Source organism: Echiichthys vipera (genome assembly GCF_963691815.1).
Source record: "Echiichthys vipera genome assembly, chromosome: 1".
Lineage (NCBI taxonomy): Eukaryota > Metazoa > Chordata > Actinopteri > Perciformes > Trachinidae > Echiichthys > Echiichthys vipera.
Window position 1 is genome coordinate 425,310 of NC_139826.1, and position 72,089 is coordinate 497,398.

A 72,089-nucleotide genomic window follows, 5' to 3' on the forward strand; every position below is an offset into this window, starting at 1 on the left:
TTCTCATGCGTTTAACCAAAACTTAAACCGGCGTGGTCTCTCGTGCGTTTAACCAAAACTTAAACCGGCGTGGTCTCACGTGCTTTTAACCAAAACTCAAACCGGCGTGGTCTCTCGTGCGTTTAACCAAAACTTAAACCGGCGTGGTCTCTCGTGCTTTTAACCAAAACTCAAACCGGCGTGGTCTCTAGTGCGTTTAACCAAAACTTAAACCGGTGTGGTCTCTCGTGCGTTAAACCAAAACTTAAACCAGCGTGGTCTCTAGTGCGTTTAACCAAAACCTTTACCAGCATGGTCTCTCGTGCGTTTAACCAGCGTGGTCTCTTGTGCGTTTAACCAAAACTTGGTCTCTCCTGCGTTTAACCAAAACTTAAACCAGCGTGGTCTCTCGTGCGTTTAACCAAAACTTAAACGGGCGTGGTCTCTCGTGCGTTTAACCAGCGTGGTCTCTTGTGCGTTTAACCAAATACATAAACCGGCGTGGTCTCTCGTGCGTTTTACCAAAACTTAAACTGGCGTGGCCTCTCGTGCCACTTCTTCCGGACGTTATGAACTGACCGCTCGAACCAAAACAGACGTTTTAACCATCATGCTCGTGATAGATCATGTGCCGGACGATGGCTTCGTTAATTGTTGATGAATCTGAATCCCGGGGTTTTAACCTTGTGTCGCGATCGGTCCGGGTAAAAACCACAACGATCACCTTGAGGTTTATTCTGAGGAGACAGGAAGGACGGAGAGAGGAGGAGGAGGAGAACAGAAAACCAATAAAGGGAAGAATAAAAATAGAGGACAGAAAGGAGCGATTGAGGGGGGCCGGTTGTTCTGCCCCTCATGAATAATGCAGGTTAGTGCTTTTCCACCACATGGTTCGATGAAGCTTTATAACATTGATCCGGCTGAAGAACGCACCAGAAAAGACAAAAAATATAACATTAAAATACCGTTTATCCATCTTAATACTTTCCCCGCGCGGTGAGTGAAGCCAAAACATCACTGAGCCAACGTGTTTTTTTTACCACATTAGGAAAACATCTGGAAGCCAAATACACAAATAGCACAGCAGACGGATCTAAAATTAAACGCAGTCAGCGTGAAGCTGTCAACGAGCTGCCTCAGAGTATTCGATGAATCCCTCCTGAGTGAAGCCGGATTTTACTCCGAACGCACGCGGATGTTTTACTGTTTTACGTAAATACATTTAAATCCTGCGTCCTCAGTGGATTGCTTACTCCAGGTAGGGAATGAGTCCTGTCCCTAAGTGAAGGAGTTCAAGTACCTCAGGATAAGCTCACAAGTGAGGGGGACGATGGAGCATGAGTTTGGCCAAAGAATCGGAGCAGCGGGGGGCAGTGTTGCGGTCACTCTACCGCACCGTTGGGACGAAAAGAGAGTTGAGGAAGGCAAAGCTCCTGATCTACCGGTCAGTCCTGGTTCCTCTCCTCACCTGTGGTCATGAAAGCTGGGTCAGGACCCAAAGAACCAGGTCGCAGGTACAAGTGGCCGAAATGTGTTCCTCAGGAGGGGGGCTGGAGTCCGTGAGGAACTCGGACTAGAGCCGCTGCTCCTTTGCGTTGAAAGGAGCCAGTTGAGGTGTTCCAGGCACGTCCAGCTGGGAGGAGGCCTCGGGGAAGACCCAGGACCAGGTGGAGAGATTATATCTCCACACTGGCCTGGGAACGCCTCGGGATCCCCCAGTTAGAGTTAGTTGATGTGGCCCGGGAAAGGGTAGGTTTGGGGTCCCCTGCTAAAGCTGCTGCCCCCCCGACCCGACCCCGGATAATAGGCTGAAGATGTGATGAGATGTCCTCGTGTTAAATATTCATTTATATCTCTTGTTACTGGCCGGATATGTGTCAGAGAGGATCAGCTGAACTTACAGAGGTCACACGAAAAAATGCACTTCGGTGTCTGCGGGTGGAGACGGAGACGTGCGTTTGGAGATCTTAACATTTTCATTTCCAAAAACAGGGTTTGATTTAGGGCCCGTCTACACAGAGACATGTTTCCCTGTAACCACTCAACTTTTGGATCGCTCTGGCCGACCATCCACACGGAGCCGGCGTTATCGGAGCCTGAAAACAGGATCTTCTGAAAAACCAGGTCCCAGAGTGTGACCTCTGACCTCTAGGATTTTGGAAGTCTCAAGATTTGGCAAGAAACTCTCCGGTGTTATTGGAGTCAGTTTCACTGGTTTTGTGTGGACGTAGACGGAGATCGTGTGAACATACCCCTAAGGGCGCACGCCCACTGTGCATCCGTCCCGTGCCCCATGCTTTAGGGTCCTTGTCCCCCCCTCCAGGCCCGTTTGTACCCACACTACCTGGGCCTCGGCGAATGCTTCTTGCTGCCTATACGTCATTACGCCGTAACATGTCACACGCATTGATGACGTAATCGCGATGTGTTTGTTTCTTTCCATAGACCATAGATCGTTGTAGCTCCAGTCTGAAATGATGGAGTCAGCTGAAAGACTCTCTTAGGGCAATCTCACACTGTGCCTCCATACCGTGCCCCAGCAAGTTTCACGGCTAAAGTCTAGTTCCTTTGACCAGTGTGAGTGCAACCGTACCGCGTCTAGGAGCGGCACAGTCGCCGTCCACGGGCCGTTTTGGAGAGGTGGGCTTTTGTAAAGCACGTTTGCACGTGTGCGAGCACGAACGTGCGCACGTGTACAAGCATGAGGCCTACGGCGGTTCTGAGGTCATTTTATGTGCGCCTGTTGGGACATAGAAAAAAGAAGGAGGCACCATGCGCAGACATTTAAAACAATGCCGGCAAAAGGTTCACGTTGGTGTGATGCGGAGGTGGAGTGTTAAATGCCGATTTTCTTCACAGATGAAAATATTCCAAAACAGTCGACAAGACGCACAAAAACTCTGAGGTCTATGGAAAGATTTGGAAACAAAGCGTGTGACGTGTGACGTATTACGGTGTGATGACGTATAGGCAGCAAGAAGCATTCGCCGAGGCCCAGGTAGTGTGAGTACAAACGGGCCTGGAGGGGGGGACAAGGACCCTAAAGCACGGGGCACAGAACGGATGCACAGTGGGAGGGCGCCCTAAGAGATCAATTCAGGAGGAGTGTGTGTGTGTGTGTGTGTGTGTGTGTGTGTGTGTGTGTGTGTGTGTGTGTGTGTGTGTGTGTGTGTGTGTGTGTGTGTGTTTGTGTGTGTGTGTGTGTGTGTGTGTGTGTGTGTGTGTGTGTGTGTGTGTGTGTGTGTGTGTGTGTGTGTGTGTGTGTGTGTGTGTGTGTGTGTGTGTGTGTGTGTGTGTGTGTGTGTGTGACGTCTATTAAACCTGACAGTGTAGTGTCACATCAGTGTGTGATACTCCTAACTGTGTGTGTGTGTGTGTGTGGGTGACACAGCATGCATGTTCAGTATTAAAGATCCACGGGAACACAAGTGAAAATCGGGGTCATGCAGTGGTTATCTGTCACTTTTGTTGTTTTTATAGAAGCACACGCTGACGTGGCATTCAACAGCACTACTTCATCACCAATGACAGCTGTACGGATCCAATTCTGTTCCTTTTAAAAACCAAACGATAAATAACCAGCTTCCTTGTTTGTTTGTTGTGATGTCCCTTTAAAAAAAGACGAGGCTTCGGTGCCCCGTGTATATCTAAACCTCTACACGCAGCTGCCGGGTTGTCTGGTAAGAGAAACCACCTCGTATTTTAAAAGGTCACATATTAAATATTTAATTCCAACAGCAGCAGCCCTAACCCTATCCCCTAACCCTAACTCCTAACCCCTAACCCCCAACCCTAACTCCTAACCCTAACCCCCTAACCCTAACCCTAAACCCTAACCCTAACCCTAAACCCTAACCCATTTGTTTAACCTGCTCCTTCACTCACTGTTATGTGTTTGAGTGAGTGTTTTCACCACTATCAACAAAACTACAGACAGTTTATACAGTATATAATTAAATAATGTTATTTTAACACCGTACAAAGCTTTAAATTTAAATTACTTGAGGAATCACAATCGGAACAGCCCCGATCCACGTTTCCATCCACCTGTATTGTTAATGTTAATGTGTTGTTTCCTTCCACTACTGTTATGAGTTTATTAGGAGTTGGTTCATCAAAACCATCAAAACCATCGCAGAAGAAGAGGCTGCAGCGAGATGATGTCATAGAAAGAGCAGTTTGAGTGCAACCGTACCTTGTCTGGGAGTGGCGCGGTCGCTGTCCACGGCCCGTTTGGGAGAGGTGGGCTTTTGTAAAGCACGTTTGCACATGAACGAGCACGAGCGTGCGCACGTGTACGAGGCCTATGGCGGCGGACGGACCATAGCATCATTAAACTGTTTAAGGACAAAAGAACATTCTAGTCTGTGTGTTTAGCTCATATCTCCATGACAACACTGGGGGGAGGGGCTAGTTTTTATTTTATTGGAGGTTAAAGTCTATGAATAATTGGGGGTGTGGTCTCTTGAGTGACAGCTAGCCTCTGGCCCTCACTTCTCCTCGGAGGTAAACGTCAGCCAGATGGACGTACGCCCCTCCCCCCCAACGTCACATACATGCCCTTTTTTGGTAAGAGGAAATTGAGTGAAAAATGGCGTCCATTTGTTATACAGTTTATGGTGAGGAGCCACCCGGTGAAGCAAGTCATTAGAAGCCCCGACGGACATCCTGAAATACTGAAAGTGACTTTTGTCGTCTGTCAAACCAATGTCTGGATGTCCACTGCCGTCTACAGCGCTGCCCGCCATTTTGCCTCCTTCTCAACAGACGCAGGATGGTTCTCTCCCCCATCGTCGCCATGTTTGTTGTTGTCAATCTTAATTGGAGTAACTTTTGAATCTAAGCGGCGCCCTCCAGAGGATGTTTTGCTCCACGTCCATTACAACGTAAAGGACGCGTGAAAGCATGAGGACAGAGAGAATGTACGTCTCTATTTACGCATGAAATATGAGTATGAATCAACCTTCACTCACAACTTCAAGGTCTCCTTCGGCGGGCAGTTTGCGGTTGTCTGCGTTGTTTTCCCCTCTTCCTCTTCCGTCATTGTGACTGTTTGCCTCCTTCTCTTTCTGCTCAAAGTACTGGAGAAAGGCCGGCTTGGCCGGCTGCATCGTCTCGTCTCTCCCTGTAAGAAGCACAATAACAGTCAACAATCAACAGGTTCACGTTGGTTTGATGCGGAGGCGAAGTGTTTACTGCAGATTTGGTCGCTGAAAAGATTCAAAAACAGTCGACAAGACGCACAAAAACTCTGAGGTCTTTGGAAACAAAGCGACGCAGCGCCATGATGTCATCAATGCGTGTGACGTGTTACGGCGTGATGACGTATAGGCAGCAAGAAGCATTCGCCGAGGCCCAGGTAGTGTGAGTACAAACAGGCCTGGAGGGGGGGACAAGTACCCTAAAGCACGGGGCACGGGACGGACGCACACGTCAGACGCGTTCTCATTTACTGGTAATACTGGTTTAGGCGAGGGGCGGCGCCTAGTAGAGCAGGAGGAAGGAAGTGACGAGGACACAGCTGACGGAGACGATTCTTTGTTCACAAACAACACTCTCTTGCCGTTCTTTGAATTTGTCTGATGATCTTAGTCGCCATGATCTCGTCGTCTCTCCAGTTACACATTTTCGTTCTCATCTATAAATGTCATCAAGACGTCATGTCTCCGTGGATACACTGGAGAATACCAGCTGTATTAACTTTGTTTGATGTCTGGCTGTCACATACAGCCCTGCCGGCTAACGTTTAGATCATTTCAGGTTTGCAGTGCATGTGTTAAAGGGGCTCCAGTCGACTAAGAAACTGTTTAATCGAGGTCACGTCATTTTGAGGTGACAGAACAGAAGGATTCAAACAATCACAGAGCCTTTGAAAGTCTCCCTTGTCTTGTGTCCGTGCTCAATTTAAAACACTCAGTGGAGATCTATTTGAAGTTCTTTGGCATTCATTCTCTGTATGTTTATTTCAGGTGTTACAACCTGAGCCATGCTGTGCGCAACGATAAAGATGATATAAGACTCGAGTCGCACCAAACTGCAGCGGACAACGCAGCATAAATCAAGTTAAGGGAGCCTTTTTGCCATCTGTATGTAGGTAATGAGTGGGAAGAGCTACTGTCTGTGTGTCAAAGTAACAGCGTGAATGTGTTAGTATGTTATGCATTATGTATAATTAGTGTGTGGAGTTACTGCAAGTGCATCAGTGTGGCTCAGCGTTTGAGTCACGACTTCAATAAAACAGAGACTCCTGCAGAACAGATCTCACGGGGTTTACAGTCAGACACACTGAATACAATTCACTTTCTTCACTTCATATTACGCAGTATTATGTAACTGTTTTATGTGTTATTCAAAAATACATCGGCACAGACTTCTGGTTTGGCTGAGATGGAGTAGACGCGTCGAGTCTTGCTCCTGAAACTTTTGATAATTCCATGTTTCAGGACCCCGAAAGTCACTACAAATGGTAATATTCGTCTTGTGAGATGGATACACCGCCGAAACATGTCATTGCATGCGACCAGACAGACTGTAAAAGACCACGGGGTGAAGGCTAGTACTCTCACCCTTGTTTAACATAACTATCGAGCCATTAGCCATGTGGCTTAAAAACCAGAATGAGTTTGAAGGCATTACTCGTTTCAGTCTAGGCCACAAACTCTCCTTATATGTAGATGACCTCCTCTTATTTATTCAGTTTTATCAATTCTGGATCAGTTCGGGCACCTCAGGGTAAAGGTTAGATACTCAGAAAAGTGAGTTATTTTATGTTAACAATTTGAACCGTAAGACCGTCCACAGGCTGAGGCTACTTCCAGAATAATTTATTTAAAAATCGCACATCTTTTGCTAAATTTACACCTCGCATTGACACAACTCCGGCGTTTTTGATCCCTTAAGGGCCAGTCCACACAAGGACATGTTTTCCTGTAACCGCACATGTTTAGTATCGGTTAGGCCGACCATCTACACGCAGCCGGCGTTATCGGAGCCTGAAAGCGTTTTTTTTTGTTACCAGGTCCCAGAGTGGGAATATTGGAGAACGCCCCTGTGGCGTTGTCGTCTGGACGGCGAAACCGTCATCTCCCCACCTTGGACCTTTAACCCCCACAGGGTCACATAACAACAACAGTGCTGCTGAGTGAGAGGAGAGAGATGGACCCAGAGACTGTTTACTGAACTGGACTCTGAGCCACATGCATGGGAATGAATGAGGCCCAGCACAGATTTCTCCCTTTTCCCTGATGCTCTGAACAAGGAGCTAAACTGCTCTCTAGTCTCTGTTTCTAAATCCGGTTCTAAGAAGGTGTGAAAAGTCTCTAAATGTAGTGAGAAAGTGGCGCCTGTGAGTGCTTGGGGACGGGGAAGGGGCTCCCAGCAGCACCCTCTGCTAAGTGAGGACACTAACTGCAGAGTGATCCGTGCATCAGAGTCCAGAACAGCACCAAAGTCTCCACTAACACCAGAAACAGGGACACATTTGTCTCTAGGATGGAGGAGGATTTGGAGAGAAACTCTCCGGTGTTTGGATTCTCCACAGCATCTCCCCGTTTCTTCTTCGTTGTTGGTGTATTTCTGTGGCAGTTACAGCGCCACCTCCAGGCCTGGCATGTGTACTACAGCGTTTTTAGCTGGTTTCACGTAGACGTAGATATTTCTTGATCCGAGTCCGTGTGGACGGGAAAAAAAGGTTGTTTTTGATCGTGTGGACGTACTCTAAATCTGCTTTCACGCCACCGCAATGTAACTCGTTGCCTCCTGTCATTTCAATGAGGGCAGGTGGTAGAAGGGAAGAGTTTTTGACCAAGGCGACAGGGGTATGCAGCGGTTCCCGAACACATCTTTAAACATTTCTGTGTGTAAACGCTGCTTAGGCCATTTCAGTGTTAAACTCTAGGTTGTGTTTAAGTCTGTACGTTTGTAACCACAGACGTTTGTAAGGGGGAACGCAGAAACCCACATCAGTCGGTCTTATCAGTTAGGTAGGCTGACAGACCTGACGGTGTGGCTACTCCTTTCCCTTTGCCGTAGCTTCCTCTGGACACTGAGAATGCTCGGTACACCTCTTATATGTCCGCTCCCAATCTGGATTTTCCGCCGCAGTCACCACCTTATACTCATGTGTTACTGTTACAGGAACAGTTCCACCTCGTCGTCGCTCCAACACAAAGAATCTCTGCTCTGGCTTTTCATATTTTGCTGTTCTTCGGTTGAAGGATTTCCTGTGTTTCAACTACATCCATGATCTTCAACTGCAGAGTTATACAACCTGAATCCTACACCAATGACAGGGATCATTTTTGTTTTGAATATGGGTTCAATTCTGGCCCTTCCCTCTTTGTTTGCAGACATGGAGCGAATCCTGGTTAGGGTTAATGGTCAGAGAGTCTTTAATGTAACTGTAAACTTTTCTTAGGGAAACAAGCCGGGTGATCCTGTTAATGATGATTAATGCCGACACTACAGTTGTTGGCACACGTTAGCTCCCTTTAGCATAGCCCAAACATGGCATCACCGATCTCACTGGTGGTTCTGTAGTTTGTTTTTTCCATTCAGGCACAAAATCAGTTCATAGTCTAGTATTCCCCCCTGACAGTAACATAATTAATGTCTGCCTCCGCACAGGCCTTTGAGAAGTCACTGTTTAACGAAAACCAGCGTCGGTGTCCCCAATATGGATAGCATGATCAGAAGAAAGAAGGTCAGACCCGTATCAATCCGTCCTCCAACGTCTCTTTGATTCCAGTTTGGTTTGTGGTGTTGTTGAGCAATTATCCGACTGGTCAAAGACTTTCCAACTGGGCTTCCTGTAAACTATGACCTGCTGTGCTTTAGTTGTTGCTATGCCAACCCCCATGTGGAGGCCAGCGAGCGTTTCCTCCATTTTTAAAACTTCTGCATGTGAACATTGTTGTTGTGCAAGTGTTCTCATTACCGTGGTGATACGTATCACAACTGGATCAATCTCACACACACAAAAACATCTTACTTTTTTAAGGCACTCTGAGATTTTGGGCTATTTTGCTTCTATAACATTTTCAGACTGGTGTAAAGAAAACATTTATTTGAATTCACTGTGTCTGTTTGTGTCTGTAGATTAAATTCACCAAAGGTTAGCATGAGATAATGCCTCATTTGCATATTTCTGGAATTTTTACACTTTTCTTTTGTAAAATTAAAATGCTCCTTATAAGCGTATAGCTAAGAAATCCACCAGGTGTTGAAACTCATCAATATTCACTTCACATATATTTCTGATAAAATGCTCATCAATCATTTTATCCGGTCTTAACCACAGACTGTATAAAAAATGGACGTAGCGTCTCCGCTGAGTTCCGTTCTCTCAACTTCATCCAATCGTCCTCGCCTACGGGAGTCTCCATCTTGTCAGACTTTGACTCCGCCTCATTTCCTCTGACCAAAAAAGGGCATGTATGTGACGTCGGGGGGAGGGGCGAACGTCCATCTGGCGTCGTTTTCCCTCCGAGGAGAAGTTAGGGTCAGAGGCTGGCTGTCACTCAAGAGGCCACGCCCCTAATTATTCATAAACTTTAACCTCCGATAGAAGAAAAACTAGCCCCTCCCCCTCAGTGTTGTCATGGAGATATGAGCTAAACATACAGACTAGGATGTTCTTTTGTCCCAGGCCTTAAACAGGTTTAATGATGCTGTGGAAACGGCTTGTTTAACATGGGGGTCAATGAGAAACTGCTTTGTTATGAAACCTGCCCCTAGTGGACACTCAGAGAACTGCAGTTTTGGGCACTTCCTGATTGGATCAAACAAGAAGTCGCTGGGGTGGGGGCCTGGTCTGAATACAAAGATTTGCCAATCTTCCTGCCTGTCATCGTCGCTGCGTCCCTTCCAGCTGCCTACCGCTGGCACGCCTCTCTGCAGAGCAACATAGCATTCTGTGAGAGATAGCAAGGAACGGCAAAGGCGAGGCACGAGCCAAAAATGCTTTTGTGCAATGGCAGAGTTTCTGCTGGACAGGAACTTTAAGTTTGACTGATCCTAGAACGCAGCATCCAGATGCTATCAGTTATCAGTTACTATAGTTCTGGAATACTATGATATTTGTGCAAGGAAGATTAGCATTAGCGTCAGCGCTAACGTCAGCGGTAGTGGAAACAAACCAACCGTTTCACTTGAGCTGCTCACTTCCTCAGCGCACACGGCGGGGGAGGAGGGAGCATCAGAGGTCAGGTGGGGGGAAGATTGCGAGACTTTGGAGGGAGGTGGAGTTGATCATGAAAACCTAAAAACCTTCAAATGTCTCAGTGCGCCTTATAATCCGTTGCGCCTTATATATGGACCAATATTGAGCCACAACAGGTCTCGCAACTATGGTAAGCAGCCGCCGACTCTATTTTCCCCCGTAGAAGAAGTAACGCACGGTGCATGTTGAGATATCTGACTGCGCGAAGCGTGCCGTTTCATTTCCATTTGTGTGTTTGTGTAAAGAGCCCAAAATGGCTCCTATTAAGAGACACGCTTACGATGCAGAGTTTAAACTCTAGTCACGCAGTAGATTAGTCACGCAGTAGAACACAGGAATAGAGCAGCAGCCAGAGAGTTGAACATGAACCAATTAATGGTGCGTAAGTGGAGGAAGCAACAAGACGACCTGCGCCGAGTAAAGAAGACTAAACAGGGTTTCTGAGGGAACAGAGCGAGACGGTTACAGTTGGAGGACAAACTCCAACAGTGGGTTGTTGAACAGAGAGCAGCAAGTAGAAGTGTCCGTACAATCACTATTCGACTGAAGGCAACAGCGCTAGCCAATACTATCCAGCTGCAGACCCGGAGCACAAGCCCCTTACTTGACACAAGCCCCTTGCTTGTCACAAGCCCCTCACTTGACACAAGTCCTTCCTTTGGTCGAACAGTGGGAGGGCGCCCTTAGAAACCACCTAACGACTTCTCCTTCAGGCCAAGGCTACACCCATTTAAAAATGGTTGCACTGCGGCATCTTTGACATGATGCAAACCTAACTAGAACCCTTACAAAAAGCATAACAGAAAGTACACCAGTTATATTCAGTTGACTTTGCTGTTTGAACTTCTAAACTGCACAAAAGAACTTGCAGAATAAAGACGGTGTTCAGAGTGTCAAGCTTTTGCGTTGTTAAGGCTCAGAGATGGAAAAGTCCATTCAAATAACTCATTTAAGTCAACATAATGGGGCCATCTTAATGCATTTCAAACGACAAATGGAAAGTTTGAATGACTCACTTCAGATTGCCAGCTGCTGTTTGTACAAGACACATCTAAATTTTGCCACTGTTCTATGTGTCAGCGAGAGTAGGAGAACAAACTACATTTTGAAATAAAGGTCTATAAATACATCATAAGCACAGCTGCCGTGAATGTCTTAACTGCATAAATACTCTTATAAATCAGAGACTGAAAAGAAATTAGAATCTCTCTGACTCGAGCAAAGAGACGAGATCTCCATCAAAGATCTGTGACGACAATCTGAGAAAGCTTCGAGCGTGAGGCGGGGTCCACCCTGGACAGTACGCCAGTCTATCACAGGACACATAGAGACGAACAGAGACAGACAAACACTCACACCTACGGGCGATTTAGAGTCATCAAAGAACCTAACACCTGCACGTCTTTGGACTGTGGGAGGAAACCGGAGAACCCGGAGAAAACCCACGCAGACACGGGGAGAACATGCAAACTCCACACAGAAGGGCCCCAGCCGGGATTCGAACCAGATCAGACTTCAACGCATTCTTGCATAAGAAGCTCCAATGGAGCAGAAATGTATTTACATGTGATATCAGCTCAGAGATCTTCCTGTTGCGGCCTCCCACTATGCGTCCGTTCCTTGCCCCATGCTTTAGGGTCCTTGTCCCCCCTCCAGGCCCGTTTGTACTCACACTACCTGGGTCCTCGGCGAATGCGTCTTGCTGCCTATACGTCATCACGCCGTAACACGTCACAGGCATTGCTGACGTCATGGCGATGCATGGCTTTGTTTCCAAATCTTTCCATAGACCTCAGAGTTTTTGTGCGTCTTGTCGACTGTTTTTGAATATTTTCATCGACCAAATCTGCAGTAAACACTCCACCTCCGCATCACACCAACATGAACCTTTAGCCGCCATTGTTTTAAATGTCCACGCATGGTCCCTCCTTCTTTTTTCTATGTCCCAACAGGTTCACACAAAATGACCACAGAACCGCCGTAGGCCTCGTGCTCGTACACATGCAAACGTGCTTTACAAAAGCCCACCTCTCCCAAACGGACCGTGGACGGCAAGCGTGCCGCTCCTAGACACGGTGCGGTTGAACTCCCACTGGTCAAAGGCACTACACTTTATCCGTGAAATGTGCTTGGGCACGTTTCGGATGGACAGTGGGAGTCCGACCTTAGAGACACTGAAACAGGACTTTAACCAATTTAATGTGTATGAAACTGTTTCTATAAAGAGCATTTTGAACTGTAATGAACACCTCTGAAGTGCGGGACACGGACACCAAGCAGTAACCACCAGGGCTGAAAAATAAAGCTATCATGCCAAAAACTGCAGTTCCCCAAACAGCCACTTGAGGCTGGCTCTACAAGAGTCAATCCCCAAAGACCTCTATGTTGGTGAGGCGCGAACTGCAAGTAATTAATCCTTCAACCAGGTGGATGGGTCTAAATCACATTCTGATTAACAGCAGGTGTGATGCGGGTTTGGGAAATAAAGCATCAATAAAGGAAAATATTAACGGTTGAATATAGAGAATGAGATGGTGACTTTTGCTAGAAGTCACCATCTAGCAAAATAAATAAATAATTCCAGGTAAAGTCGGGTCGTTGCCGAGTGTGTCAAGTGAGGAGACAGGAGACCGGAGTCTGTTTGAGTCTGTTTGAACCCGTCCCCTAAAAAACAAGGATTAAAGGAGTTTGACTGACAGTTAACATTAGCCGTTAGCTTTAGCCATTCCAGCTAAGTGCAGATGAAAGTTATGTTAGCATCAAGGAGAAGCGTAGCCATGTGGGCGTGCGTTTGAATGGCGTTTCTCTCCTTTCACTCAGTCCATGGAGTGAATGCTCGGCCTATAGTGACTCTGGTTTTTGCCCGTCTCCGCTCACTCAGCTGCTGGGACAAAAAAACATTTCCCACAGTAGCTGCACCCAACAACAGACAACCCTGGCAACCAGCAATGCACGCTGCTGCAGCAACCAGGAGAGCGAACAGAGCAGAAGAAGAAGAGGCTGATAACCAGAAACAAAACAAGTTGCCTCGGTCATCTCAGCGCATCAACGGGAGAAAAATGCACAGATGTCTTCAGGAATTTGTTTAAGTTGTTCTTTAATGTTAACAGCCATGTTTTCACGACGAAGACGTTACGGGAATAACCGTGAGAGCATGAGTTAAATGTCCACTAAGTCAGTACTAATTTGGTTTCCATAACCTGTTTAAAGCTACATCTCATCTCATCTTTAGCCTCTGATTCTGGATCAGGTCTCGGGGGCTCCAGCAGGTGACCCCAAACTTCCCTTTCCTGTTTCCCCAACTGTCTTGAATCCTACATCGTCTTTCCCAGACTTTACAACCAATGTCACAAATTGAAGCTCTTTATTTTGTTCGTTCGTTCGTTTCATTTCCATTTGTGTGTTTGTGTAAAGAGCCCAAAATGGCTCCTATTAAGAGACACGCTTACGATGCAGAGTTTCAACTCAAGGCCATTAGTTACGCAGTAGAACATGGGAATAGAGCAGCAGCCAGAGAGTTTAACATGAACTGATCAATGGTGCGGACGCAGCTGGACTGCGTTCACCGGTGCTGGCAGTCTGTGGGTTTCTCAGAACACTGAGTCTGGATGTGCGTTCGTTTGCTTTTGCTCTGTGTGACTAAGTATTAAACCTCCTTCGCCACATGTAGTGAGATTTGTTAGAGCCACGGGAGCCATTACTGTGAATCAGATTTACCTTCAGGAAAGTTTTATGCATACACAGAATTTGCCTCTTTATTTGGTGCATTATATTAAACACAGAAAGCGACACAGTGGGAGTGGTGGTTAGCACTGTCGCCTCACAGCGAGAGGATTCCTTGTTCAAATCCCGGCTGGGGCCCTTCTGTGTGGAGTTTACGTGTTCTCCCCGTGTCTGCGTGGGTTTTCTCCGGGTTCTCCAGTTTCCTCCCACAGTCAAAAGATGTGCAGGTGTTAGGTTCATTGATGACTCTAAATTGCCAGTAGGTGTGAATGGTTGTCTGTCTCTGTTTGTCTCTATGTGTCCTGTGATAGACTGGCGTCCTGTCCAGGGTGGACCCCGCCTCACGCCCGATGTAAGCTGGGATCGGCTCTAGCCCCCCCGCGACCCCGACAGGGACAAGAGGCTGAAGATGAATGAATGAATGAATGAGTACTGCAAAAGTCAAGAACCATAATAAGAAATGTACGATATTAAGTTGTCACAAATGTGCGGAAGCCCCGACAGGATGACAACATAAACTCAAAGTGGTCAAAATATAATAATAGTAAAGAAGTCACGCCTATTCCCAACATAAAAACAAACATAACACTGGTAAATTAAGCTGACATTAACCTGTTTTATGAAACTAAAACTACGGTATTTTCCGCACTATAAGGCGCACCTTCAATGAATGTCTTATTTTGAGACTTTTTTCATATATAAGGCGCAACACATTATAAGGCGCATAGAATAGACGCTACAGTAGAGGCTGGGGTTACGTTCTGCATCCATTAGATGGAGCTGCGCTAAAGGGAATGTCAACAAGACAGTCAGGGGAGGTAGTCTTGTTGCTTCCTCCACTTCCGCACCATCGATTGGTTCATGTTAAACTCTCTGGCTGCTGCTCTATTCCCGTGTTCTACTGCGTGACTAATGGCCTTGAGTTTAAACTCTGCGTCGTAAGCGTGTCTCTTAATAGGAGCCATTTTGGGCTCTTTTTGTCATGAACGGTACGGGGATAACACAAAGGTGGACTCAAAGCAGACACGGACAAAAGAAAGTTACAAATTAAACGTTTAATAATACAAATGGAAACAAACTACAGATAATCAAACAAAAGACTAACTAAACAAACACGGAAATACAAGTACAGGGAGACGTCGGGAGATCGGGAGACGGACGGGGAAAACGGGAACACGGGAAACTACGGAGAGAAAACAAAATACAAAACACGCTTACAACGGGGGAGCGTGAAAATCACTACGAGAAAGGGGATGCCAGTCCGGGGGGAATAGTTTTACGAAGGTTGGGTTGACGGTCCGGCGCTGCATACCTGCCAGCTTCAGGCTTTTAAGGTGTTGTAGTAATTAGCTAACAGGCTGCAGCTTTGGAGGCACGCCTACCGGACCTACTGACAGACAGGGAGAAGCACATGCAGGGAAACGCAGACAGAGGAAGACAAACACACACAAGACAAAGGAGAGGAGGGCACTGACAGAACCAGATCTTGACACTTTTACACAAACACACAAATGGAAATGAAACGGCACGCTTCGCGCAGTCATATATCTCAACATGCACCGCGCGTTACTTCTTCTACGGGGGAAAATAGAGTCGGCGGCTGCTTACCGTAGTTGTGAGACCTGTTGTGGCTCAATATTGGTCCATATATAAGGCGCACTGGATTATAAGGCGCATTGATACATTTGAAGGTTTTTAGGTGCGCCTTATAGTGCGGAAAATACGGTAGGTTAGTGTTTAACGCGGACAGACGGTGATCTGAGCAGGAACACAATACGACTCCACGGATGCATCTAGAACACAAGATTCACTCTCTGTGTTTTCTGTGACATGAAAAATACTTTTATAATGTTCAAAAATACAAAAATGCGCAGTTACTATTGAGCTACAGCCCTGAAAAGCTGCGTCAGTGGTGTAGGAGCAATGCCGTGCCGGTACCATACTGTGGAATAACGTCTATAAATGCACACTCACACACACACTCTGTCTCCTGTCTGATGTCCCACTATTGAGTTAGTGTGGATCTCCACTGCTGGCAGTTTAAACCGCATTAACACAGGAACATTTAGAGTTTATAATTACATTAGTACCCTAATATCCTTCGATTGTGCGTTTGTGTGAGTCTGTGCATCTCTGCTGCGTCCTTTAATGCCTGTGTGAGCATCTGTGTGTGTGTGTGTGTCTCAAACTAATGACCACAGCCTGATGCTTAAGGGGGGTGGGGGGGGGGGGTCAGATATTGATCCTCTTAATGGTGCTGGATAATAAATAGCCTTTTAAAACGCTCACGCTGATTAGCCACCAAGCCTTCCTCACTGGAACCCATTAGAAACCTCTGTCGCTCTCGTCTCTCAGAGTCTTAGGATGTATTTACCAAGTACATTTGGCGTCTCTCTGAGTCTTATGATTTATTTATCAAGTACATTTGGCGTATACAAAGGTTGTATCCTCTGAATTAAATGGAGCTGTGGGCGGAGTGGCAGACGTTGTCTTGCATGGATGTCGTTTATGGTTTGTGGGGGAAACCTGATCACCCGGAAGAATCCCACGCAGACACTGAGCGCACATGTTCGCACCCAGTGCCCTCTAGCTGTGTTTCCTTAAATGTAATTGAATGTTCGCATTAGAGAAAAATGTTTTGGACACAGAAAAATACAAATAGTTACTTACTCAAATGCACATAAAAGTTATTTTTTTCCTTTTCCAAAATGGAGTTGTAGCTTACCCCGAGTGAAGGAGTTCAAGTACCTCGGGATCTTGTTCACAAGTGAAGGGACGATGGAGCGTGAGTTTGGCCGGAGAATCGGAGCGGGGGCGGAGCTGCAGTCGCTCTACCACACCGTTGTGACAAAAAGAGAGCTGAGGAAGGCAAAGCTCTGGATCTACCGGTCAGTCCTGGTTCCTACCCTCACCTGTGGCCATGAAAGCTGGGTCAGGACCCAAAGAACCAGGTCGCGGGTACAAGTGGCCGTAATGGGTTTCCTCAGGAGGGGGTCTGGAGTCTCCCTTAGAGAGAGGGGGAGAAGTTCAGCCATCCGTGAGGAACTTGGAGTAGAGCTGCTGCTCCTTTGCGTTGAAAGGAGCCAGTTGAGGTGGTAAGGATGAACCCTGGGCGCCTCCCTAGGGAGGTGTTCCAGGCACGTCCAGCTGGGAGGAGGCCTCGGGAAAATCCCAGTACCAGGTGGAGAGATACGATCTCCACACTGTTCTGGAAACGCCTCTGGATCCCCCAGTTAGAGCTGGTTAATGAGGCCTGGCCCTAGTTGTTTCCCAGTGGGTCAACGGTAAGTTTTGTTTTTGAGAGAGGTAAGCAAACATGCACGTGGGAGAAACATGTAGAGGAACAAAGCTAAGTCCATGTGGATTGTGTTTGAAGAGCAGCACCACAGGGAACACTTACCAAGTCATTACTGAAGATGACCTTCTGCACGTTTTCTCAGTAGATGGTGATGCAGGACTTGTTTTTTTCTTTATTTTACACAAACATGACCAAGAATTACAATATTATTTACTTATATAACTTCTTATTTCATGCAATGACTGATCTAAACTACTATCTTTAACAAAGTTCTGTTAAATCCATCCTGTCATTCAGTTTTTTATGTCACTTGTAACATACATCGACTGATGCAACCTGGACACATCATCAGTGATGTTACCAGGGGTCACAGAGTGTTTCGGGTCTCTCAAGCATCATACACTCTCACCCAAGCAACCCAGCTGGGGTTGATCAGGCCCTAGCTTGTGTCCAGGTAGTGCTACTGCACCCATGGTTCTCCTCTCCTTAACCACAGCCACCTTGAAGCAACCTCTGCTGCCTCAATGACCTCCTTAATGGCCCTTCGCATACTGGCCCCTGTGATGCCCAAGATGCTGTAGGCCCAGCAGAGAGACTGGCCAGCGAACCCTCTGCATCCCACCTTGATGGGCTCACACCGTGCTCTCCACCCGTTACTCCGACACTCCTCCACTAGCTCAGCATATTTTGCCCTCTTCCTCTCATTAGGCTCCTCGATACGGTCCTCCCAGGGTACAGTGAGTTCCCGGAGAACGATCTGCTTGGAGGCCTCAGAGATAAGCAGCAAGTCAGGCCGCAGTGTTGTGGTGGGGACGGACTCTGGGAATTTCAGTTGCGTCCCCAGGTCAACTTTCATCTCCCAGTCTTGTGCTGTCACTAGCAGGCCAAATGAGGTAGCCCTGGCACAGTTGTCTATGATTTAAAGTTATCGGACATAAAAATGATTGAGATATATGACTGCGCGAAGCGTGCCGTTTCATTTCCATTTGTGTGTTTGTGTAAAGAGCCCTAAAATGGCTCCTATTAAGAGACAAGCTTACAACGCAGAGTTTCAACTCAAGGCCATTAGTCACGCAGTAGAACATGGGAATAGAGCAGCAGCCAGAGAGTTTAACATGAACCGATCAATGGTGCGGAAGTGGAGGAAGCAACAAGATGACCTGCGCCAAGTAAAGAAAGCTAAACAGAGTTTCCGAGGAAACAGAGCGAGATGGCTGCAGTTGGAGGACAAAATCCAACAGTGGGTTGTTGAACAGAGAGCAGCAAGAAGAAGTGTCCTTACAATCACTATTCAACTGAAGGCAACAGCGCTAGCCAATACTATCCAGCTGCAGACCCGGAGCACAAGCCCCTCACTTGACACAAGCCCCTCACTTGACACAAGCCCCTCACTTGTCACAAGCCCCAAGTGACTCAAAAGGTTTTTTTTCAAGTGAGGGGCTTGTGCTCCGGGTCTGCAGCTGGATGCTACTCCTGCTAGCACGCGAACTTCACATCAATGAATTTAGAGGCGGTCCTTAACGTAACCCCAGCCTCGACTGTAGCGTCTATTCTATGCGCCTTATAATGCGGAAAATACGGTAGTTTTGTTTTCATTTCATTCTGGTTTGTTGATGTTGTGTCAAACTGATCCAGTAAAGGGCCGCTGTCGCTGTAGGTTTCCATTCCAACTAAGCAAGAACACACCTGACTCATTCATTCATTCATCTTCAACCTCTTGGTGCCAGTGTACGGTTTTATCAAACTAACTACATTTGTCTAATAACTCCCGCCGTAAAGGGGGTGTTAAACCGGTGAAACAGTGTCACACTCAAACTCCGACATCCGATCACTGTCGTTGCGTAAGCTTTCCTTTACACACATGCTAAGCTAACTAGCACTTGAACAGTAACCGTGCCGTTTGCCAGGTAATCAACTGAAATGACGCAAAATAAACCAAAACCACAATATTAATGACATGGACGTTTTATTCATTCATTCACTCATCTTCAACCTCTTGTCCCTGTCGGGGTCGCGGGGGACTGGAGCCGATCCCAGCTGAGATCGGGCGTGAGGCGGGGTCCACCCTGGACAGGACGCCAGTCTATCACAGGACACATAGAGACAAACAGAGACAGACAACCATTCACACGGGCAATTTAGAGTCATCAATGAACCTAACACCTGCATGTCTTTGGACTGCGGGAGGAAACCGGAGAACCCGGAGAAAACCCACGCAGACACTGGGAGAACATGCAAACTCCACACAGAAGGGCCCCAGCCGGGATTTGAAACTGGAACCTTCTCGCTGTGAGGCGACAGTGCTTTAAGAGTGTGAAATGATGCAACAACTTCACAGGAAAGTTATGATCTTCACAAACTTTGAATGAACCTTTCTGTTAATTCATGTTGACTTGTCAAAAGAAAGTCAGATGTGTAATGACTGAAGATGTTCTCATGTGGATTAGCAGCTGATAAAGAACACGTCCATAGAGAACATTATTTTGTTTTTATCACCCATGTTAATGTCCATGAACCTAATCACCTGTTCTCCATTGGGAATGCTGCAACTTGTTTTTAACTTAAGCAATGTAAAACCACAGCTAACTGAGTGTAACTACACACTCTTCTAATGACACTGATTAGAAGAGTGTGTGCTGCCTGCTACACAACAAGCTGTCCCAGCCTCACCTTATCGTGGTGGAGAGGTTTGTGTGTCCCTGTGAACCTGAGGGCTGTGTTGTCTGGAGCCTAGTGCTCCTGGTAGGGTCTCCCATGGCAGGGTGGTCTCAGGCGAGGGGCCGGACTAAGAACGGTTCACAAAGACTCAATGGACAAACGAGGAAGAAGAAGAGAGACCCTGCCCGGAGGAAGCCCGGGGCCCCCGTCTGGAGCCAGGCCCAGACGGAGGGCTCGCCGGCGAGCGCCTGGTGGCCGGGTTTGCCATGGAGTCCGCACAGCCAGAAAAAGTGACGTGGCACCTCCCTCCTCCCCACCACTCGCAGGAGGAACCCCTTGGGTCCGGTGCACTGCTGCACGGGTGGCAGTGAAGGTGAGGGGCCTCGACGGTCCAGTCACGCTTTTTGTTGAACAGAAAACAATTTCCAAACTACATTTTTTAACAGAGGAATATTTTTCCACAGGCATACTTGCCCTCCAATATTACAATGCCCAGTCATTATAATCACATATGAAAAGAAAGATATTATGACAATTGAAAGAGCTGAGGCAGATCAAGATTCTTAGGCAGAGGGATTACTGTGTCTGCCACATACCACAACGACTACGCGTTTTTCTTTCTTCCTAATTTCTGTATCAAATTTTGTAGATATCAAAACAAGAAAAAGTACAGTATTGGTGCAGTGTATCAACATATCTCCCTAAAGTAAAAAAAGAAACGGGCATAAAAAGAAAAAACCTCAACATAAATCCCACCATCCCTCCGAACAACCCGTGTCAGACGTGGTCACAGTGACCAACCAGAAAACTGAACAACATATAACACAAGTAGACAAATAAGGTGCAATGAAACCAATTAGAGAAAAAAACAGAGTCAACAGCAAAAATAAAAAAGGTAGTTCAAGAACAACAAAAGGAGAAAAGAGAGAAAAATCTCATCTCATCTCATCTTCAGCCTCTTATCCGGGGTCGGGCCGCGGGGGCAGCAGCTCCAGCTGGGGACTCCAAACTTCCCTTCCCCTGGCCACATTAACCAGCTCTAACTGGGAGATCCCGAGGCGTTACCAGGCCAGTTTGGAGATCTAATCTCTCCACCTAGTCCTGGGTCTTCCCCGAGGCCTCCTCCCAGCTGAACGTGCCTGGAACACCTCCCTAGGGGCATCCTTAATAGATGTCCGAACCACCTCAACTGGCTCCTTTCAACGCAAAGGAGCAGCAGCTCTACTCCGGCCGGGCTCCATGGCAAACCCGGCAACCAGGCGCTCCCCTGCGAGTCCTCCGTCTGGGCCTGGCTCCAGATGGGGGCCCCGAGCTTCCTCCGGGAAGGGTCTCTCTTCCTCTTCCTTGTTTGTCTATTGAGTCTTTGTGAACCATTCTTAGTCCGGCCCCTCGCCTGAGACCACTCTGCCATGGGAGACCCTACCAGGAGCACTAGGCTCCAGACCAAACAGCCCTCAGGTTCACAGGGACAAACAAACCTCTCCACCACGATAAGGTGATGGTAATAAGAAAAATAAATCAATACATTTTAAGGGGGGGGGGGTTCTCTCCTCACAGTGAGTCTGTTACTAATAAGAGCAAGAAGTGGGTCCCAAGTTTTGTGGAATGTCAAAGATCCCCTCTGTGAAAACCTTAACTTCTCTGGTCATAGACATTGTAGAATTTTGACTGTTGTGAGTCGGAAGAGAAACGTGTTTCCAATCTAGGAGAGTGTTGCGTCTGGGGAGCAGGTTGGTAAAGGCCATGACACGTTGGGTAGTAATGGGAAGATTTTGCGAGTGAGGGAGCCAAAAAAGAGCAGTCAGGGGATTGGGTTCCAAATTTGTGTTAAGAGCCTGTTTGAGGGTTTGAAATATATCGGACCACAACTCAGCAATCTTCGGGCACGTCCAGAACATGTGTGCGTGGTCGACTGGGGACTGCTTTCAATGGATACAAGCATCACTGTGACTAAGGTATATCTTAGCCAGTTTAGCGTTGGTGAAATGGGCTCTATGGAGCACCTTCCAATGTAATGGGCCGTGCCTGGCACAAATCGAAGATGAGTGGACCAGTTTCAGAATGTCCCTCCACTGGACATCAGTGATGTCTACCCCCAAATCCTTTTCTGATGCATTTTTAGGTGAGGCAGTGGGGACTGGGCTTGGAAAAACAATCTTATTATAAATGACAGATATCAGTGGTTTGTGTTGTACGTTGAGAGCCAAGAATTGGTCCATCGCAGCTTCAGGGGGGCGTTTCAGAAAATGTGGGAATTGCTTTTGGATAAAATGTCTCATTTGAAGGTACCGAAAGAAGTGGCTATTAGACAGGCTGTATATGACAAAACATAAATGCAAAGGACACAAAAACACCTTTGTCATACAGGTCATTAAGCGTTCTGAGGCCCTTATCTGACCATATGTGGAACGCAGGGTCGGTGCAGACGGGAGAAACGCATAGTTATTCAAAACTGGGGCAAGGCTGGAAGCCCTTTGCAATTTTGATGGTATTACCAAAAACCGGAATAGATGAGACCTTGTGGGGCAGTTATTGGGAGCTGTGAGCAAATCGTAGGAGTGCAAAGAGCAGGAGGGAGATGTTATCTCAGTATGAACCCAGGGCAGACAGGCGTCTACAACTCCACCACAGAGCCAATATAAAAGTTTAAGAATGTTGCAGGCCCATAAGTAGTGGTGGAAATTAGGGAGTGCTAGTCCCCTTCAGGTTAAGTGTTTCTTGATACAGAAAAGGTCCCTGAAGGAGCTGGGGATGAACACCCCCAAATACTTGAACCCCTTGTCAGCTGTTTTAAAAAGGAATATGGATTGTTGGAGTGATCTTGCCAAGGTAGGTTGAAATCATTTGCTGACAGCTTGCCCCCCCCCCCCCCCCCAGTTCAAAAACCTCATCTGCATCATCCACACGGTAAAGCTAAAACGCAAACGGCGAGTATCGTTTGATCAGACATGTGTTTAGATGGTACAGACTAATTTTGAAGTAGGTAAAGACCACTGTGAGAAATAACCAAAGATTTGACCTACCTTATTTATCTATGATTGTAAATCCTTGATTAGCATAACAGTCAAGCTGAGAATGAGTGCTGGGGGATTGTGGATAGGAGTCACATGAGATTGCAAATGGTAACAAAGGGGGGTCGTAAACACTGATAACACCCACTGGGGTCATAAATATGGGGTAGTGTGTTTTTGATTGCTTTGATGTGCCTTGTGTTTGTAAGGACCTTTTGATGTCATGGCTTTAAATGTTGAAGTGACTGGAGGAGAGGGAGAGATGATAGAGACCCGGCTGTTGGTCTGATCTCTCCTGTCTGCAGCAGTATTTAGTAAAGATATGATTTGAGAAACACTGAAGACTCCAGAGAATTTCTTTCACATTTTGGCGACGAGGATGGGATGGACGATCTGCTGATCAGGCCTGAGTCCTGACTGAAGGTTAAACCGGTAAGGAAAAATTCCGCTCCACCAAAGGAGGACAGGATTCCGCCTGATGTCAGGAACGGGTGCTGGACAGCAGACGCTCCATCCATTTTAAACGTGAGTACAGTGTTTTTTTTAGATCATATCTCGTGTGTAATTTTGAAGACAAGCTTCATTTACTTGTGGGGTTTTTGAAGCTCAGAAGAAGGAAGTAAACCTAGGCGACAGTTCGAGAACCTGTGTGTGGTCTGCTGTCAAGATATTCTGTAATTCCTGTGAGTTTGAATATAAGGTCTGACGAGTCTATTTGTAGAGGTCGGATCGTCTTCATGTCCTTTGTGGTTTTGAAGACTAGTTTCATTTTCTGTGTGATTTTGAGGCTCTGAGAAGGCGAGGTATCCTAGGTGACAGTTCGAGACAATGTGGTCTGCTGTCTGATATTCTATAAATCCTGTAGGGTTGAATATCGAGGTCCAATGAGTCCCGTTTGGAGATTGGACCGTCTTCATATTTTCTGTGTAATTTTATTTTGTAGACTAGTTTAATAAAAATATATATATGCACTTAAAGCTATATAAGTGATGTCTTGAATAGACATAAATGAATATAATGTGTTGTGAGAGGTTGGTGCAACCTAACAAATGAGAGAAGTGTTTTGGAAAATACACAAGCATTTAGGGAAAAAAAAAAAAAAATTTATGAATCAATTATTTAAAGGAGTAGAAATTTTTGAAATGCAAATATAATTTGCATGAGTGTAGGGATTCCCAACTACAATAAAATGGGCCTATGAATGTGGTAAGAAAAAATAAACTTTGGGGTAACTCATTTCAGTGTCTGAATATCCGGTTTGGATATTAAACGGTGCGTTGCTCTGAACGAATGTGTCGTATAAACCACCTGGCTGAAAGATTATCCAAAGTTAGTGTATGTGTGATAAGATCTAACCATGTTCGGATGGAAAGATCAGCATGTGTGAAATCTGTCTGAGTGAACAATAAGCCCATTGAAAGTAAAAGCACATCCCAGTGGGTCAACAGAAAAATGGTAAACAAAATGGGAAATTTTTACAGATCCTGCTAAATTTATAGCAGATAAATGGATTCCCAACTACAATAATGTTCAATGTGGTTGAGAGCTTCCATTTTGGCATTACTAGACTAAGAGTTTTTTTTTTTGTTTGTTTGTTTGTTTTTTCGTCTTTTATTAGGCACATATTTAGGTACATATATAGTGAAGAGGGTAAAGTGATGAGAGAGAAAGGGACAGGAGGAAAGCAAACTCAGTTATAGAAAGACAAGAAAGAGATTAGGGATAAAAGACAGGTCCTCCTCATGCTGTCCCCAGGCCATGCAGCCCTCCATCAAGCCCATATGCATATTCCCAGAAGGACTCTGACAATGAGGGGGAGGGGAGACTGAACCTGCATTTGATGTGTCAGTTGTCACAAAACCAGTGACGGAGGAAAACAGACTGAAACAAAGAAAAAGATAACTTTGCTTCTCCAGAAAGTTCTCTCTCCAAACAGCAACTTCTTTTCGACTACTGGCCTGAAGAAAAGGAAACGGATGTCCACGGCACCAGATGTTCAGTTGAATTGAACACTGAAGAGCTTGTGTTCAGGACGTGGCAGCCAGAGGAACTAAAAGATTGCAAGGAGGGGGAGCGAGAGAGGTGTGAACTCCGATGGGGCAACATTCGGCTGGCCATTTGGTTCACCATACAAGCAGAATGAGGCACAGAATCCTGGACAAAGATGGCCTCATGGAGAGAACATCAGAAGGAGAGAAAGAAGGAGACTGGGACAATGGCTCAATGCTGAAGATCCAGAGAAGTCCTGGTTGCGTGTTTTTTCATCGTTCCCCAGTGAACAGGCCATACAGACAGCGGAGGAAGGTCAGAGCATTTGAAAATCACAAATTAGAAATTAAAGATAAAAACATACACACTAAATGACACCGTTAGTTGAACTTAGAATGAACATGATGATAATGTTCAACACATACATACACTTGCATATACATATAGGAACATTTATTAAGAATAAGTATTGGTGTCAATAGGGAAAATTAGGGTTTTGCAGTAAGAGTTGATCATCAGACAAACAGAAAGTTAAGGTTTTGATTGATATGCCCAGACAAAATCTTTTTTAGCTCACATAAGAAAAAATTCAAGTTATTGAAAGCGACACTGATTATTTCTTATAAAACAAACATGCCATTGTGGAATGTCTCAAATATACCTCCCATTTTACCTGAAGAGGCATCATAGATGTCACAAGTTTAAGTTTCTGATGATTGATTTTAGAAAATGCAATATTGATGCATCACTGTAAATCCTAACTCATTATTCTGGGTTTTTTGCTTTCACTCTCAATGGTATTTGAATTTTTGGAATTTAATGGTATAGTTTTCTGGGATAACCTGGTTTAAAAAACTGCCATAGTGATGGTGAAGTTTTCAGAAACATACGTCTTGTTTTTGCAAATTGAAGCATTAGATATAACAATAATAATAAGGATAATATTATTAATAATGATAATAAGTGGGTCCTGACTGCATCCATAAAAACTGGATGGGTTTTTAAAATAAATAAATAGATTAAATTCTATTGTCACTTATGGATTATTATTATGTTTCTGTGGAGATCTCCCCCTGTATAAAGAAACTTGGCCAATGACTGACTTTTAGACTGTGACTGCTGAGGCAAACAGCCTGTACCGACTTAAAATGACCTACCCGATCGAGCTCTGATTGTTTCTTTTTAATTTTTGCATGATAATTGTATGTCAATAGTTTTATGTCGATTAACAAACACTAACATCTGACCCTATTGTATTTTCAAAGTGTGCACGTTCTGCATGATACTAACACTACACACTAATGTTTAATGTCAGCCTGAAGCGCTGTACTGTCTTAATTTTTGAGCTTTTGATCCAACAGCTGAAGATGGAGAACCATTCTTGAATGGAAATGTTTAACAGTGGATCAAAACCATGGAAAGCATTGTTTGATACATAGTGTCTAACGATAATTCTGTTTTTCTTCATAGATGGTTCTGCGAGGAGTCCATCTAACTGCTCTTTCTGTGTTTGCCTTTGAACTAAACTGCTAAATAACTCGTCTGCTAAAGCGAAGAGTTATTTGTGTTAATCTGTACTTTTCTTTCTAGGGGCAACAGATGATACAGTGTCAGAGTCACAATATGCTTTAATATTGTCCCTTACTTTCACACTCTGGGAAAAACTGTGGCATTCTCACTCCTACAGGAAAACCTTTTGTTCTTAACCTTTTGTCTCTAACACTTTTACCTGTTTACAGTTAAAAGAGTTCACGCTGATTATAACAACTCAGTTTTCACAGGGCAACGCCATTGCAGATGATGGTGCTAAAGAAGAACATGGGACAGTGGTAAAGACTGTTTCCGACGGTGTGTTAAGTGCTAGTAACCTCTGACACCAGGACATGGAAGAGAGAAGAAATTGGCATCCATGGCATCGAATGAGGCAAAATAAAGCAAAGAAACCTATATAGTGGTTCAGATGAAGAAACGGTGTGAATAGAATTGTGTTTGTTATAATGTTTTTCGTTGTTTTTATTTTTCCTTGTCATATTCGGAGAGTTAAGAGTGAATCTCTACTAATGTTTGTAGTGTGTAGTCACACTTTGTGTCAAAAGGGGGGAATGTGAGAAATAACCAAAGATTTGACCTACCTTATTTATCTATGATTGTAAATCCTTGATTAGCATAACAGTCAAGCTGAGAATGAGTGCTGAGGGATTGTGGATAGGAGTCACATGAGATTGCAAATGGTAACAAAGGGGGGTCGTAAACACTGATAACACCCACTGGGGTCATAAATATGGGGTAGTGTGTTTTTGATTGCTTTGATGTGCCTTGTGTTTGTAAGGACCTTTTGATGTCATGGCTTTAAATGTTGAAGTGACTGGAGGAGAGGGAGAGATGATAGAGACCCGGCTGTTGGTCTGATCTCTCCTGTCTGCAGCAGTATTTAGTAAAGATATGATTTGAGAAACACTGAAGACTCCAGAGAATTTCTTTCACACCACACTCCCTTTAACAGACAGGAACATCAGACAGACCCAGCTCTGTGGAGGACGGACATCTGTCTGCACCGGAGAGAGGGAGAAAAGGAGAGAGAAAAGACAGACAGATGGACAGAGAGAGAGAAAGACAGACAGATGGACAGAGAAAGACAAAGAGAGACACAAAGAGAGAGAGAGACAAAGACGGACGGATGGACAGAGAAAGACAAAGACAGATGGACAGAGAGAGACAAAGACAGAGAGAAAGACGGACAGATGGACAGAGAAAGACAGAGAGAGAGAAAGACAGACAGAAGGACAGAGAGACCTGCACACAGGACCACGGCAGCAGGCACCACCACCATCAGCAGAGACCTACACACAGGACCACGGCAGCAGGCACCACCACCATCAACAGAGACCTGCACACAGGACCACGGCAGCAGGCACCACCACCATCAGCAGAGACCTGAGAGACGACAAAGCGCAAACAACTCCGGGGTAGAAGTTGAATTAGTAACATGCATTGATTAGACATGAATGATACAAACAGAGAGGAGTATCAAGAAAAGCATTAGCACACTAGCACACACACCTAGCAGACAACATACCCTGGGAACCCTAGGACCTTTGCCATCAGGCCACATATAAAGTTTGAGATTTGACGGAGCCATATTGTTGGTGCCCTGGTCTCAGGTCCTGGTCTCCATGCAGTAACTAAGGTAAGTCCCACCTGCTGTGAACTACATGAAGACTTTGAACTGTGCATTGATATTTGATCGCTGTGGTTTGTCTGTGCTGTGGTTTTCACTTGCGGTTTCTAGGATTGTTCAGTGTTAATGTTTTTTACCTGCTGACCTTTTGTATTTTCAGTTCCCTGATACTCAGAGCGTCATTTCAGCCTTCCCGTCTCCCTGTCTTTGCTCTAGATCGAAATATAATATGCAATGAAGACGTTGTTTGTCTTAACCCTCCTGTTGCCCTCAAATTTCCCTAACACCATTTTTTCTCCGTGTAGATTTGACCGTTAAACATCTCGAAAATGATCATAATCAATTTGTTACTTAAGTTAAGTCGGGTACTTTATGTATTTATTTAACATAATGAAATATATTACTGATCTAAAATTGCATCGAGGGATTTCCGTCTGTGTGTTTTAAAGTAAGTATGTTATTTTAAGTGCTATTTTGTGTTATTTGTAACATCTGGAATGAAAGTAACGGCCATTATCAAGGACAGTAGCATGAATTTGACCTCATATAATATTTGAATTGTAAAATAGACAATAATAATAATGATTAAATCATCCAGATTATCAAATTGACCCAAAGGAACACCGATGCGACAAGTACAAATATATATAATCATGCCAATTTTAGTTTTTTTATGAGTTGTCCCCATAAAAATAAATCTAAATATTATTTAGAGTTGTTAAACATTAAATGGGGTCAAATTGACCCTTAGTATAACAGGAGGGTTGAACATCTTTTAATACGTCAATGCTGATAAAGATGGTTAAAGTGGTCTGCAGGTGTTCAAATTGACCGTGTGTTGCTTACATAACTACATTTTCAAATTATAACATTTGAAAATGTAGTTATGTAAGCAACACACGGTCTTATAGATTCATGTCACATTATTGATTTAGAGTAAGGTTGGCTCTGAACATGCAGATATGCTGTTTGTTTGTATTCTGCCTCCTTTGTATTTGATCTCTGTTTTAGTATTATTAGCATTTTTATGAGTAGTAGCTCAAGTAGCTCAAACTACAAAAGGCCTATATTTTGTAACTCATTATAACGAATAAGGATAATTACAATGTGTGATGAAGATTTCCTCCTTGGGGGTTTAACCCTCCTGTTCCCCTGCAACTGTACTAACGATGTTTGTCCTTGGGGTCAATTTGAACGTCCAGAAAATGATCATAATCAAAGTTTTTATATCTTATGTACTCTCTGTGTATTTGTTGACGACCTAAATAGCGTTTTAAATTAAACACAGCACCGCACACACCTTCTTATACTTGTATTTGGAAATATACAGGAAAAAAAACCAAATATCTCACTATTTTACCTAAAACTGGATTGAAGGATATTAGCGTGTGTTTTATAGTAAGTATATTTCCATTATCAAGGACAGTAGCATGTATTTCTCATCTCATCTTCTCTTCAGCCTCTTATCCGGGGTCGGGTCGCGGGGGCAGCAGCTTTAGCAGGGGACCCCAAACTTCCCTTTCCCGGACCTCATTAACCAGCTCTAACTGGGGGATCCTGAGGCGTTCCCAGGACCAGTGTGGAGATCTAATCTCTCCACCTGGTCCTGGGCCTTCCCCGAGGCCTCCTCCCAGCTGGACGTGCCTATTTCTGAATATTGTTATTGTAAAATAGATAAAAAATGATAATGATTATATCGTCCAAATTATCAACATGACCCAAAGGAACACCGATGAAGTTTGTGTACATGAAAAAACATAATCATGTCCATTTCAGGTTTTCCCAGTTGTTGTCTCCTTTCATGTCTCCTCGTCTTCTTTCATGTCTCCTTCCATGTCTCCTTTCATGTCTCCTCTCATGTCTCCTTCCATGTCTCCTCGTCTCCTTCATCTCTCCTCGTCTTCTTTCATGTCTCCTTTCATGACTCCTCATCTCCTTTCATGTCTCCTCTCATGTCTCCTTCCATGTCTCCTCATCTCCTTCATCTCTCCTCATCTTCTTTCATGTCTCCTTTCATGTCTCCTTCCAGAGTAAGGAGACATGAAATGAAGGAGAAGCAGAGTGGCAGTCTTACACACCTCTCTGCGCTCCCTGTGGAGCATTTTCCAGCTCAGTTTAGTATACAAACACTGTCTGCCCCACGATCATTTAAATTAAACAGATCAAAAATGAACAGAAGAGGAGCTATAAAGAAAAACTTGATACAAATCAACGCAAAATCTGCGACTATGCAACAATATCAGAAAATAAAATGTGGACTTTTAAACATCAGATCTCTGTCATCTAAAGCTGTATTAGTAAACGATCTGATATCAGATAACCATATTGATTTACTCTGTCTGACCGAAACATGGCTGCGTCCCGAAGAATATGTTAGCCTAAATGAATCCACTCCTCTCAGTTATATTAATACTCATATTCCTCGAGGCAGTGGTCGAGGAGGAGGCGTTGCAGCTATTTATGACTCTTAATAAACCCTAAACCTAAACTAAATTATAATTCATTTGAAAGTCTTGTTCTTAGTCTTTCACATTCAACCTGGAAAACTGTGCAGCCAATTATATTTGTTATAGTGTACCGTGCTTCTGGTCCGTACTCTGAATTTCTGTCTGAATTCTCAGAGTTTCTGTCAAATTTAGTCCTTAAATCTGACAAAGTAATCATTGTAGGTGATTTTAATATTCATGTGGACAGCGATAATAATAGTCTCAGTATCGCGTTTATCCCTCTATTAGATTCGATTGGTTTTAGTCAGAGTGTACATAAACCTACTCACTGTTTTAATCACACCCTCGACTTTGTTTTGGTTTATGGTGTGGAAATTAATGACTTAATAGTCTTTCCACAGAATCCTATTTTATCAGACCATTATTTAATAACTTTAATTCATATTGCAGGATTACTCACCTCTGGGTAAAAGTGTCTACACTAGATGTTTATCTGATAGTGCTATAACTAAATTTAAGAAAGCGATTCCATCTGCATTTACTTTAATGCCTTATCCTAATATTCCAGATTCCTGCACTAACGTTAGTTTCTCTGAAATTGATCACCTTGTTGACAGTGTTACAGGCTCTCTAAGAACAACACTCGACTCTGTTGCTCCTTTAAAAAAGAAGATAACAAAACCCGATAAAAAACTCGTGAATTAAAACAAATATCGCGAAAGTTGGAAAGTAAATGGCGCTCCACTAAACTGGAGGAATCTCACTTAGTTTGGCAAGAAAGTCTTAAAACCTATAGGAAGGACCTCCGTAATGCCAGAGCAGCATATTACTCATCTTTAATAGAGGAGAATAAGAACAATCCTAGATTTCTTTTCAGCACTGTAGCCAGGCTGACAGAGAGCCACAGCTCTATTGAGCCATGTATTCCTATAACCCTAAGTAGTAACGACTTCATGACCTTCTTTAATGACAAAATTATAACCATTAGAGACAAAATCAACTCGCTTGGCACCAATTTTTCATCAAACCCAGGAACCTTAGAAACTGTACGACCTGATATATTCTTGGACTGCTTTTCTACAGTCGACCTTAACAAATTAACCTCTACTATTTCAGCATCAAAACCTTCTACTTGTCTCCTAGACTCTATTCCAACTAGGTTACTTAAAGAAGTGTTACCTTTAATTAGCACTCCTGTATTAGATATGATTAACATGTCTTTATCAGCAGGTTATGTACCACAGTCTTTTAAAGTAGCTGTAATTAAACCTCTTCTTAAAAAGCCCAGGCTTGATCCTGAGGTACTAGCCAACTATAGACCTATATCTAACCTTCCTTTTCTCTCTAAGATCCTCGAGAAATTAGTTGCCAATCAGTTGTGTGACTTTTTACATAATAATGAGATATTTGAGGATTTCCAGTCAGGATTTAGAGCAAATCATAGCACTGAGACAGCACTGGTGAAAATTAACCCTTCACACCCTGCACATCACCTCTTTGAACTTCTCCCCTCTGGCAGGCGTTACAGAACTCTGTACACAAAAACAGCCAGACATAAAAACAGTTTCTACCCCCAGGCCGTCACACTGCTGAACAATTGACCCCACCCGACACATCACACACACATGCCAGACATACAAGACAAATGCACCTAATGCACCTTATGTATATCATTGTAAATAATATAACAAAGATATTTATAACAGCCTGGTCACTTTACTTTGCACAATTATTTTATCTTTCTATTTTAAATTTCTCATATTTACTTGATAACCTATTTTTAATATTACCTCTATTTTTTATCTTAAATTATTGTTCTGTGTTGTTCTGTTATTGTTATGTAAATGTTATTGTTATTGTTATGTTTAGGTTTGTCCTGTTAAATGTTTGGAAACTGTGAGAAAAGCATAAGCCGGAGTCAAATTCTCTGTATGTCCAACATACTTAGCAATAAACCTGATTCTGATTCTGATTCTGATTCTGAATTACTAACGACCTTCTAATAGCTTCAGACAAAGGACTTGTCTCTGTACTTGTTTTACTAGATCTTAGTGCTGCCTTCGACACTATTGACCATCACATCCTGCTACAGAGACTGGAGCATCTTATTGGCATTAAAGGAACCGCACTGAGCTGGTTTAAGTAATATTTATCAGATAGATCTCAGTTTGTACATGTTAATGACAAATCCTCCATGCACACTAAAGTTAGTCACGGAGTCCCACAGGGTTCTGTCCTTGGACCGATTCTTTTCACCTTATATGTGCGTCCAAAATTAGGAACATTGTGTCTGAAAGATGCAGAGAAACTTGTCCATGCATTTGTTACTTCTAGGCTGGACTATTGCAACTCCTTATTATCAGGCTGCTCCAATAAGTCTGTTAAGAGTCTCCAGTTGGTCCAAAATGCTGCAGCTCGTATACTAACTAAAACAAATAGAAGAGAACATATTTCTCCTGTATTAGCTTCTCTGCACTGGCTACCTGTAAAATCTAGAATATAATTTAAAATCCTTCTCCTTACGTACAAAGCTCTTATTGGTCAGGCGCCGTCGTGTCTTAAAGAGCTCACTGTACCATATTACCCGACTAGATCCCTGCGCTCTGAGAATGCAGGGCTACTCGTCGTTCCTAGAGTCTCCAAAAGTAGAAGCGGAGGCAGAGCCTTCAGCTACCAAGCTCCTCTCCTGTGGAACAAACTCCCAAATGTTATTCGGGAGGCAGACACTGTCCCCTTATTTAAGAGTAAACTTAAAACTTTTCTTTTTGGAAAAGCTTACAGCTAGGGCTTACGATAAGACTTTATTCTGCTTAATTATGCTGCTATAGGCCTAGTCTGCCGGGGGATGATACTTTTCCTGATACTCTGAGCTTCTCTCCTCTCTGTCTGTACCATTCATGTCTCACCAATGCATGTTACTAATTCAGCTTCTTCCCCGGAGCTGTTTGTGCTTTGTCGTCTCGCAGGTCTCTGCTGATCGTGGTGGTGCCTGCTGCCGTGGTCCTACATGACGCTTCCTGCTGCTATTATCACTGTTACTCATATATACTATCACTAGTTTAATAAACTATAGAAATTTGTAGGTGTATCGTAGCTGCTATTGCCACTACTCATCATTGATCATGTTTGCCACCATAATTATTATCATTTTCATATTCTGTCACCTTAGCTGTGCTTGTTTCTACTTCTGTTGTATTAACTGTCTTAACATATACGTTATATTCACATTACTATAAATATTATTATAGTTACTGTTAGGCTTTGCTTGCATCTCTGGAAGTGTGTCTGTCTGTCTCTCTCTGTCCATCTGTGTGTCTTTTCTCTCTTTCTCTCTCCTTTTCTTCCTCCCCAACCGGTCAAGACAGATGGCCGTCCTCCACAGAGCTGGGTCTGTCTGACATTCCTGCCTGTTATAGGGAAGGTTTTCATTGCCCCCTTACTCTACAGAGGAATTGTTGGGTCTATGTATATCATAAATAAGTCATTGAGTGTGGTCTTTACCTACTCTGTAAAGTGTCCTGAGATAACTTTTGTTATGATTCGACACTTTAACTAAAATTGAATTGAATTGAATTGAATTCCATGTCTCCTCGTCTCCTTCATTTCTCCTCGTCTTCTTTCATGTCTCCTCTCATGGCTCCTCATCTCCTGTCATGTCTCCTTCCATGTCCCTCGTCTCCTCTCATGTCTCCTCTCATGTCTCCTCATCTCTCCTCGTCTCCTCTCATGTCGCCTTCCATGTCTCCTCGTCTCCTTCATCTCTCCTCGTCTCCTCTCATGTCTCCTCACCTACCTTCATGTCTCCTTCCATGTCTCCTTGTCTCCTTCATCTCTCCTCGTCTTCTTTCATGTCTCCTTTCATGTCTCCTCATCTCCTTGCATGTCTCCTTCCATGTCTCCTCGTCTCCTTTCATCTCTCCTCGTCTTCTTTCATGTCTCCTCTCATGTCTCCTCGTCTTCTTTCATGTCTCCTTTCATGTCTCCTCATCTCCTTTCATGTCTCCTCTCATGTCTCCTCACCTCCCTCCATGTCTCCTTCCATGTTTCCTCATCTTCTTTCATGTCTCCTTTCATGTCTCCTCACCTCCCTTCATGTCTCCTCTCATGTCTCCTTCCATGTCTCCTCATCTTCTTTCATGTCTCCTTTCATGTCTCCTCATCTCCTTTCATGTCTCCTTCCATGTCTCCTTGTCTCCTTTCATCTCTCCTCGTCTTCTTTCATGTCTCCTTTCATGTCTCCTCATCTCCTTTCATGTCTCCTTCAATATCTCCTCGTCTCCTTTCATCTCTCCTCATCTTCTTTCATGTCTCCTCTCATGTCTCCTCATCTCCTTTCATGTCTCCTTCCATGTCTCCTCTCATGTCTCCTCTCATGTCTCCTCGTCTCCTCTCATGTCTCCTCGTCTCCTTTCATGTCTCCTTTTATGTCTCCAAGTCTCCTTCATCTCTCCTCGTCTTCTTTCATGTCTCCTTTCATGTCTCCTTCCATGTCTCCTCGTCTCCTTCTCTCCTCGTCTTCTTTCATGTCTCCTTTCATGACTCCTCATCTCCTTTCATGTCTCCTCTCATGTCTCCTCACCTCCCTTCATGTCTCCTCTCATGTCTCCTTCTATGTCTCCTCATGTTCTTTCATGTCTCCTTTCATGTCTCCTCATCTCCTTTCATCTCTCCTCATCTTCTTTCATGTCTCCTCATCTCCTTTCATGTCTCCTTCCATGTCTCCTCGTCTCCTCTCATGTTTTCTCGCCTCCTTTCATGTCTCCTTTCATGTCCCTTCATCTCCTCTCATGTCTCCTCATCTCCTCTCATGTCTCCTCATCTCCTCTCATGTCTCCTCTCTCCTTTCATGTCCCCTCATCTCCTCTCATTTCTTTTATTAGCGAATTTTCAGACTTTTTTATCAATTATTAACACCCCTTTTAATAGAATTTTAATAACCGTGGTCTTTACCTACTCTGTAAAGTGTCCTGAGATAACTTTTGTTATGATTCGACACTATAAATAAAATTGAATTGAATTGAATTGAATTCCATGTCTCCTCGTCTCCTTCATTTCTCCTCGTCTTCTTTCATGTCTCCTCTCATGTCTCCTCATCTCCTGTCATGTCTCCTTCCATGTCCCTTGTCTCCTCTCATGTTTCCTTTCATGTCTCCTCTCATGTCTCCTCATCTCTCCTCGTCTCCTCTCATGTCGCCTTCCATGTCTCCTCGTCTCCTCTCATGTCTCCTCACCTACCTTCATGTCTCCTTCCATGTCTCCTCGTCTCCTTCATCTCTCCTCGTCTTCTTTCATGTCTCCTTTCATGTCTCCTCATCTCCTTGCATGTCTCCTTCCATGTCTCTTCGTCTCCTTTCATCTCTCCTCGTCTTCTTTCATGTCTCCTCTCATGTCTCCTCATCTCCTTTCATGTCTCCTTTCATGTCTCCTCATCTCCTTCATCTCTCCTCATCTTCTTTCATGTCTCCTTTCATGTCTCCTCTCATGTCTCCTCACCTCCCTTCATGTCTCCTTCCATGTCTCCTCATCTTCTTTCATGTCTCCTTTATGTCTCCTCACCTCCCTTCATGTCTCCTCTCATGTCTCCTTCCATGTCTCCTCATCTTCCTGCATGTCTCCTTTCATGTCTCCTCATCTCCTTTCATGTCTCCTTTCATGTCTCCTTCCATGTCTCCTTGTCTCCTTTCATCTCTCCTCGTCTTCTTTCATGTCTCCTTTCATGTCTCCTCATCTCCTTTCATGTCTCCTTCCATGTCTCCTCGTCTCCTTTCATCTCTCCTCGTCTTCTTTCATGTCTCCTCTCATGTCTCCTCATCTCCTTTCATGTCTCCTCTCATGTCTCCTCTCATGTCTCCTCGTCTCCTCTCATGTCTCCTCTCATGTCTCCTCGTCTCCTTTCATGTCTCCTTTTATGTCTCCTCGTCTTCTTCATCTCTCCTCGTCTTCTTTCATGTCTCCTTTCATGACTCCTCATCTCCTTTCATGTCTCCTCTCATGTCTCCTCACCTCCCTTCATCTCTCCTCTCATGTCTCCTTCTATGTCTCCTCATCTTCTTTCAGGTCTCCTTTCATGTCTCCTCATCTCCTTTCATGTCTCCTCGTCTTCTTTCATGTTTCCTTTCATGACTCCTCGTCTCCTTCATCTCTCCTCGTCTTCTTTCATGTCTCCTTTCATGACTCCTCATCTCCTTTCATGTCTCCTCTCATGTCTTCTCACCTCCCTTCATGTCTCGTTTACCAGTGTTACAGGATTTTAAACTTTAAAATCTGTTTGGGTGTGATTTTTGACTCTGAGCTCACTTTTATTCCATACATCAAAAACATAGCAAAGATTTGGGTTTGTTGATTTAGGTTTTTTACCATCTTAAGAATACAGCCAGAGTCCGCCTTTTTCTCTCCCGGAGGTGCTGATGCATGCTTGTATCTCTTGTTTGTTTAGATTATTGTAACACCCTGCTCTCTGGTCTTCCCAAAAAGAACATGTACAACTTACAATTACTACAGAACTCAGCCGCACGCGTGCTGATGAGGACCAGGAACATATAACAGCAGTTTTTAAATCGCTGCATTGGCTCCCCGTGCGCTTCAGGATTGATTTTAATATTCTTTTACTAGTTTTTAAATTTCTTAACGGTCTCTGGCCTTCTTATTTATCTGAAATACTTTTACCCTATCAACCCCCGCGGACCCTGAGGTCCTCCGGTGCTGGCCTTTTAACCACACCACAAGTAAGAACCAAAACACATGGGGAGGTGGCATTCAGTTATTATGACCCCCTGGAGAAACCTCAGGGCAGAAGAGAGTGTTGTTGTTTTTTAAAAAGAGGCGCAAGACCCATCTTTTTAATCAGGCTTTTAACTGACCTGTTTTATTCTTTCTAATTCCTTTTATGCTTCTTATATTTTTTATTATTTTATAGCTGAAGCCTGTGAATGTTCTCATGTGTCTAGGTCGTTGTTATCCTAAAAGCAATTTCAGTCAAAAGTAACTGGACTTGGTTGTTTGTCTAGGAAGACGTTTCACCTCTCATCCAAGAGGCTTCATCAGTTCATGTACGCATCTGACCAGGCTGGGACTGGACCAGGACCAGGACCAGGATGGGACTGGTCCAACTAACTGGTGTGGAGATCCAGGTATTTAACCTCGGACAAGGCCGATGATGTCACTGGAACCCTTTGTGCTCAAAGTGCCAACGACCATCGTTAGAGTGACAGTCGTTGGTTGGAAGTAGGTTTGGACTTCATTAGTGCTGGTTCAGTCCCAGCCTGGTCCTGGTCCTGGTCCAATGGTTGGTGGAAGTAGGTCTGGACTTCATTAGTGCTCTATTAAGTCTTAATGACAGTTTTTGGACGTTATAGTCGTTATACGACTATATCTGAAAAATGTCAGTTATGTGATATTGCTTTGCCTTCCTATGGTCAAAGTGTCTTTAAGGTGATTTGTAAATAGTCTGTGGAGTGTGATTTATTTAGTATTTAACCCCTGTATATATTTAGTTATAGAATTTATTTTTTCTCTTCAGGTTTGAAGAAATGAACGCATCGTCTGACAATGTGACGTCGGTTTCACAGTATCGAGACTCCTTCTCCAAAGCTGTGATCAAAGTTGTGATTGTTGTGGTTCTCGGGATCTTTATCAACCACATCAATGCAGGCCTCGTTCACACCTTCTGCAAACACCAGGTCTGATATTCCTTTGATATGTAGGCAGTAGGGATGGGCACGAGTAGTTAATTTAAAAATCGAGGGCTCGGCTCAATTCCTCGAGGGCCAACCGAGTACTCATCTCATCTCATCTTCAACCGCTTTTTCAACGTCGGGTCGCGGGGGCAGCAGCTTTAGCAGGGGACTCCAAACTTCCCTTTCCTGGGCCACATTAACCAGCTCTAACTGGGGGATCCTGAGGCGTTCCCAGGCCAATGTGGAGATCTAATCTCTCCACCTGGTCCTGGGTCTTCCCCGAGGCCTCCTCCCAGCTGGACGTGCCTGGAACACCTCCCTAGGGAGGTGCCCAGGGTTCATCCTTACCAGATGAGCCTGAACCACCTCAACTGGCTCCTTTCAACGCAAAGGAGCAGCGGCTCTACTCCGAGTTCCTCACGGATGGCTGAACTTCTCCCCCTCTCTCTAAGGGAGACTCCAGACCCCTCCTGAGAAAACACATTTCGGCCGCTTGTACCCACAAACTCGTTCTTTCGGTCATGACTGGTTGTCAACATGATGCATTTTATTTTGTAATTCTGTTTTGGTAACATATTTTAGATGCTATACCAATAAAGCCTTTTAAATTGAATTGAATTTGTATATTTTTCAAATGTTTTCCTTATATTCTTCTCTATGACTCCGAGACAACTGTTTTCTGTTCCATTAAATAAAAAATGATAACAGTTTTTAAGAAAAACATGGTCATATACCTGATGATATTGATTTGTCAGTTATTGTATTGTAATTTGGCACAAATATTAAAGACGCCCTCCCACTGTGCGCCCGTCCCGTGCCCCGTACTTTAGGGTACTTGTCCCCCCCTCCAGGCCCGTTTGTACTCACACTACCTGGGCCTCGGCGAATGCTTCTTGCTGCCTATACGTCATCACGCAGTAACATGTCACACGCATTGATGACATCATGGCGATGCGTGGCTTTGTTTCCAAATCTTTCCGTAGACCTCAGAGTTTTTGTGCATCTTGACGACTGATTTTGAATATTTTCATCGACCAAATCTGCAGTAAACACTCCACCTCCGCATTACACCAACGGGAACCTTTCGCCGCCATTGTTTTAAATGTCCGCGCATGGTCCCGCCTTCTTTTTTCTATGTCCCAACAGGCGCACATGAAATTACCTCAGAACCGCCGTAGGCCTCGTGCTCGTACTATGTAATATGATCTTTATGAACCGCTGGACAATTCAAAGGTTTCAAACCAGGCTAGGACATGAGCTGGGGCACTGAAACTGAGTCTTTACATCAGAATCACAATGTGAATGAGTTCAAGATATTTAGCAGCTATAGCTAACTTAAGTAGTTGTAGAATGTAAATGATTTAATATCCGTAAATACTGAGTAGCAGCTCTTATCTCAGACTACTAGGTTTCCTTTGTTCTGTTCTTCCAGATCTTCTACATATGGGATGTCAAAGTCAAATACATCAGAGGGCCAAAAAACAAATTTGCTACAAGCCGAGGGCCTGAGTGGTTCAATGTTTATTAAAACATATTAAAATGATTGCATATAACCTATTGAACCAAGACCTAACACAGTGTACCATATTATATATAATAATTAAATAAATAATCCAATATTTTTGTATGGCTCCAGCAGTAATTTCAGGTGAAAACATTTTTCAACAGGCTCACAGACAAAAACAAAATTCCTTCAAAGAGAAAACACATGTCCTGTACATTAAATTAATAAAATAAAGCAATATTTTCTTATGACCTTAGCTATTTCAAGGAAAACATTTTCAACATGCAAGCAGCAAAAAAGAAAATGTCCTTCAAAAATAAAATGTGTTCCTTAATATCATGATAAAGACACACAGCTTTGCCTTTTACCTCCGTGAACATGTGCTCTGCCCTGTTCTCATCGTCCACCTTCCGTTTAGCCATTATTGGGGGGGGTGCGGAACGTTGACATCTGCCCTGAATGCTTAAGAATATTGAAGACAGGGCGGCCCACTTGCGGCGCTACAGTGAGTTTGTGGGCTACCGTTGCATTGTGGGTAATGTAGTTTTTTGCGTGAAAAAACCAGCAGGCGGCTGTGGCGTGCGGGCTGGTTCTAATACTAATCAAATATCATCCCGGGGGCCAAGATAATTCTTTGACACCCATGCCTTAAGTCGTTTAAACTTAACCGTCACCTTTAGTGACTAAACTTAACCCTAACTAAATTTAACCGTCAACTTTTGTCGTCTAAACCTAACCGTCTCCTTTGGTCATCTAACTTAACCGTCACCTTTTGTCGTCTAAACTTAACCTAAACTTAACCGGTTAAGTCTAAACTTAACCGTCTCCTTTGGTCGTCTAAACTTAACCGTCACCTTTAGTCGTCTAAACTTAACCGTCACCTTTAGTCGTCTAAACTTAACCGTCACCTTTAGTCGTCTAAACTTAACCGTCAACTTTAGTCGTCTAAACTTTACCGTCAACTTTTGTCGTCTAAACTTAACCGTCTCCTTTAGTGACTAAACTTAATTGTTGGCTCCCTCCTCCTCAGTATGGACGTGTAGGACGGATGCTCCACGTAGCTGTAGTTGATCACGCCTCCGTCGTCCTCATTATCGATATCGTCGTCTTCCATGTCGTCCGTATCGCTGGTGTCCAGACACCTGCTGTCCCCGTCCGGCGCCTCTTCGTCGTCCTCCTCGTCTTCCTCCGGCTCGTTGTAGCAGCTCCTCCTCATCTTCCTCCGTTGGTTGTTCCTCACTGACGCCTCCAGAGCTTTCTGTGTCCGGTAGAAGTGGGAGAACTTGTTGAAGATGATGGTGATGGGCAGCGCCACCACCAGGGTGCCGCCCAGAATGCAGCCGCTTGCCGCCAGCTTCCCCGCCACCGTGACGGGCACCACATCCCCGTAGCCCACCGTGGTCATGCTGACTGTCCCCCACCACCAGCAGGCCGGGATGGTGTCCAGACCCACGTCCTGAGGAACAGACGGAGGGGCTTCATTTTATGTGGTAACATAACAAATACACTCAGGGCGCCCTCCCACTGTGCCTACGTCCCGTGCCCGTGCTTTAGGGTCCTTGTCCCCCCTGTCGACAGAAGGTGACGGTTAAGTTTAGACGACAAAAGGTGACGATTAAGTCTAGTCACTAAAGGTGACGGTTAAGTTTAGACGACTAAAGGAGACGATTAAGTTTAGTCACTAAAGGAGACGGTTAAGTTTAGACGACAAAAGGAGACGGTTAAGTTAGACGACAAAAGGTGACTGTTAAGTTTAGACGACAAAAGGTGACAATTAAGTTTAGTCACTAAAGGTGACGGTTAAGTTTAGTCTCTAAAGGAGACGGTTAAGTTTAGACTACAGAAGATGATGGTTAAGTTTAGTCACTAAAGGTGACGGTTAAGTTTAGACGACTAAAGGCGACGGTTAAGTTTAGACGATTAAAGGAGACGGTTAAGTTTAGACACTAAAGGTAACGGTTAAGTTTAGACGACAAAAGGTGACGGTTAAGTTTAGACGACAAAAGGAGACGGTTAAGTTTAGACGATTAAAGAAGATGGTTACGTTTAGACACTAAAGGTGACAGATAAGTTTAGTCTAAAGGTGATGGTTAAGTTTAGTCTCTAAAGGTGATGGTTAAGTTTAGTCTCTAAAGGTGACGGTTAAGTTAAGACGACTAAAAGAGACGGTTAAGTTTAGACGACAGAAGGTGACGGTTAAGTTTAGTCAGTAAAGGTGACGGTTAAGTTAAGACGACTAAAAGAGACGGTTAAGTTTAGACGACAGAAGGTGACGGTTAAGTTTAGTCAGTAAAGGTGACGGTTAAGTTTAGACGACTAAAGGCGACGGTTAAGTTTAGACGACAAAAGGTGACGGTTAAGTTTAGACGACAAAAGGAGACGGTTAAGTTAAGACGATTAAAGAAGATGGTTAAGTTTAGACACTAAAGGTGACAGTTAAGTTTAGTCTAAAGGTGACGGTTAAGTTTAGTCGACAGAGGGTGACGGTTAAGTTAGACGACAGAAGGTGACGGTTAAGTTAGACGACAGAAGGTGACGGTTAAGTTCAGTCACTAAAGGTGATGGTTAAGTTTAGACGATTAAAGGAGACGGTTAAGATTAGTCTCTTAAGGAGACGGTTAAGTTTAGACACTAAAGGTGATGGTTAAGTTTAGACGACAAAAGGAGACAGTTAAGTTTTGACGACAAAAGGAGACGGTTAAGTTTAGACGATTAAAGAAGATGGTTAAGTTTAGACACTAAAGGTGAAAGTTAAGTTTAGTCTAAAGGTGATGGTTAAGTTTAGTCTAAAGGTGATGGTTAAGTTTAGTCTCTAAAGGTGACGGTTAAGTTTAGACGACTAAAAGAGACGGTTAAGTTAAGACAACAAAAGGCGACGGTTAAGTTCAGTCGACAAAAGGAGATGGTTAAGTTTAAACAACTAAAGGAGACGGTTAAGATTAGACGACTAAAGAAGATGGTTAAGTTTAGACACTAAAGGTGACGGTTAAGTTAGGCGAATAAAGGAGACGGTTAAGTTTAGTCGACAAAAGGAGACGGTTAACTTTAGACAACATAAGAAGACGGTTAAGTTTAGACGGCTCCTAGCGCGGTACGGTTGCGTTCACACTGGTCAAAGGAACTAGACTTTAGCCGTGAAACCTGTTTGAGCACAGTACGGAGGCACAGTGGGAGTGCGCCCTCGAACTAAAAATGCCTTTTGACTTTCAGGACATAAAACTTCCCCTCCTGAATAACAACAAACAACAAACACAAAAAAATAAACAGAAACCATAAAGTTGTGACGACACTTGAGAATTTAGCAATAATTGACTTTTAGAACCAAAAACATTGTTATTATCACTTATATTAATTATTATGTTGACTATTCATTTCTAAATCATGGTAATAGATCACCAGATTCATGTTTTCCTTTCTTTATGTGAGCACTGTATGTTATTTATTTATTTTAATAATAATATATAATTAAGCTCTGTGCAGCAGAGTCATGTTAATCAGGACCCAACTAAAAAAGACAAAAACCCACTAAAAAAACCCACTAAAAAGACACAAAATGACACAAAACAACTAAAAACGACACCAAAAAGACACAAAATGACACAAAACAACTAAAAAAATACACAAAACCACTAAAAAAGACACAAAAACACTAAAAAAAAGACACAAAACAACTAAAAAAAGATACAGAATGACGACTAAACGACACAAAATGACAAAAAGACACAGAACAACTAAAAAAGAGACAAAACAACAAGAAAAGGACACAAAACAACGAAAAAAAGGACACAAAACAATGAAAAAAAGACACAAAACAACTAAAATAAGACACAAACAACTAATAAAGACACAAAACAATTAAAAGAAGACACAAAACAACTAAAAAAGACACAAAACAACTAAGACACCAAAAAGACACAAAACAACTAAAAAAGACACCAAATGAGACAAAACAACTAAAAAAGACACCAAATGACACACAATGAAACAAAAGAACTAAAAAAATGACATAAAGACACCAAAGACACACAATGACACAAAACAACTAAAAAATTGACATAAAGACACCAAAGACACACAATGACACAAAACAACTAAAAAAGACACCAAAAAGACACCAAAATGACACAAAACTAAAAAAAGACACAAAACCACTAAAAAAGACATCAAAATGACACAAAAGACACAAAACAACTAAAAAAAAATGACATAAAAAGACACCAAAAAGACACAAAACAACTAAAAAAAGGACACCAAAATGACACAAAAAGACACAAAACAACTTTAAAAAAATGACATAAAAAGACACAAAATGACACAAAACAACTAAAAAAGACACCAAAAAGACACAAAATAACACAAGACAACTAAAAAAGACACCAAAATGACACACAACAACTAGAAAAGTCAACAAAAATGAACATTTAGCACCCATGTTAGCATGTTAGCAAAGCACGCCACAAACATGCATTAAAACACCAACAAAAGAGACACACAATCCAGATTGACTCTCCCTGTCAAGGGTACTTCGCCGTAAAGACTCGCGGCATCGAACATTAACCCGCGAGAGAGCGAAAGAACGACTCTTTAAGTCAGGAAGAACACGGACAGGACGGGTTGGCAGTGGGGGCTGTCCTCCGCCAAAGAAGCTCTCGACGCTAACGACGTTAATGTAACAGTCAGACGGAACCTCTTCGTACTCGGCACAAAACAACTAAAAAAATACACAAAACCACTAAAAAAGACATAAAACCACTAAAAAAAAGACACAAAACAACTAAAAAAAAGACGAAACAACAAGAAAAGGACACAAAACAACAAAAAAAGGACATAAAACAACAAAGAAAGACACAAAACAACTAAAAAAAAGACACAAACATCTAAAAAAGACACAAAACAACTAAAAGAAGACACAAAACAACTAAAAGACACAAAGCAACTAAAAGACACCAAAAAGACCCACAATGACACAAAACAACTAAATAAGACACCAAAATGACACAAAAAGACACAAAACAACTAAAAAAAAGACATTAAAAGACACAAAAAAGACACACAATGACACAAAACAACTAAAAAAGACACCAAAAAGACACACAATGACACAAAAAAACTAAAAAAGACACCAAACAGACACCAAAATGACACAAAATGACACAAAACTAAAAAAAGATACAAAACCACTAAAAAAAGACACCAAAATGACACAAAAAGACACAAAAAACCTAAAACAATGACATAAAAAGACACCAAAAAGACACAAAATAACTAAAAAAGACACAAAACCACTAAAAAAAGACACCAAAACAACTTAAGAAAATGACATAAAAAGACACAAAATGACACAAAACAACTAAAAAAGACACCAAAAAGACACAAGACAACTAAAAAAGACACCAACAAGACACAAAGACACAAAACAACTTAAAAAATGACATAAAAAGACACAAAACAACTAAAAAAGACACCAAAATGACACACAACTAAAAAAAAGACACAATAAAGACACAAAACAACTAGAAAAGACAACAGAAAGGAACATTTAGCACCCATGTTAGCATGTTAGCATGTTAGCAAAGCGCGCCACAAACATGCATTAAAACACCAACAAAAGAGACACACAATCCAGATTGACTCTCCCTGTCAAGGGTACTTCTCCGTAGAGACTCGCACTGTACGCTTAGACTAAAGGCCTCATATCGGGAACGGCATCGAACATTAACCTGTGAGAGAGCGAAAGAACAACTCTTTTAGTCAGGAAGAACACGGACAGGACGGGTTGGCAGTGGGGGCTGTCCTCCGTCAAAGAAGCTCTCGACGCTAACAACGTTAATGTAACAGTCAGGCGTTACCTCTTCGTACTCGGCGGTGTAAGCGATCCCAGAGAAGACGGACACTCCGACAGCCAGGTACAACAGCAGGATGCCCACCTCACGGTAACTGTGCTGCACAAACGAGACGGAGGAGCGCTCGTTAGAGGTTCTCAGTATTACTCCGGGTCGGCAATGAGTCCTGACCCCAACTGAAGGAGTTCAAGGACCTCGGGATCTTGTTCAGATGGAGCGTGAGTTTGGCCGGAGAATCGGAGCAGCGGAGGGCGGTGCTGCGGTCGCTCTACCGCACCGTTGTGACGAAAAGAGAGCTGAGGAAGCCAAAGCTCTGGATCTACCGGTCAGTCCTGGTTCCTACCCTCACCTGTGGTCATGAAAGCTGGATCAGGACCCAAAGAACCAGGTCGCGGATACAAGCGGCCGAAATGTGTTTCCTCAGGAGGGGAGCTGGAGTCTCCCTTAGAGAGAGGGGGAGAAGTTCAGCCATCCGTGAGGAACTCGGAGTAGAGCCGCTGCTCCTTTGCGTTGAAAGGAGCCAGTTGAGGTGGTTCAGGATCATCTGGTGAGGATGAACCCTGGGCGCCTCCCTAGGGAGGTGTTCCAGGCACGTCCAGCTAGGAGGAGGCCTCGGGGAAGACCCAGGACCAGGTGGAGAGAGTAGATCTCCACACTGGTCCTGGGAACGCCTCGGGATCCCGCAGTTGAGCTGGTTAATGAGGCCCAGGAAAGGGAAGTTTGGGGTCCCCTGCTGGAGCTGCTGCCCCCGAGACCCGACCCCGGAGAAGAGGTTGAAGATGAGATAAAAAAATATGTCTATGTCACCAAACCTGCGTAACAAATGGCGTCGACCCAAAAAAGGCTGCACAAACCGAACGAAGACGTAATAGAACACATCAACTTAAATCATAACGTTACGGTGCAAACCCTTTTACACTTTAACCTTTCAACATTTGCCCGGACGCCGTACATCCGCTGTCCCCAGCCCTCACCCTAGGCTGCAGTCGCCGAGTCTGACAGATCGAGCTGACTCTGTCAAATTTTGAATGTTTACAACTCTCACGCCCCTCCCCCTCTACCGCCGAGCTCCTCCGCTCCCTCCCATCGAGTGCTCGTCAGTGCACGTGCACCAGCGTCCTGTGAACACACCCGTGTCTTCGCTCATTGATAAACAGCATGGAGTACATGCTACATGGAGGTAGGCTGGCTGACTTACTCGAAGATAGCAACTGCTAACGTCATTTAGCATATGCCTAGCTTTAGGTGTGCTAGCTTGTAGCATGCGCGAATAGGGGGGAGGGGGGTTCTGTGGCCTGTGATGCGGACGCGGCGGATTTTTGAAAGACAAAAAACAAGCTCTAGGTGCACATAGAGGCGCTTTTTCCCCCCTCACACCGGATGATTTATCGGAGAATAGTGTCATCTTCAGTGAATATTCCCAAACAAATGTTGCCGAGTGCAACTTTAATACGCAGGAAAGAAACCATCAGTGATGTGCATTTATTATGAAAGTGCTGCTTCACTCTGAATGTAAATTAAAATGCATCTGACTTCCGTTAACCAGTAAACAGTCAAAGGAACCAAAGATCTGTTTACAGCTCACACATGATAATGTTTCCTCTCACTATGTTATGATGGAGTAGACTGTAACGTGAGCTGCTGTAATGTAAAACAGATATTTGCGGAGTGAGGCTGACGTAATGAAACCCGAGAGGAGCTCTGTAGTTGAGTGGAGTCACCGATACTCTTCACGCGAGACAGACTGAACGATTAGATTTCAACGCAACATCTCTTTTAGACAAACTTTCCGCCGTTAAGGGTTAAAACTTGCGAGACGAGAAGTCCTCATCTCATCATCTCATCTCCAGCCGCTTATCCGGGGTCGGGTCTCGGGGGGCAGCAGCTTTAGCAGGGGATCCCAAACTTCTCTTTCCCAGGCCCATTAACCAGCTCTAACTGGGGGATCTCGAGGCGTTCCCAGGCCAGTGTGGAGATATAATCTCTCCACCTAGTCCTGGGTCTTCCCCGAGGCCTCCTCCCAGCTGGACGTGCCTGGAACACCTCCCTAGGGAGACACCCAGGGTTCATCCTCCCCAGATGATCCTGAACCACCTCAACTGGCTCCTTTCAACGCAAAGGAGCAGCGGCTCTACTCCGAGTTCCTCACGGATGGCTGAACTTCTCCCCCTCTCTCTAAGGGAGACTCCAGCCCCCCTCCTGCGGAAACACATTTCAGCCGCTTGTACCCGCGACCTGGTTCTTTGGGTCCTGACCCAGCGTTCATGACCACAGGTGAGGGTAGGAACGAAGATTGACCGGTAGATCCAGAGCTTTGCCTTCCGGCTTAGCTCTCTTTTCGTCATAACGGTGCGGTAGAGCGACTGCAGCAACGCCCCCGCTGCTCAGATTCTCCGGCCAAACTCACGCTCCATCGTCCCCTCACTCGTGAACATGAGCCCGAGGTACTTGAACTCCTTCACTTGGGGTAAGAACTACACATCTTGAACCTAAAAGCCCAAGTATCACTGCTTTAGTTTGGAAAACTTAGTTTTAGTCTCCAACGTCCTGCAGCATGTCCCTAAAGTCCAAACCTCCTCCTCCTGAAAACCCAAAACCACATCTTTAAAACAAAAAGCACAGTTTCCAGCTCTGCCCACGATCCGTCAACCTGCATCTGAGGCATTTGCGGAAAAGGTCAAATAAAAACTGATTGCATTGTTGTTTTATTTTCCCAAACAGGTTGGTTTAATGTCACTGTGAGTCACAGAGTCAAACAATAGAGTCTGCAGGAGCATCGAGACATCCTGACTCACCCGCAGTGTCGCTCCCAGTGACCGCAGTCCGGTCGAGTGTCGGGCCAACTTCAAAACTCTGAAGATCCTCATTAACCGGAACACCTGAAACAGAAGACAAAGATGCGTCATGCATTTAACTTCCGTCTCTCTCATAAAAACATTTACAGAACTCTGATTGGTTACAAGATAATTTCACATTGAGTTTCCCCAGCGTTTCCAAAGATGCTAAGCTAACCGTCCCGATACACTTCAGGTGGGCTCTTTACAGGAGTCAACCTTATTGTGTGACATATTTCTGGTGACTGCCAGAGTAACTAAACACCTATAAAGAACATATGGATGTCTGAAAGTGTAATTTCTGTATTTGTTAACCTGGACCCTATGGACCCGTGTATTTCTGCGTAAGTGACTTATGGCGACAACTCTTTAAGTGGTCCAGTATTGACAATTTAAGAGCCGAGCATCCCCATTAATCTCCAGACTGGGTATCCCCAGCCCCTTCTGCCTGCAATTTGAATTCGCCCTGCACCTGGGTCTGGAAAAGAGCAGGTCTATTCTTCCCGTTTACCTATCCAATTTTTGGATTCAATCACTAAGTGGCTGGTTAAACCTGATGACGACATAGAAGCGTCACAAGCAGCTTTGTCTTTAATATTTACCTTCAACATGGCCGCTGCAACCGCTGAAAACTGCCCTGGAGCAATTCCTCCAAAGAAAGGATATATTTGCTTTACTGCTGACTGGTTTTGGTCAAATTTTAATCTACTAGTTAGTCCTGCTGGTGGTCAAAAGCATGGAGTTTGTCAAAGATCATTGGTCTGATGGAAGAAGAACTGTTCAATCGCGTGAATGACGGCAGCCTTCCCAGACTAACGTGCAATCTACGATCTGACAATAGCCAGGCTACATAATGTCTGCAGGCTCTGGTGAATTGTGGCATACATTTGGCTCCTATACATTTGACAGTGCCAAGGGGTGGCAGACTGGGGTGGTGGTGCCTCTGTTTAAAAAGGGGGACCAGAGGGTGTGTGCTAATTACAGGGGTATCACACTACTCAGCCTCCCTGGTAAAACCTACTCATAGGTGCTGGAAATCAGGGTTCGTCCTATAGTTGAACCTCAGTTTGAAGAGGAACAATGCGGATTCCGTCCTGGACGTGGAACAACGGACCAGGTCTTCACTCTCGCAAGGATCCTGGAGGGGGCCTGGAGTATGCCCACCCGGTCTACATATGTTTTGTGGATCTGGAGAAGGCATATGACCGGGTCCCTCAGGAGATACTGTGGGAGGTGCTGCAGGAGTATGGGGTGAGGGGGTTACTTCTGTGGGCCATCCAATCTCTGTACACCCAAAGCGAGAGCTGTGTCCGGATCCTCAGCAGTAAGTTGGATTCGTTCCCCGGTGAGGGTTGGGTTGCGCTTTGTGTTTAAAGGAGCCAGTTGAGGTGGATTGGACATCTAGTAAGGATGACCCCTGGGCGCCTCCCTAGGGAGGTGTTCCAGGCACGTCCAGCTGGGAAGAGCAGGTGGAGAGATTATATCTCCACACTGGCCTGGGAACGCCTCGGGATCCCCAAGTTAGAGCTGGTTAATATGGCCCGGGAAACTGAAGTCTGGGGTCCCCTGCTAAAGCTGCTGCCCCTACAACCCAAACCAGTATAAGCGGTTGAAGATGAGATGAGATTTGGCTCTGAATACGGCTTCAAAGCTATATTGCTGTTGTATCCCTCCGTCAACCAGCCAAGTTGCAGTTTAAACCCAAACTGTCCAGACTTATATAATACATGTAGTGAACACTCATCTAATTTGTCCATCCTTGAGTCCAAGTGCCACCTTTAAAGAAATTCCCTCCAGATAATCCTAAGATATCGCATTCACAAGAGTGGTATGGACGGAAAACCCCAAAACGGAATGCTTCGTCGCTGCCTCAGAGGCATAAAAGGTGAGTATTAAGTGTAGGTTCAGTGTGTTTATATTCTTACGACACGTGACACTCTTGTCTACTACCAAGTGGTGTATGAATGTGCACTTGAGTGGTACTGGAATAAACTGAAAGTCGAGGAAACTACGAACTGCAACTTGTTTACTGAGTTTATAGAGTCTAGAACTTGACAATTGTCTGTAACTAATTTGGTATTTCTTTCTAACATAACTACATTTCGTTTACATAATGAAGAGATCTATACCTGTATGAGTCGTCCCAGATTTCCCAGTTCAGACTCTGATCCCACAGTCATGTCGAAGAGCAGCGTGACGTAGATGGGAGCCACAGACACCATGTCGATTATGTTCAGAGGGTGATGAAAGAACTTCTTCCTGTTCGGTGCAAGCAGCAGCCGCGTCACCACCTCCAAACAAAGACAACACTTTTTCTTCATTGATATCTTTGCACACTTCACTCGTATCACCACCACACTCTTATCTCCTCACCTCGAAGGTGAACCAGCAGGTGCAGAACTCCTCCAGAGCCTGCATGGTCGGGTCCTCTATCAACTTCCCTTCGTCGTCATACGTCTGAGACAAAAAAGGAGAGAGAATAGATAAAATCTCCAATTTATTTTCAATGATACTTAAAGATTTTACCCCTCATTTTACCAACAAGCGTTCTGCTTTATTGTTATTGAATTATTTGGGGAGAGAAAAAAGGGGGTCTAAAAGTCTGACACTGTGGGTCATCCCTCAGACAAAATTGAAAAACTGAGATCCATGATCCCTCCTCCTCATTTTGACACAGTGGCACTATTAAAAGTATGCCAGATTTATTGTAAGCAGCTCCTCTTTGCAGTGTACCCATAGATGTGCAGACAACTATCACTGGATTAGCCTGTGAATGTTCTCATTTGTCCAGGTCGTTGTTCTCCTCAAAGCAATTTCAGACAAAAGCAACTGGACTTGGTTATTTGTCTAGGAAGACGTTTCACCTCTCATCCAAGAGGCTTGCTCAGTTCATGTACACATCTGACCAGGCTGGGACTGGACCAGGACAAGGACCAGGACCAGGCTGAGACTGGACCAACTAACCAGTGTGGAGATCCAGGTGTTTAACCTCTCACAAGGCCGATGATGTCACTGGAACCCTTTGTGCTCCAACTGATGAAGCCTCTTGGATGAGAGGTGAAACGTCTTCCTAGACAAATAATCAAGTCCAATTGCTTTTGACTGAAATTGCTTTGAGGAGATCTGGATTACTATGAAACTGAAGAAAACTTAAAAACGTGAAGATTCTCAGGCAAGTTCTGCAGTTAGCAAGAGCATCTTTTTTCTTTGATTTCTCAGAGGATTTATGGACTTTGGACATCGATGGACATTTAAGATAACGTAAGGAATGAGTCCTTAACCCAAGTGAAGGAGTTCAAGTACCTCGGGATCATGTTCACGAGTGAGGGGAGGATGGAGCGTGAGTTTGGCCGGAGAATCTGAGCAGCGGGGGCAGTGCTGCAGTCGCTCTACCGCACCGTTGTGACGAAAAGAGAGCTGAGCCGGAAGGCAAAGCTCTGGATATACCGGTCAATCTTCGTTCCTTCCCTCACCTGTGGTCATGAAAGCTGGGTCATGACCGAAAGAACGAGGTCGCGGGTACAAGTGGCCGAAATGGGTTTTCTCAGGAGGGTAGCTGGAGTCTCCCTTAGAGAGAGGGGGAGAAGTTCAGCCATCCTTGAGAAACTCAGAGTAGAGCCGCTGCTCCTTTGCGTTGAAAGGAGCCAGTTGAGGTGGTTTGGGCATCTAGTAAGGGCGTCTCCCTAGGGGGGTGTTCCAGGCATGTCCAGCTGGGAGGAGGCCTCGGGTGAAGACCCAGGACTAGGTGGAGAGATTATATCTCCACACTGGCCTGGGAACGCCTCAGGATCCCCCAGTTAGAGCTGGTTAATGTGGCCCGGGAAAGGGAAGTTTGGGGTCCCCTGCAAAAGCTGCTGCCCCCGCGACTCGACCCCGGATAAGCGGATGAAGATGAGATGTAAGTCACACAAAATCTAAAAATATGTGTATGTTGTCTATGTGTTCAGATTTGGCCAAGTTCTGACTCCAAAAAGCAGCACGATATCTGATCAACAACTCTCGACCAGCTCCTTATAGTCTGCAAATGTGAATGTGAAGACTCTTTCCTGTTCTCCGTACCAACCTGATACTCGGGAATGCTGTTAATACACATGGTGGAGATGGATGTGAGGACCACCACGATGGAGACCAGACTGAAGAGCTTGCTTGGGATGGAGTATCCGGGGTTCTCCAGCGTCAGCCACAGACACTTCCTGATGTTCCCATAACGCACTTCCTGGAAATGCTGCATGTCTCTGTGAGGACAGAAGGATGTGAGTCGGGCCGCACGATTAACCCTTCAATTATACATTCTTCCTGGAGTCTTTTCTACCTGTTTAAGTCGGATATTTCATCCGCAGATGTGTCGATGCTGCTGACGTCGCTCTCGTCATCCCAGCTGCGTTGCCGGTTGCTTTCCAGCTTGCGATCGTGGTAACGGTAACTACAGCAACTGTCCAGGAAGAACTCATTGATGCCCCAGTACTCTATCTCCTGACTGTGGGAAATATGAGTCAAATCAAGCTACTTTTTACCACAGACTTATAAAATACAGGGACGAATCTACCGTGACGTCACCCTTTGGTCTGTGGACTACAGTCGTGCGAAACGGTTGAAGTTTTGCATGAACCTCAAATGTTATGGTTAGATGGTAAAGGTTAGTATAGGTGGTCGCGAAGCTATGGAAGTTTTTGAATCTATAGTTATTATCTAGACACAATCGCGCTAGGCACTAAAGAGAGAACGATGTCAGTGCTGGAACCGTCCGTGCTGCATTTACAGAGCTGGCTGAAAATCTGCAGTTTCCCTTAACTAACGCTAGCTAGCTAATATTTGTTTTTTATTTGAAAAATGTTCTATTGAAGTCTGATGAAGTGAAAACACACTGAGAGGGTCAAGGTCCTGAGACTCTACCCTGGCAACACTCAAAAACAAGTTCATGGCTAAAGCTTAATGTATGTATATTGCTAAAGCTTAATCCTGTCGCTAACACAGCAACCTGCCAATCGCATGGTGGCAACCGCTACTTTATGGTCTATTTTGACTCTAAATTGGACTTGGTTGAGGTTGAGACTATTAACTCGTTAGGAAAATGTTGACAGATGGAACTTCTCATAAATCAAGTGAGAAGTTCAAGCTCATTCCCTCATTGACTTCTTTACAATCACACTTCTTTTTGGAGCCAGTGGAGTCTCCCCCTTCTGGACATTAGAGAGAATGCAGCTTTAAGTGGAGTCTCCTCCTGCTGGACATGAGAGAGAATGCAGCTTTAAGTGGAGTCTCCTCCTGCTGGACATTACAGAGAATGCAGCTTTAAGTGGAGTCTTCCCCTGCTGGACATTAGAGAGAATGCAGCTTTAAGTGGAGTCTCCTCCTGCTGGACATTAGAGAGAATGCAGCTTTAAGTGGAGTCTCCCCCTGCTGGACATTAGAGAGAATGCAGCTTTTAGTTGAGTCTCCCCCTGCTGGACATTAGAGAGAATGCAGCATTAAGTAGAGTCTCCTCCTGCTGGACATTAGAGAGAATGCAGCTTTAAATGGAGTCTCCTCCTGCTGGACATTAGAGAAATTGCAGCTTTAAGTGGAGTCTCCTCCTGCTGGACATTGGAGAGAATGCAGCTTTAAGTGGAGTCTCCTCCTGCTGGAACCAGTTTGCTTCACCCAAAATGGGTTTATTCTCTTTTAACGCTCCTAACTTTAAGACATTTGTAAAGTTATTTTATCAGCTTCTGTAAAAGTTTGTCTGTGAGACAGGACAATTAAAGATTAGACTGACCTGAAGGAGAAGACACACAGCTCCTCCATGATGTGAAGTTTGCCCGTCTGGTAAAAGTGGAGGACGTAAGGGAACAGGCAGGGATTCCTATCAAAATAAAACTCCTTCTGCTGTACGTCATAATCGTCACACACCTGCGAGAGAGAGAGAGAGAGAGAGAGAGAGAGAGAGAGAGAGAGAGAGAGAGAGAGAGAGAGAGAGAGAGAGAGAGAGAGAGAGAGAGAGAGAGAGAGAGAGAATTAAAAAATGGAGATGAGGAGAAAAGAGACATAACGAAAAGTTGACCCACCTGCAGTATATCCTCCTCTGAATCACAGGCCAACAGTTTTCCCAGTCTGGTGTTCGGGAACTTCTTCAGCGTGCTGGAACAGAGGCTCTTCTTCAGACCCCCGACATTCACATGGACGAGACCCTCGTCAGAGTCCTGGTGGACCCAGCTGGGTAGACGCTCCTTCACCATGGTTACCTGCGACAACAGAGATGAGTTTGAAAATGGAGAAAAACTCATACAAGCAAGGCAAGGCATCTTTATTTATATAGCGCATTTTATACCAAGGGATGCGATACGGTGGTGTGGTGGTTAGCACTGTCGCCTCACAGCAAGAAGGTTTCCGGTTTGCGCCCCGGCTGGGGCCCTTCTGTGTGGAGTTTGCATGTTCTCCCCGTGTCTGCGTGGGTTTTCTCCGGGTTCTCCAGTTTCCTCCCACATTCCAAAGACGTGCAGGTGTTAGGTTCATTGATGACTCTAAAATCACCCGTAGGTGTGAATGGTTGTCTGTCTATGTTCGTCTCTGTGTCCTGTGATAGACTGGCGTCCTGTCCAGGGCGAACCCCGCCTCACGCCCGATGTCAGATGGGATCGGCTCCAGCCCCCCCATGACCCCAGATGAATGAATGAATTAATTTTATACCAAGGCAACTCAATGTGCTTTAAGCTTTAATGTTTATAACCTGGATTTAAAAGTGCTCACAGTTGGGGCTGATTTCAGATCTGCTGCTAGTTTGTTGCAGTTGTGTGCAGCATCACAGCTAAATGCTACTTCACCACGTCCAGTGTGAACTCTGTGCTCCACTATCTGACCCGGGTCAGTAGATCTCAGAGCTCTACTGGGTTTACACTCTACGAACATGTCCTTCATGCATTTTGGACCAAAACCATTCAGTGATTTGTAAACCAGTAGCAGAACTTTAAAATCTGTTCAGTAGCTGACTGGGAGCCAGTGTAAGGTCTTAAGAACTGGGGTGATGTGATCTGATCTCTTTGATCTGGATCAAACTCAAGCTGTTTGATCCTTTTTTGGGGGGGTCCAGTCAGAAGACCGTTACAGTAGTCGAGTCTATTGGAGATGAAAGCATGAATCAGCTTCTCCTGATTAGTTTGAGACCAAAAAAACCCCAACGTGAATTCTGCATATGTTCTTAAGTTGATAAAAGGCCGATTTGATGACGGGTTTGATGGCTGTTGAAGATCAGATCTGAGTTGATCGGCATTTCAAGGTTTCAGACTTGGTCTTTAGTTTCTCAGGGTGTTTACTGACAGCAACCCTCTTCTCTTTGTTGCCAAAAACAATTATCTAATTTTTTTCCTGATTTAACTGAAGGAAATGGAGAACGTGGGATGTATATCTGTGTGTCATCTGCACAACTATGATAGTTGTCATCAAAATTATGCAGAATTTGACCCAAAGGCAGCATATGCAAGTTGAACAGAAGGGGTCCGAGGACTGACCCCTGAGGAACTCCACATGTCATAGCCACTGGGTCAGGTTGATAACTACCAATGGTCACAAAAAAACTCCACTCCTCCAAGTAGGACCTGAACCATTGTAGGACTGTCCTGCTGAGTCCTGCCCAGGTTTCCAACCTGTTCAGCTGTATACTGGGTAGGATTCAAACATTAAAATGGTTTGAATCCTACTTGAAGGACAGGGACTACTTTGTGTTTATAGGTAGATACAGATCTGAGCGGGCAAAACTTACATGTGGAGTTCCCCATGGCTCAATTCTGGGGCCTCTTTTGTTTAATATCTACATGCTGCCACTGGCTCAGATCATGAAAAACAACATAGGTCACCACAACTATGCAGATGACACACAAATCTACATAACTATATCACCAGGTGACTGTAGTCCAATACAAGCACTGAGCAGATGCATCGAGCAAATCAACGATTGGATGGAGAAGAACTTTCTACAATTAAACAAAGAGAAAAATGAAATTATTGTTTTTGGAGCCAAGGAAGTACGATCAAAAGTCAGCACCCAACTTCAAGCAGTAATGCTAAAAACCACAAACCAAGCCAGAAATACAGTGGCCTGGGGCAAATCACTACAGCAAATAGAAAGAAACAACGCCAAATCCAAAACAACAACAAATCCCAAGCCACAACGACAAATCCAAAACCACAACGACAAATCGGAAAACACAACAACATTAACTTCTACCGGAAAGGGTAGGTCTCTCTGATCAGAGCATGGACCCTCCTGATTGGACAGACGGACTGTCTGTCTTTAAACAGGGAGAGAGAGATGGAAAACCCGGAAAAGAGCCTATTTTCAAAGCATGAGTATTTCTGAAAATACTTCCGCTATTATTAAGAATTAGTTTTGATGCAGGGCATCCGTACGGCGTGACAGATGATATGTTGTCAACCCACCTAAACATCAGGATGAGTATATCGGACTATGTGGGAAGTACTTCAGCAAAAACACTAGCTGCGTGTTAAACGCAACCTTTGCTAACGGCAGATAGCCAAGTAGCCACACTGGTCCACGCAGCTCTGTGAGGACGGCACGTCTCACCTCATCTGGATGTGAACAGTTTTTCCTTCTGTACAACTGTAGGGGTTCGGACTTTGAGCTTGATAGATGATGGCCCAGTTGACAAACTTCAGTGTGGGGAATTTTTTTATTGACACCAAAACCCCAAAAATATCCAGAGGTGGCAAAGCAAAAAGTAGCAGGATTATTTACAACAGGAAGGAGAGGAAAAATATTTACAACAAGACAGAGCGAAAAAATATTTACAACGGGACTTGCAAAAGCAATTAGGACCCACATGCCTCTCAGCCAAAATGCTCTCTCCTCAAGTGAGCAAAGCTTCCTTTATATATACCCTTTGGCCCCTCTGGGGCAAACCAATTATCCCAGCACAGGGGTTTCCACACAAACAGGGAAATAGAATACCCGACCACAAAAAAAAACCCCGTTAACTTTCATGTCAGTGTGTGGCACTAACAACCCTCCATACGGTTGTGCCATTGTTCCCACAAAACATCTCAATTCCCCATACATTCATCTTAAATCATAATATTAATAACGTCCGTGGTCAGCTGACCCATGGAAGCGCGCCAACCAGCGCTATTTAACTCAGGATCCGGAACTGCCTCGGTTCGGCCGAGACCCGAGACAGACCTCTACAGCAACATCAGGTGAGCGTGTGTGTATGCGTGTGTGTGTGTGTATGTGTTGTGTAGGCATCGAGTGTGCACCCTCGACGACCTACGGTGGGCAAACAGAGTTCAGGGAAATGGGCGAAAGTTTGTGTCACTGTTGGACCGCAAGATGCGGTCTGTTAGCAGACAGTTTGGATGGAGCATGGCTCCACCGGAACAATGAGAGCGCAGCGTGCGCTCCCAGCACCGGCACTCTCTGAGAGAAAGAGCGTGCTGGCCAGGGAGTGACGGGCGTTCAAAGGCGCTCCGTCACATTATCCCTCTCCTCCCCGAGGTTGACGATGTTGGTGGATCTCGTAGGTCACAGGGCCCATCTTCCTGAGGATGGTGTACAGGCCCTGCCGTTTGGCAAGCAGCTTGCTGTTGGAGGATGGCAGGAGGAGTAGGACCTTCTGGCCGGGCTGGTACTCTCTGAGCCTGGCCTGTCGGTCATACCATGCCTTCTGGGTCTGCTGGGCCTCGTGAAGGTTGACTTCGGCCTCGTCCCGGTACTTTGCCAACCGGTCCCTCATCTCCAACACCACGAACACCAACGCCAGTTGCGGGAGCCTCCCAGACCTTCATCAGCAGGTCCAATGGCCCCTGTACCTCCCAGCCGTACAGAAGCTCAAACGGGGAGAACCCTGTGGACGCTTGGGGGAACCTCCCGGTAGGCAAACAGCAGGTAGGGCAACCACTGGTCCCAGTCTCTCCCAGTGTCGGCCACAAACTTCTGAAGCATCTTCATCAGGGTTTGATTGAAGCGCTCGACCAGACTGTCAGTCTGAGGGTGGTATGGGGTGGTCTTGATCGCGGAAATCCCGAACTGTCGGTGGAAGAGCTGCAGGAGTCTGGAGGTGAAGTTGGTCCCCTGGTCGTTAATGATCTCGTCCGGAACACCAACCCTGAAAAACAGCTGGACAAGACAACGCAACACAGCAGGAGCAGTGACAGTGCGCAAAGGAAAAGCCTCCGGAAACCGTGTGGCGTAATCACAGATGACCAGAATGTACTGGTGCCCCCCACTGCTCTTGACCAATGGGCCAACAATGTTCATGGCTATACACCTAAATGGAGTGGAGATCACAGGCAGGGGTTGGAGGTAGGCGCGGTCGGACTGGCGGACATAGCAAGTCCTCTGACAGGTGGGACAGGTTTTGCAGAAGGTCTGCACATCAACATACATGGAAGGCCAATAGAATCTGGAGGATATGCGCAAATAGGTTTTGTTGCAGCCAAGATGACCTGTCCAAGACAAGGTGTGTGCCAGGTGCATTATCATGGGCCGACATGACCCAGGAACCACAAGGCGTTTGACACCGTCTGCTACTACATACAAAATATCACTGTCAACAACAAAACATTCTGTCTCTCCTTTTGCCATATCCAGCCCCCCAACCACCTTGGCGAACAAGGGCTTCAGAGTCCCGTCCTCCCTTTGCAATGCCCCAATGTCCCCTGGCACTTCCCACATGCCTTTTGCATAGTCCGGCTCTGGAGATTTCAGCCCCTTTTCAAACCACCGCTGACGGCGAGACTTCCTAGGCCCCTTTGTGCCCCCCTAAAACATACTGCTGTCCAGGGTTTCAAAGAGTTCGGGATCAGGCCCCTTTGCCTGCCCCGGGTCAGGCACCACCCCCGCTCTTGCCTGGGCGCGAGTGATAACATGAACGGACAAACCCTTCCCCAGGTCACTGGCTTTGGGACCGGCCTCCAGCAATAAGTCCAGTAGCACAGGTAAGTCCCAACCCAGGATAGCAGCAACGGGTAACCTTTCCACCACCCCCACAGTTAGCAGGTAAGGTTGCTCGTCCACCACCACCGTCACCTCCGCTGTGGGGTAGGAATGGCTGTCCCCATGCACACACAAAATGTCTTCCCGTCTGCTATAGTTCACAATGTCCGTTGGCACCAACTCCCTTCGGACCAGTGTCAGGAAGCTCCCTGAGTCTACCAGTGCCGTCACAGATTCACCATTAATGGTAATGTCTTTAAAACGCTGCTGCACTCTCCCAGCACTTGAAACCTCAGCCCGGGGAGTGTAACAGGCCCCGTTAAGTTTCGCTTTTCTGATAGGGCACAAAGAAGCCTTGTGCCCTGCCTGCTGGCAGTAAAAACAGATGAGCTCCTTACCGGGGGTTCGCTGGCGAGGTGCGGGCCGGTGTTCTCCAGGTGGATGCTGGCTGGCTCTGGTTGCTGGTCTGGGCTGCGATGGAACGTGACGACTGGGACCACCCTGGTAGGCGGTTGGGCCTCCCCTCCAGGCGTTGAGGTACTGCAGCGCTAGCTTGCCTGCAGCTAGCCCATCTGTCGGCTCGTGCTCCTTCACCCAGGTGCGGATGTCTGGCGGGAAGACACGCAGCAGCTGCTCCAAAATGACCTGCTCACCCATCTGCTCCTTTGTGTGTTGCTCTGGCCGAATCCATCGACGGTAGAGACCCTTTAAGCGGTGGTAAGTCCCTGTTGGGTTCTATCCCGGTGGAACTGCCAGGGACCGGAACTGCTGGCGATAAGTCTCCGGAGAGACGTCAAACTTGGTCAGGAGCGCTGCCTTCAGGTCCGGGTACGCCCTGTCCTTGCCCATTGCTGTGTATGCCTTGAGCGCCTTCCCCGTGAGCAGAGGCACCAGGCGACACGCCCACTCCCCATCTGGCCAACCCCACGTTCTCGCAATATGCTCGAAGCGGAGCAGGTAATTTCCGATGTCCTCTCCAGCTAGGTACTGTGGGCTCTTGGGGTCGCCAAAGGGTCTGCTCTCCGGCCTAGGAGGTTCTGCCCCACTGCCCACCCCAAACCTTGGTGGCCTTAAGGGGGAACTGTGGTGAGGCGCAGCAGGTGTAGGCAAGTCCATTCTCAGGCTCATTAGCGACTCAGGTAGTGATGGGGCACTGGGTGGTGCTTGGATAGGTGCGTCCGGCCTTCGCTCTGCCACTGCCTGAACCAGTTGGGGGGCTGGCCACGTAGCCCGGAGTCCCCTTAACTCTGCCAGAAACCCCTCCTCTCTTTTCTGCTGTCCCTCAAGGAAGGTCCTCATGACCGCCACCAGTTCCTCTCCTGCACTTGGAGCTCCAGGGCCGGGCCTTCAGGACTGGAGCTGCAGCAGCTCCTCCGCCTTCCTCGTCTGTGGACCAGGCTCCCTCCTCAAAATCTTCCTAACGAGCTGGTTCCTGCTTCCGTGAGGGCAGTCCAGTACGTCTTCCATTGTACCGGATGTGTGCTCCTCGTCGACTGGCCATCCCACTTCTGACACCAAATGTAGGGGTTCGGACTTTGAGATTGATAGATGATGGCCCAGTTGACAAACTTCAGTGTGGGGAATTTTTTTATTGACACCAAAACCCCAAAAATATCCAGAGGTGGCAAAGCAAAAAGTAGCAGGAGACAAGACAGAGTGAAAAAATATTTACAACGGTACTTACAAAAGCAATAAGGACCCACATGCCTCTCAGCCAAAATGCTCTCTCCTCCAGTGAGCAAAGCTTCCTTTATATATACCCTTTGGCCCCTCCCCCGGGCAAACCAATTATCCCAGCACAGGGGTTTCCACACAAACAGGGAAATAGAATACCCAACCACAAAAAAAAAAAAAACCATTAACTTTCATGTCAGTGTGTGGCACTAACAACCCTCCACACGGTTGTGCCATTGTTCACACAAAACATCTCAATCCCCCATACATTCATCTTAAATCATAATATTAATAACGTCCGTGGTCAGCTGACCCATGGAAGCGCGCCAACCAGCACTATTTAATTCAGGATCCGGAACTGCCTCGGTTCGGCCGTGAACCCGAGACAGACCTCTACAGCAACAGCAGGTGAGCGTGTGTGTGTATGTGTTGCGTAGGCACCCTCGACGGCCTACGGTGGGCAAACAGAGTTCAGGGAAATGGGCGAAAGTTTGTGTCACTGTTGGACCGCGAGATGCGGTCTGTGAGCAGACAGTTTGGATGGAGCATGGCTCCACCGGAACAATGAGAGCGCAGCGTGCGCTCCCAGCACCGGCACTCTCTGAGAGAAAGAGCGCGCCGGTCAGGGAGTGACGGGCGTTCAAAGGCGCTCCGTCACAACAACCCTGCTTCTCTCAAACGTGACTTTCATTATGTACTGCTACACTACGTGTATGGGGCTGTAACGAACAGCAGGAGAGCGAGGACAGAGAGAGAACTAATTTATTATTTTTACTTTATCACATTTTCTAGACCAAGTGAATCTAACATAAACACTGATGCTGAGTGTCCAGCAGCTTTTAAACCGAGGTTTTGTAACAAACCTCATGTTTTATATGAAATGTTGACTTATCTCTGAACTTGCAAATACAACTAAATAGATGAATAGTAACATTAAAAAAGGTTATCCTATAAATAAACCAGTAAATTTAAGACCATTTTAAAACTGAATCTGGGTTATTTTCTGTATATTTAAGTATGAGATCATCATTACCTATATCTACCTTTGAAATGTTTCTCTCATTAACTGTAGATATTGTGTCCATATAACCAGGCACGTTAGAAAGCCCTTACCTTCACTAGGTCCATCATCAGGAGACAGTTTCCAGAAGGAGGACTAGATTATGAAATGTCCCATTTAGGTGACAGTCTACAAAAATACTCCAAGTGTTATACTGTGTAAAAACCTTTTATGCAGTTAAGATCAGTTACTGCATTAATGTTAGGTCTGCATACAGAAGTGAAACTATTTACCAACATCCCAAAATATACAAACTATTAATGTATTTTTATATTCAGGAACTACAGTTAAAACAATAAGAAACATTATGCAATACAAATGTAAAATAAGTATAACTGCACCAGCAAAACTTAAAACACAAGACTGGATCTTTTTAAAATATGAATATGAATGTGCAAAATGGTCAAAAGTAATAAAAAAAACCATGTGTCCATTTAAAACTAGAAAGCACTCATTAGATTTGTACAATCCTAAATTAACTATTGTATTATTAGAAAAATGTTTTAATTGATCAAAATACATAGACAATCATGAGTTATATGGAACATTTTTTTCTCAACATAGTAAAATATGCAAACGTGAATAGTGACAATGGTAAAAACAAACATATTGCAATGTTTTAGAAAACATTTTTTTTATTCATATGAATTTTAGACTTTGCCTGACTTTTTCTTGATGAATAATAATCTTAAGCTTTAAACTTTCACACTGATGTCCTGTGTTAAACTGCACATGTTGTGTGAGAGACAGGCTGTCCAGCTGTCCCCGGTGATGTTCTGGCAGGTTGTGGAAAGGGCAGGCAGCACAGCTCTCTGGTACAGCAGTCTTTGATGAGGTGATGATGTAATGATTGCTTATTTTTGCTATTTTTTATCTTTTATCTTATTTTATCTTATTTTGTATTATGTTTCTGCTTGTAATATTATGTTGATGCTGTGATAAACGAATTTCCCCGTCTGCGGGACATTAAAGGTTTTCTGATTCTGATTAGGGGATCACTACTCCTCTGAAAAAACTGTTGTATTAAACACTGACAATAAATAATGTAGTCAAACACAAGGGCCCTGCAATGAATTCAATATGCATGACGTTTATAATGTGTTTGTTCAAACTGTTATAGAGATGATTTAACTTTATTGTCTTTTATGAGTCTGCAGTTGAATCGTATTTGAGGTGTTTATAAGTCCAGCTTTACTGAGATGAGTTCATCACATTATGTCATTAAGATTATCATATAATATTATCATTGAGGTCAGAGGGACTTGTAGAGTTGTGTCTGACTGCATTATACTCGGTGGTGTTATTTTACACAGCATCATGTCAGTGGAGTGGATCTGTTTACTATAGAACATGTACAGTTAACAGTTCATGCTAGATAGAGTAAATGCACATGTGTTTGTTCTGAATCTACAACACTAACAGCTGTGTAACTGTAGGTGCATCTGTCTCTACATTAACGTTACCGACAGCCTCTCCATTAAACTTAGAAACTGATGCTAACACACCAACATCGCTGTTAACGTTACGTGCCTGATAGCTCCGTTTTAACTGTCTATGGGCTGCTGGGCACAGGCAATAACAGTCCTTACAACCTTAAATTATAAATACATTAGCTGTTCAAACATAATCTCAAACTAACGCTCTGTAACTACACTTCAGGGTTTTAACATTAGCGAACTGATGTTACAGATTTCGCCGGGCTAACCTGTAACGTTAGGTTTGATAAAATCCGATGCTAACCGCTAATGCGGGCTAACAATAGTGTTAGCTTGTTAGCTGGTGCGTTTCGGGTGCTTTACAGCAAGAGTACTAACACTTCGGTTTTTATGACTGAAACACTCATGCTGGTTGATGTGGATGCTGACAAACATAAAGAAATTAAGCTTACGATGCACAGTTCATGTTTTCGTCCAGCTGAATCTTCCCGGCCATGACCATCCCTCCCACCGGGGCGTCGACAGCACCGGAGGCTGACGAAGCTGCTGCACTGAAGGAGGTGCAGCAGCTGTCTGCCTCACATGTGTGTCGGTGTCGGCTTCAATATCTCACTCTGAAACCCGTCATATCACCGGGAAAATAAGAGCCCCCTAACGTTACACAGGCATGTACAGCTGCAGCGGGTTTCCATCGCTCCTTCCTGTTAAAAGACAGACAGTCCGTCTGTCCAACCAGGAGGGTCCATCCTCTGATCAGAGAGACCTACCCTTTCCGGTAGAAGTTAATGTTGTTGTGTTTTCCGATTTGGCGTTGTGGTTTGGGATTTGTCGTTGTGGTTTGGGATTTGTCGTTGTGTTTTACGATTTGGTGTCGGGGTTTGGGATCTGGCGTTGTGCTTTCTATTTGCTGTAGTGATTTGCCCCTCAGGGCCACCGTACAGAAACCTAGGTGTAGTCATGGACTCATGGAGACCTGAACTTCAACAGCCACATTAAAACAATTACAGAGTCCTCCTACTATCACCTAAAGAATATATCAAGGATTTACGGACTTATGTGTCAGCAGGACTTGGAAAAAGATGTCAGTGCTTTCATCTTCATTAGGGTTGACTGGTGTAACAGTGTCTTTACAGGTCTCCCTAAAAAGTCCATCAGACAGCTGCAGTTAATTCAGACATTAGACATTAAAGAGAACACAGCTTTAAGGCACCTTACCATTGACTTCACTTTTCAGACCGAGAAGCTACGAACAAGTGTACGAGTTGTACTTTAAATTATGAAATGAAAAGTGAAAATGACAATATGACACTGTACTCAACCCAGAATCCTGTATATAAATATTTGTGGGACACTTTGTTTTTTTTTGCAGTCTTTCTCCAAGGGTTTTCAGCTTAGATTACTTTTACTCCCATGTTATCTGTATTTACTAACCAACTATATATATCAACGTAATCCTACCTAACCCAGTAGGAACCAATTAACCTAGAGCAGGGGTCTGCAACCTTTGGCTCCTGGGCCGCATGCGGCTCTTTGATCCCTCTGATGCGGCTCAGCTTTGAAAAAACTTAATGAGTATTTAATTTTAAAAATGTATTATATATTTATTTTAGTTCGTTCATTTTCAAAATGTAATTCTATGAATATTATGGCGATCTTGTAACATCAAAAATATTTTAATATTTAATATTTAAAACATTTTCGTCGCTCTTAATACACGTCTTCAGATTTCAAATGTACGATTCCCGCCAGTTTGCGGTTTCTTGAACTTTTTGACACCAGGTAGGCCAACTATGGAGAATTCAAAGAAAAGAAGAGTGTCTCATGAAAACAGGACGTTCAATGCTACGTGTGCAGATTAATTCGCTTTCACTGCTGACGAGACTGGTTTACCAGTGTGCTTAATTTGTAATGAGAAACTAGCTAACAACAAAAAATCAAATGTCGCAAGACATTTCCAGAACAAACCGCCAAACAAGCCTTTGCTCAAAAATATCCAGATGGAGATGAAAGAAAGAAAGCTGTTTCGGAACTGACACAGAAGGCTGATCTGAGCAAAAATCACTTCAAGAAGTGGATGAAGTCAGCAAATTCAAGTGCCTATGCTAGTTTTGTTGCCGCTCAGGAGGCACGGGAAGCCGTTCCCAGATGGAGAATATATAAAAGAATCTTTTATTAAGATTTCAGGACATCTATTCACAGACTTTAAAAACAAGAGTGAAATTGTTCAGAAAATCAGGGATATGCCCCTCTCTGCAAAGACCGTCAAAGACAGAACCATAAAAATTGCAGCAGACATCACCAGACAGCAAATTAAAGACATCAATACAGCTGCGGCCTACTCAATTGCCTGTGATGGATCTAAAGACAAAGGTGATATTGAACAAATAGCGCTGTTCTGCCGGAATGTAAACTCTACTGGGCCACAGGAAGAAATTATCGGGTTGATACTACTAAAAGGCCAAACACGGGGGGAGGACGTCTGTGAGGCTGTCTTGAATTGTTTAAGAGCAAAATAAATAAACACCACCCACCTGGTGTCAATGGCTACAGACGGGGCACCGAGTATAACATGAGCGCACAAGGGCTTTGTGGCTTTACTGCAGAAGTCGCTGGACAGAAAGTTGCTGACTTTTCACTGCATCCTGCACCAAGAGGCACTGTGTGCTCAAACATTTCCTCCGGAATGCACAGAAGTAATGAATGTTGTCATTCAGATTGTGAACAAAATAATGGCGAAAGGTTTAAATCACCGTCAATTCCGTTTGTTACTGGACGAGCTAGAAAGCACATATTCTGATCTCCTGCTGCACAACAAAGTCCAGTGGCTGTCCAGAGGCGAGGTGCTGAAACGCTTTGCGGTGTGTCTGGAAGAAGTGAAAACCTTCCTGGGCAGCAAAGGGCTCACATTTCCTGAGCTGGAACAGCCAGAGTGGCTGGAAAAGCTACACTTCTTGGTAGACATGACAGCGCAACTGAACACGCTGAACACAGCTCTTCAGGGTAAAGGACGCACAGCCCTGCACATGTTGGAGGAGGTTTTGGCATTCGAGCGCAAGTTGACAGTGCTTGCCAGATATTTACAGAAAGGTACACTGTCACACTTCCCCAGTTTGAGAGAGTTCAGAGAAGCTCACATGATGAATTTGGAGTATTTACATTCTGCAGTCATCGCAATGCAAACATCGTTTGGGAAACGATTCAGTGAGTTCAGAGAGGAAAAAAAACACCTTATCCTTCCCTGTCACTCCCCTAAGGCTCGATCCATCCCTGTTGAATATGACAGCCTTTCCAGGGGTGAGTGCACCTGATCTTAGTGATCACCTGATATAGCCGACAAAAAAATGTGGGTGTCCAAGTTCAAGCACTTGACAGTGGACCTTGAAGATGTTTCACGTCAGAAGGCTGTTCTGGCTCAGAATCACAAACGGCGTGAAATTGAAAACCTCCCCAAACCAGACAAACTTGGGTTCGAAACTTGGAATGCTATCCCCGACATTTATGTCAACATGAAAAAGTACGCACTTGGAGTCCTGTCGATCTTTGGATCCACATATGTATGTGAGCAGGTGTTCTCCAACATGAACTTTATTAAAAACAAACACCGCACACGCCTCACAGATGAGAGCTTCCAATCCTGTGTGAAGATGAAGGTGACCGCAAACAGCCCCAATGTGCAGGCGCTGAGGTTCAGGAGCAGAAATCACATTGACCAAGTATGATCAGTATTTTAATTGCCAATTATTTTGCATATATTTATATTTTATCATTGTTCAGTGAAATAGACATTTTATTATTCAGGTTGACGGCTGACTGCACGGCGCCAGTAAAAAGATGACTGCACGCAGAGAGAGGACGGCATTTTTTTTTGCTGCCAGTGGATCATTTAAGTTCATCCTTTTTTTTTTTCATTACTACAAGGACTCAAATAGACATTGAGTATTTTACTTAACCTTCAACCCAACGTCTTTTTTTTTCCCGGAGTTAAAAATGTTTTGTTGCATGCAGAAATGTTATTTAATTTTCTCTGCAGTCATTCATTGATTCCATAAATGTAACACAGTATAGTTTGTTTATACATAGCACAAAGGCAAAAATCAATCCAAATGGCTCTTTGAGTGGTAAAGGTTGCCGACCCCTGACATAGAGCCACTGACAGGAAGTCTGACAGTATTGAGAGACAGACTGACATGTCGTTATCTTTATGTAGCCCTGTACAAAAATCAAATAAGTTACAGAGCATAAAAAGTAATTAACAGTATAATAATGTGCTTTATTAAAAAAGTTAATAAATAGAGTTTATAATAGGTAAAAACTGTTAGAATGTGTGCTGGTTAAAAGCATAAATATAATATGTACAGTTTAATAAATAAGACTATTTACAGTTAAAAGATAAATTCATATAAAGGTCTTTAAGTTCAGTAAATCTGTAAAATATCTGTGATCCGAGATAAAAAGAGAGAGGAAGAAGCCGTACCTGTCAATCATTTCATTCCTGTTATCTTTGGTGGTTAAAACTCACGAGCCAATCAGAGTAAAGTCACCGTGTAAGGGGCGGGACTAGTGCCGCAGGTTAGTGTGGGAAGTAGTGAGCACGCATGAAGAAAGAACCAGAAGCTATCGACCAGAGAGCAAAAGAGAGGAGGCATCGTGTTGTGTGGGAAGCATTAAGTTTTATCGTGGAGGTCGACTACTCGTGGTCCTGGTATAAACTTCTGTGTGACCTGCAAGAGGTGAATATAATGTGTATGCCTGTATTTTGTGCTATATCTAACTGTTATAGTGAACCGAGACTGAATGTGTAACGAGGTTAGGGATGTGCTAGCTAGCGGTAGCATTCAGTGCTAATGTGCCTGCATATCGTAGCTTTTTCATTGTGATATTTCTGAAGCTAAAGCTAAGCTAATGCTAATTCGCCATGAGATAGCTTTTTCTGCCCTGTTCTGCGTTCGGCTGTGTCGTGCCGAGTCCTGCTGCTGCTGTGTTTTCTTCTTTCGCTACGCCATTGCCCGCGAGTGTGTGTTTGGATCATCACTGCCACCGCCATTGCCATTATCATCGTGAGACTTTCATCCCCCATCCCCCTTCGACCCCTACTAACTAAAACCCTGGATTCGTGAGTACTAACATACACATGCATGTGCTTTTATTTTGTGCTCAGCTTTGAGTGAAGCGGCCATTACAGTTTTTAGGCCAAATGTTAGAATAATTGTACATAAAGTAATCCCATATTTACTCTAATTATCTTTACATTTAAACTAACATTACTTGGTGTGTGTGTATAGCCAATTCGTGCTGAGTGGATGCAGGTCAAGGAAATCAGATAAGCGTGACTGTTGAGGAGTCACCAAAAGGGGGGGTCTGTGAAAACACAGACCCTGCTCAACTGATTAATGACAAGACATGTTTTAAGGCTTCTTTAGAGTTGTAAAGTCATAAAGACAATGAATTGTCCATATGTCTTGAGTTGCAGCTATGTGACCCTCACCTTAAGAATGGTAATTCATTGTGAACATTGTAACCACCAAAAGCCAATAAAATCAAGGGGTCCGGCAGAGATTACCTCAGATCGGTAGGAGATTTGTAACTGAGCAGATCTCTGTCCGTTCTCCTTACAAGTAAAATAACTCTTGTCTTTCTCTCTTTTGTTAAGTTTTGGGTGTTTTAGGTTGCTTAAACCTGACATTTATTTGGTCCTTCGAGCCGGATACCAACACGCCTGAAGGATTCCAGCGGGTGTGGGGGACTCCAGGAAAGACTGTGGCCACGGCAGACTCCATAGCGTGAGTCTTTTAAGATACTTTTCCAGGACTGGAAATCAGCTCACCTGCTGGGATCCGACGGCTGACGGTAATCCGTGAAGGGGAAAGACAACAGTGGTGCCACAGTGGTGAGTGAAGTTTCATTTAAAAAGAGGACGAATGACTGAGGATCATTGCGTGTTTAAAGCCCTGACAATTCTAGACACTATCAGGTAAAAGCGATCACTTAAATACCGTAGAGGCAACGGAGGTCCGCAAAAAAATAAATAAAACTAAAAATAAAAAAGGATAATAAATGAAAATTAAAAACTCTGTGTAAAGGACGGCGGGGTCCTGTGAACGCTAAACACACTGGGAGACAGAGACCCGAAAGCTCTGTGTAAAAGGACAAGTGGGGTCCGGACGTCTTAAAAGCTCAAAAGAAAAAACGGTAAAATTGTGCTATTGAAAGTGTGATTGTGAGTGTAATTGGAGATCAAAATACCACTAGGTATTTTACCTCATGCAAAACAGTAGGAATACAAGTAGCGAGCCTATTGTGGATGCAAAGGCAAGAATTCTCCACTCGAAAGAGTTGAAGTGAGAGTTACCACAAAAGGTAGTTTAATCGCTACCCTACTGATTAAAACCAGTTTTTAGAACACCCTATGTGTTAACAGGACTGGGCCAAAATTTCAAAAATGGGAAAAGGGGGAAGCAAAATCGAACCAAAACATGAATTTTCCAGTAAAGATTAGAAGTTTATAGAGAAACAGGATCCTGATAAAATTAAACATCTCAATGAATGGATAGAAAAATACAAATTTGAAGGCCGGCTGAACACACAAAAAATAACTGCATTACAAGATGCAATAAAAACAAAGACCAAAAAGAATCTAAAAAAAATGAAACAAGAAGGGTATGGGGATACGGAATATTGGATGAAGGCAGCGGAAAAAAGAGAAGAGGGACACAGAAAAAGTAAAAGGCAGGTATTTGAAAGTGGAGAGAAAGCTAAAGCAAAAGGTGTTCTGTTTTATAGGAAGGAGGATGATGAGACAGGGCCAGTTACAGGAAGAAAGGAGAGACATAGGGATGAGGAAAGTGAAGAAAAAGAAGCTGCTGCAAAGCCAATGGTTGCTGCAGGGCCAAAGGTCGTAGTGCAAGGATTATGTTAGTATTTTCTTTCAGGACAGGAAGAGGAGATTTACAACCAAGGAGGTTACAGAGGGAGCAGAACAGACAGGGACACAGGGAAAGTGCTGTTACATGATCAGGACCTGCTCTATATGCATAGTATAAAACCAGAGGTCATTTTGTATGTGAACGTTAAACCTTTTACCTTTTTATGTGACATAGGTGCCTGCAGGACTACCTGCAGAGAACTAATACCAGGGTTAAAACCAAATCAAACAAGTGTCACTGTGAGATCTGCCAGTGGAAAGCTGACTCAAGTGCCAGAGACAGAACCCGTGTGGATAAGAGACCCAGATCCAACTGGACTGTCTTGTCAGCTGTCCATCTTAATGTTTCCAGAATGTCCAGTCAACCTTTTAGGCAGAGACGGTTTGTTGTTGTTAGGACTAGCACTAATGCCTACATCTGAGGGACAGGTTGTGGTAAAAAGAAAAGCAGAACTAAAGAATGGAAACCTTTTTGTTCTCCAAGGGACAGGACAGCCGCACTATTATTACACCCTCGACGTACCTAACAAACCTCCCCACCAAACGGCATCCGCCTTGATGGCTGAAGGCAGAAATACAATTCCAAAACCCCAAGATAAAAAGACAGAAAGTGCTCTACACGTTACTCTCTGGTATAAATCCACATTTGGACCAGATAGAGAATACGAAGCTAAGCTAGGGAAAGCCACTCCTGCTAAAATCATTGTAACTTATTTGTATGGAGATACAGAAAGTACAGCAGTAGCGAGTGTAACTTTGTCTGATGAAACCTTGAAGCTGTATCGAATGTGGACCCCACCTTACATCTCCCTGTATAAAAGTTAAAATCAACAATGGAAAGATCTGGGTAAAATAGTGCAAATGGGGGAGAGTGCAACAGACTGGATTGCCACATCAGTGAACACGTGGTATAGCTCAAATACAGGTCTGACCAGAAAAGCATTGTTTTGGACAGTCCAAGTACAGGGAGGTACTCATCTGGACCAAACAGCTCAGTAAAACATTGTTAGTGGAAAATGAGGAAGAACTGCTAAAAAGTATTCCAAATAAATGATGGTCTAAAGGACCAACTGATGTGGGATTAGTAAAAGGAGCATTACCAGTGCAAATAAGACCTAAAACTGAGTATAGACCATGTGTGAGACAATATCCATTAAAACAGGATGCACAAGAGGGAATAAAACCTGTAATTGAGGATTTAATTGCTGCAGGAGTAATTATTAAATGCGAAGACTCCCCCTGCAACACTCCTATTTTTCCAGTAAAAAAGCAAGCACCATCTGAAGGATGGCGCATGGTGCAAGATTTACAAGCAGTTAATAATGCTGTAATTCAAAGAGCTCCGTGTGTTCCTGACCCTCATACGCTGCTAAATACTTTAAGACCAGATGCAAAAGTGTTCACTGTAGTAGATATCAGTAACGCATTCTTTTTGGTGCCAGTAGAAAAAAAAAGTCAATTATGGTTCGCCTTCACCTTTGAGGGGAAAAGATACACATATACCAGACTTCCCCAAGGATATTGTGAAAGTCTGACTATTTACTCTCAAGTGATGAGTGCAAGTATGGCTAAATTCCAACCTCCAGGGGGAAGCCAAGTGCTCCTGTATGTAGATGATATTTTACTGGCCTCCCCTGATATGGAAACATGTAAAAAAGACACAATAGCACTCCTAAAATATTTAGCTGAAGAAGGTCACAAAGCAAGCAAAAAC

General features: G+C 44.4%; 1 protein-coding gene across 1 annotated transcript; it reads right to left on the reverse strand.

Annotated features, from left to right (window-relative positions):
* Positions 1–40,625: 40,625 nt before the first annotated feature.
* Positions 40,626–54,574, reverse strand: LOC310946827 (delayed-rectifier potassium channel regulatory subunit KCNS2; the record flags this gene model as incomplete). Its single annotated transcript, XM_083913385.1, has 9 exons — positions 40,626–41,138; positions 45,532–45,624; positions 48,321–48,404; positions 50,489–50,650; positions 50,733–50,816; positions 52,423–52,594; positions 52,672–52,836; positions 54,115–54,248; positions 54,404–54,574. The coding sequence occupies 9 exons, from the start codon at positions 54,572–54,574 to the stop codon at positions 40,674–40,676; spliced, it is 1,530 nt and encodes a 509-aa protein (XP_083769511.1). The 3' UTR covers positions 40,626–40,673.
* Positions 54,575–72,089: the final 17,515 nt, after the last annotated feature.